The sequence below is a fragment of the Pollicipes pollicipes genome, unplaced genomic scaffold, assembly GCF_011947565.3.
Source record: "Pollicipes pollicipes isolate AB1234 unplaced genomic scaffold, Ppol_2.1 Scaffold_7241;HRSCAF=8664_pilon_pilon_pilon, whole genome shotgun sequence".
In the NCBI taxonomy this organism is placed as follows: Eukaryota; Metazoa; Arthropoda; class Thecostraca; order Pollicipedomorpha; family Pollicipedidae; genus Pollicipes; species Pollicipes pollicipes.
Genome location: NW_023597040.1, coordinates 14 through 69815, shown reverse-complemented (window position 1 = coordinate 69815; position 69802 = coordinate 14). Strand labels below are relative to the sequence as shown.

The 69802-nt window shown below is 59.9% G+C and overlaps 1 protein-coding gene and 3 long non-coding RNA genes across 4 annotated transcripts; all 4 read left to right on the top strand.

Moving 5' to 3' along the window:
• Positions 1 to 34317: 34317 nt before the first annotated feature.
• LOC119110852 (uncharacterized) lies at positions 34318 to 42040 on the top strand. Its single transcript, XR_005095566.1, has 3 exons — positions 34318 to 34357; positions 36903 to 36974; positions 41972 to 42040. It is a non-coding gene; the product is annotated as an uncharacterized LOC119110852 (long non-coding RNA).
• A 4519-nt stretch (positions 42041 to 46559) lies between these two features.
• Positions 46560 to 47370, top strand: LOC119110851 (uncharacterized). Its single transcript, XR_005095565.1, has 3 exons — positions 46560 to 46579; positions 46949 to 47082; positions 47243 to 47370. It is a non-coding gene; the product is annotated as an uncharacterized LOC119110851 (long non-coding RNA).
• A 7213-nt stretch (positions 47371 to 54583) lies between these two features.
• Positions 54584 to 59830, top strand: LOC119110850 (CLIP-associating protein 1). Its single transcript, XM_037234728.1, has 6 exons — positions 54584 to 54759; positions 55397 to 55528; positions 55779 to 55963; positions 56566 to 56889; positions 57927 to 58314; positions 58613 to 59830. Exons 1-6 carry the CDS (start codon positions 54706 to 54708, stop codon positions 58811 to 58813), a joined length of 1284 nt encoding a protein of 427 aa, XP_037090623.1. The 5' UTR covers positions 54584 to 54705; the 3' UTR covers positions 58814 to 59830.
• Positions 59831 to 64554: 4724 nt separating this feature from the next.
• Positions 64555 to 69128, top strand: LOC119110842 (uncharacterized). Its single transcript, XR_005095563.1, has 3 exons — positions 64555 to 64602; positions 68346 to 68434; positions 69030 to 69128. It is a non-coding gene; the product is annotated as an uncharacterized LOC119110842 (long non-coding RNA).
• The last annotated feature ends 674 nt before the right edge of the window (positions 69129 to 69802 follow it).

Genomic DNA, 69802 nt, shown 5'->3' with positions numbered 1-69802 from the left:
GGTCACGTGCTGAGAGGAGGCGGGCTGTGTGATCTCGTCACGTGCTGAGAGGGGGTGGCGGCCCAATCTCTCGTCACGTGCTGAGAGAAGACGGCGGCCTGATCTCTGGTCACGCGCTGGGAAAAGACGAGAGGAGACGGGCTGCCTGATCCTGGTCACGTGCTGAGAGGAGACGGTGGCGTAATCTCTCGTCACGTGCTGAGAGGAGACGGCGGCGTAATCTCTCGTCACGTGCTGAGAGGAGACTGGGTGCCTGGTCTCTGGTCACGTACTGAGAGGAGGCAGCGGCCTGATCTCTGGTCACGTGCTGAGAAGAGACGGGCTGTCTGATCTCTGTCCACGTGCTGAGAGGAGGCGGGGTGCCTGATCTCTGGTCACGTGTTGAGAGGAGACGGCGGCGTAATCTCTCGTCACGTGCTGAGAAGAGACGGGCTGTCTGATCTCTGGTCACGTGCTCAGAGGAGACGGCGGCGTAATCTTTCGTCACGTGCTGAGAGGAGACGGGCTGCGTAATCTCTGGTCACGTGCTGAGAGGAGACGGGCTGCCTGATCTCTGGTCACGTGCTGCCATTCGCGTCGTGTCGTGCCGGAGCGTGCTGAGTCTTATATGATCGACAACCGCGGTGTCTGTTCTGCTCACATGTCATCGATCACTCTGTCGTTATGTTATCTCCTCGCAACGTCGTGTTTGGAATGTCAGCCGTTTCCCTCCATCTGTGGCACATGTACCGTCACGTTGACCACGTGATGCTGCGACCATGTAACTGCCCCCCGTCTGCCGTAGTGTTTATCGTCTGTTGGTGTCTGACCGTTTGTCACCCGTGAACGTCTGGCCGGAGACATGTGTGGGATGCCATGCTCATCACCCCCTCAGTCGATCTCAGCCGGTCCGATCCCCGCCCGCAGGCGACGCCCGGGAGTCGGTCCGCGAGAAGGCGCACATCCTGCTGATCAAGCTGATGCTGGCCACCGTCAGCCCGCAGCAGCTGTTCGACAAGCTGTCGCCGGCGCTGGCGCACAAGAGCGCCAAGGTGCGCGAGGAGGTGATGGTGCTGCTGCAGAACGCCCTCGCCGAGTGAGTCAGACTTCACGCTGCGGCCGGGGTGGTGGGGATGGCGGCGGGGGACTGTTGTTTGTCAAGCGCTGGGAGTGGCCAGAGGACGTGCTGGCGACCGGCGCACGCCTCTTGTTACGGCCGCGGGCGGCCTGAAGAAGAATATCTCGAACATGCTCCGACGCCTTCAAGCGCTGAGCGGCGCTTGCTGCAAATCCGGGGGCCCATGCTCGAACCTTGTGGATAGCGTTTAGCCCCGGCAGGCATGACATCAGAACGATGGTTTCCCCATACGCTGAATTGTTCGCTACCAGAACCTGTACCGGCCTTGACCGGCGCCAGAGCCTCTGGCGTCGGGCGGCCCGTGAGGCCACGACCCGAGCGGCGCGGCCGTTACGAGCCTCGTGGCGATCCCGGGTCGGCGCTGGGACGGCGGGTCACCCCGCAGCAGCACCCCCGCCGCGGAGGCGTTGACCCGGCGCGCATTACGCTTCTACGTCAGACGCGTTGCACATGACTTGGGCCGGGCGCGTGGGAGTGAGCCGCGCTGTCGGCCTCGGCCGCGCCGATCCCGGCCCACCCGCGCGGTCGCGCGACACGGGCTGTCTGGCGTGGTGATGCGGCCCGGCGCGTCACGTGGCTCCGCTGCAGTGACAAGCGGTCAGGCCCCAACCAGCCGTGTAACCGCAGATGTCACTGTCGATATCAGGCGATGCAGTTCATGCAGTTCTGGCTGGTGGTGTTCAGTGGGCGGCGGACTTTCTTAGGAGCGGCTCGCTCCCGCAAGCTCGTTCTTCGTGGAAGTGTTCGAGAATCACGCGACAGCGCTCCGCATGGCACGCGCTCTCCACCGCCTGACACATGGCGACCCGAGCGACCTTAGCGACGCCTGAGCGGACACGGCCGGGCTCGCTGGGCTCGCTGCTCGCAGGGCTCGCTGCTCGCCTCCGCCCGAGCGGCCGTCTGAAGCCAGCCGTGTGCGGTGTGGGAACAGCGGGCCGCCGCTGCGCTCCCGTGCTGCGGTCACCCCATTTGCATGCCGTGACCTCCGGGTCCGAGGGGCGGGGCGGGGCGCGCTCGCGCCAAACTCGGACGTCGGCCGGGGCGGGCGGCCGCGCGGCTCGACGCTGTCGCGTGTTCTGCAGCGTTCGAATCGGCACGGCCCAGCACAGGTGGTCGTTTTACCGTCGGACGCGGCTTATTATGACGGACGGAAGCACTTGGCTCACCTCACGTCGCTCCAGTGATGCGACGATGCCGATGTGTGGTAACGAGTAAGGATGCATCCGAGAGAGTTTAACGTGAACTACATTCATTTGTTCAGTTTCAGCCCGCCACCCGTCCCGACGTGGCCAACCACCGTTTAGATGGGCTGATATCTTTTGCTGTTTTGTAACCACCTAGATCTTACTGACAACAGAAAGTTCACAGCAACTAGTACTCCATGGCTTTTTCTGCAGCGTAGTAATATGACTACCATTCTGCCTTCCCATCCGATTAGCAAGTGAAGTGTAACAATTCCAATTTGCGGAACAGCGGAAGAAGGCAGTTCGGAGACGAGTTCAGATGACCGCGACCAGGCCTCGTAGCGACATGTGGCTGAGTAGTACTCAACGTCAAAGGGTCGGTCGTATTGTCACAAACGTGGAGCGATGCGTGTACACTATCACGCCCCATCGTATTAAAGCCATGGGTCCGCCTGTTTGGGGTGTTTTAATTTTTGTCATACCTTGGCAACCAGCATTGGCAGAGACGTGCAGCTGACAGCATGCTGGAGGCGAACGTACAGTGTGCACATTACCCTGCGACCTCAACGCTCTCCGGCCCACGGATACGCCAGCTATGAACCGGAAAGCTGTCATTGTCACGTTTCCTAAAACCGGCCCCAACTGCAACGGGCTGTGGCCCAAGCCGAAATGCAACGTGCCATGAAGGGTGCATAGGCGCATAGCTCAATGCATTGTAGAACGACATCTAGTCAGAATCTGCCTCACTCACTTAAGTTACCAGAACTTTGCAGGCCTATAGCGTGGCTATACTCCGGCAATGACTTTTGTAAGTTTGCGTTAAAGTTAAAGTTAAGTTTGCGTTAAGTTTGCATTAAGTTTGCCTTTGCGTCAAAGGTCAGCAAGCCTCCGACTACTAACGGGGAATATTATTACTTCTGAACTTAAGTAGTTGCTCGGCTTGTGAAGGACATTGAAGCGCCCTGATAGTGTTTTCCTTCGCAAACTGCTGTCTGATCCGGTATTCTCCTCATCACAGAATACCACACGAGTGCCGTGTTGTGAGCTGTGTACTGAGAATTCGCTTATGTAAGGGATTTCATTGAGTGCTATAGCAAGATCAGCGCTAGTTGCATGCGATTTGCTGCCAGGGAAACCGCTGGGCTTTGACCGACATCGCTCAGAAAGTACCAAACGAGAACATGGCGGCGGAAACAAGCACCCACACAGTGGTCAAATGAACTTCCCCTCCGCGGCGAGCAAAGCGTCAAGCGGACAGCCACACAGCCGGCGGGAGATGGGCGCTCGACCTGGGACGTCCTGAGCGGCGTTGCCCACCGGCTTGGTCACTGTGCACGCCGAGCGTGCGTCAGACACCCAGCCCACCCGGCGCCAGCCGGCTCGGGTTCCGGGCCACGCGCCCGGCAAGGCCCCGGCGAAGGGCGCCTCGTCAGGATCGATAGGACCGCCCACCGGCCGGGCGGACCCGCCCCCATTACGACAACAAAGACACGCGGCCGTCGACGGCTCCGGCGCGCCGCAGTTTGGGACGTTTCGGGGAGGAGGCGGAAGCTGCTGCGGCCGCGTGGCGGTGGCGATAACCATACGGTAACCTTTGGAGGTGCTGTGATTGGCTGCGACAAGGTGGGGCACATGGGTTGAGCTTTGTGGTTCTTCAGAGCGCCTTGGCTGCCCAGTATCTTGTCCCGGTCCCAAAACGTTTGCCAAAAATACTGCAACCAGGAAACAATTGTGTTTTTTGGAAACATGTCCTTCCTTGCAGTGCTTTATGTCAGGCTCCACACATGTTGGGCTGCGCATACCCAATTGACATGCTTGTTTTGTCTATTTATAACAAGTTATAATGTAGATCCACTCGTCGGTTTGGATCATTTGCTGTGATGATTCCGGAGTGGGGGTCCTGACCAAAGCTGCCCTGTCGGGTGGGCGCCTCCCCTTCAGCACAACTTGTCCCGGCTATGGGTTTAGTTCGCCCCAGGCAAGCTCGGCGCTCCACGCCCTGGTTAGGAGCGACGGCTCGGTCGGGGATCGGACCCGCGTGATGTACATGGTGCATCGATCCCCTGTCGTGGCCGCCGGCTCTCGGACCGGTGCGGCTTGCTGGCAGCTGCGCCGCTGCAGCTTCGGTGGCAGGCTCGCTGACTGGTGACGGCCAGTTCGAGCCAGAGGGCTGCGGCGAGGCTTCGGTCCATCGTACCCAATTGGGGGCGGAAACTGACGGTTTGTTTAATGCTGTCCGCATGTTTCCGCTCGACGGACTCGCACGTCCGACCTGTATTGGTAGGGTCAGGGACGGAGCCCGAATGTAGAGCTCTGAATATGCCGGGGCTCTTCATGGGAGCTTGCTTGTCAGCAGACTGATTTGACAATGCCCATGTTCGTATGAATGTCACGCCTCAACACGCGCTCGGGTAGGGGGGTCAAATTGACCCCACCGAAGGTTTTTCCAAAATGGTTTTCGAACGGCGCGGCGTAGCCACGTAAAATTTTGCATAGCTATAGACGATTGAATAGCGGATCGTCTTACATAAAGTTTTTAGATGTCCTTGTAAGGTCACTTACCTATGACAGGTCAAAGCCGGGCCATGGTTTCAGCGGAGGCAGTTTCTAGGGAATCGTCCAATCTGATACAATGACGGAGTGTTTGACGTAGCCATACATCTCTGAGATGCTTTCTTGGGCACAACAATCATTGAATGAGCAAATTACGTTGACCTAAGGTTAGGTATGAAGTTCAGACCAAGGTCACAACCAGCTGATTTATTACTGTAGGGATTGCTGTATGGGGCAGTTTGTGGTACTCATTTCGAATGTATTGACAGCGGGAACCGCATTATAATCGTCCATTGACTTCTTATTGGTCAGAAAAGGTCATTGACCTAAGACGACCCGGGTCGACATTTTGGTTTATGAACATACTGCCTAGCGTAATCTTTGTCGCTTATTCTAAGTTATTTTGCTTAGAAACAGTTTTCAAGGTTTTGGGGGCACTTTGGTGACCAGCCTAGAAATTGACCTTATTTGACCTGAAGATCATGACCTAAGAAGCTTAAACTTTGACCTAGGTGAGTTCATGTACAGGTCAAGACACCCTGCAAATTTGGTGTCTCTAGTTCTCTGAGTTCCCGAGATCTCGGGGTCAAATTGACCCCCCACCCGAGCGAAGGGTATCTAGCCGGCCACCCGAGCGCGTGTTAATGTGATTATCTGTTGCGGCTCTGTACCCTCCCTCCCCCTGCATGGTTTAAGCGCAATCCTGCTGGCTTCGCTGGTAGCCCACGTGATGACGCTCCGTGACCCTCTGACCCCTTTACCGACAGTCACGGCGCGGGCGCGATCCTGCTGGCGCCGTCGGTAGCCCACGTGATGACCCTCCGTGACCTTCTGACCCCTTTACCGACAGTCACGGCGCGGGCGCGATCCTGCTGGCGCCGTCGGTGGCCCACGCGATGACCCTCCGTGACCCTCTGACCCTTTGACCGACAGTCACGGCGCAGGCGCGATTTTGCTGGCGCCGCTGGTGGCCCCTGTGGTGCGACTCCTCAGCGACCCGGCCGCGCCCGTGCGCGACACCGCCTTCAACACGCTGGTGGAGCTGTACAAGCACGTGGGCGAGCGACTGAGGTTCGACCTGCAGCGCAAGCACAGCGTGCCGCCCGCCAGGTAGGAGGCGAGGCGGCGTCGCGGTCGGCCGGTCACGGTCGAGACACCGCGGTATTGGGCGACTGCGCGGCTTGGCGGTTGTGTTTTCGCTGGTATGGCCGTTGCCACTTGGCGCCTGATGCGATGGTTGGCTCGTTCGTTTTGGCGTTGTGTAGTGTGCGCCACGGATTGATGGGGCAATCGTTGTTTTGTATTTTGTGTGCAGTTGGTGCTTGTGTTTCATCACAGAGCTTAACATACCAGGGCTTCACACACTCCTCGCTGTTTTCGCGGTCGGGAGTGCGGTCGATCTTGGTAGCTGTGCTCAGCCCAAGCCAGCGTGGGATTTACGTCTCAGGCATGTACGTCGGGGCCCCAACCAAGCTGTGACGCGTACGGCTTTCTCAAGACTCGTTCCCGCTCACCGACTTCTGCTCTGCTTTTCCCTTCTTCCATGACGCATTGCATTGCCGACTCTCCGCCCTCGCCGGGGTGCGCCCGGGGACCGGAGACCGCGGACCGCCCTCGCCTGAGGACCGCGACGCGTCCGTGCCCGGGCCGGCCGGCGGGTCGCGTCGCGCCCTCTCGGGCCGGCCGGCAGGTTCCGCCTAGCTGGGCCGCCGTGATGGATCGGCCGCAGCTCGAGCCTTATTAGAGCAAGGCGCCCGCGTGAGACGCCTCATTAGCGCCGGCTGCCAGGGTGGTCCGGCGATGTAGCCGTCTGAGGCCGACGCCGGGAAGTGGCCGGCCGCGTGCAGTACTGGTCCGCTGCATTGTCGCAGTCCGCGGCTTGTACACGGCCCCTTGCTGAATCTTCGTCTTCGAACGGACCACGTCTGTTCTTTTTGTGTTAGCGCATCTCTTTCTGAGTTTTCTTGTCTTTCCAGTTCCTGTGTGCTCCCCCACCACGATGGTGGCACTCGGATTTGTAAAAAGCTGGGCTGTTTTCTCGTCCAACCACCAGCATGTCATTGTGGCCGCGATGTCTGGAACAGAGCTCCTTTTTGATGCGGCCACAGCAGTACGTCTGTGTACCACAGCGACCTCGCGACCTTGTTAACGACAAGTGGATGGTCAAGGACATCCTCCGTAGTCTGATAACCGTCTGTTAGTCGGATGGTTAAGTAAATGGTCGGCTGTGTTAAATTGGATGATAAAGGGATGTGGGAAAATGTGTATGGACTTCATTGTTTGCAAGATCATCCGAACACGATCGCAGCAACAAATTGAGGGGCTGATTCTCGACAACAGTGCTGGTGGTTGCGGTCCTCCAGGGTATCTTCAGTTCCAGCCACTGTTTTGTGGACATGAAGGAGTTTCGACTGGACGGCTGTGCTGCAGCCGGTCAGCGGAGCTCGCTGCAGCGAACGGACGACGCTCCTGCCATCTGTTACCAGTGTCTTGTACCAATAGGTCCACGTGCCATGCCGTGCTGTCTGTATCTGCCGTGTGGTGCCGTGATGTGCGGATAAAGTTGGGGAAGCCGTTCCTGTCTTCCGTGATCTGTGGAGCGTGTCAGGCTCCGTATTGGCCACTGTCGTGCACGTGCTGCACCGGTGGACAGTGCCTATGCTAGACTAAATTGCCTCTGCCGACCCTGCAGTCCGTGCGCTGCACCGGACTGACCTGACCCCTGCCGTCCCCGTGCTGCACCAGACTGACCTGACCCCTGCTGTCCGTACGCTGCACCGAACTGACCTGACCCCATGAAACCATGTGTCAATTCAGACTGACCTGACCCCTGATGTCCCTGTCCCGCACCAGACTGATCTGACCCCTACTGTCCATGTGCTGCACCAGACTTATCTGACCCCTGCTGTCCCTGTGCTGTATCATACTGACCTGACCCCTGCTGTCCTTGCGTTGCACCAGACTGACCTGACCCCTGCTGTCCCTGTGCTGCACCAGACTGACCTGACCCCTGCTGTCCCTGTGCTGCACCAGACTGACCTGACCCCTGCCGTCCCTGTGCTGCACGAGACTGACCTGACCCCTGCTGTCCCTGTGCTGCACCAGACTGACCTGACCCCTGCCGTCCCTGTGCTGCACCAGACTGACCTGACCCCTGCCGTCCCCGTGCTGCACCTGACTGACCTGACCCCTGCTGTCCCTGTGCTGCTGTCCCTGTGCTGCACCAGACTGACATGACCCCTGCTGTCCATCTGTTGCAGGCTGCCGCCGCTGATGGCCATGTTTGACCAGGTGCGCGACTCCGGCCTCATGAAGCCCACCGCCTCCGTGCTGCCGCCCGGCGCTGACGGTAGGTCCACGGCGGGGAGGTCCGCGCCTGCGCCCGGCCCCAACACAGCACCGGGCACACTGGAGCAACGGGCTGGCGGGCGGGGTGTGGGGGCGGTTGGAGGTGGTCGGTTAAGTTGGGGCGGGCGATGGGCGCAGAGGTTGTTCAACTTTGGGGTAGGTACACATTTGTTTTTGTGGGGAATAAGACATCCGAGGCCGACGATGGAGGGCCTGAAATGTAAATATATGGGAGTTAAAATGTGTTAGGAATGCGGCGAAGTCTCCGTGGACACTGTGGTGAGAAAACTGAAATGGTTTCCGTCGGCCAGGAATACGATTTCATAAACCCCACACTTAAACGTGTGGGACATATTGGGATGTGTCATCACAACACATGCTGGTGATGTTTTTGACAAAATTGAATACATTCGGGTGCTTTTGGGACTTTGATTTTTAAAATCTGAGAGTGGTGTAGCTTTCTTTTCTATTGGCCTCTGGTCTCATCGTACAGAGTTCTCCGTCGACCGAGATCTTGCGGCTGGAAGCTCTGTCCGATCGAAGTTGGATGCCGTAAGCTTTACCTTTCATAATCGCCGCCAGGTGTCAGGAGTGGGTGTCGATGGCCTGGCTTTCAATTTCGTTGTAATCGAACAAACCAAACCATTGGTCTTTTCAATCTTCAACCGTATCCTAAGGTTGCAAAGCTGGCTAGACAGATTTCGGTTGGCGTATTAAATATTCTTATGCTGCTGGTTCGGCTCAGCACGTCCTCGAGGTCGTTGTGAGCTGCCTCGGCCTCCGCTCACCGCCCGCCCGTCCACGTTGCGAGCCACTCTCGGGGCGTGCGGTGGCGCATGGTCTCGCGCCGCGTCCGCTCCCCACCGCGGAGGTAGGCGCTGTCACCCAGGCGCTGTTGCAATGACAGTGAATGCGTGGTGCCAGTGTGCCAGTCGGGCGCCGCGCACTGTGAGCGGCCTGCGTGTGGCGCTGCTACCGGCGTGCGCGTAATGGTGCTGGGGCAACAGATGATTGGTTTGCGCAATCGTCCCAAATGCCTTCAGACCCGCAGCCTTCAACCAGCTCCACTGGCGTAGTGAGGTTGGGGCGAGACTTCCCTACAACGTTGTGTCCGTCTCTTGGTTTGGCGGCTACTTAGTGGATGGGTAGTTGAGGGCTTTTCTGCAGTGCTGGACTGGCCGTATCGGCCATGCACCGAAGAGCTACATAAAAGACTTGCGTTTGACATTGCTGAACAGGGTATTTCACTGGCGGCTAGCTCCTCACATCTTTGCTTACTTCCCCAGGCGGCTTGCCTTGCGAGTGGTCTGGCCTGATGGTCATGTTTTATTGTATCGTCAGACCCTCTCGGTCGGCCAGTATGGCACGCGGGCTGCCACCCATGCTCTCACAGCCCTGGAGACAGACAGCCAGTTTCAGCGAACATTCCGCTTGCATCATTATATATATATATATATATATATATATATATATATATGTATATATATATATATATATATCTAATCTATATCTATATCTATATATATCTATATCTATATCTATATCTATCTATCTATCTATCTATCTATCTACATCATATACATACATCATATATATATATATATATATATATATATATATATATATATATATATATATTATCTCGCCGTTTGCTCATCATCTTCTGGAACTCGGGTGGGCACACCGATCGCTCAGCACCAGTCAATAGTCGGACACGGGCGGCGAGCCCCCACCTCATCCCGGGCTGTGCCAACGCCCCTGGCGCAGCGGCTCCTCCCTGCTGTGCTGCGCCGGAGGCAGTCTCCGGGGGCGGCGCCGGCGGCGGCTGACGACACCGTCACACCGCCACGCCCCCGTCACCGGCGCTCTGCCGTCCCCTGACCACAGGGATCTCGTGTGACGTCACCAGCCGGCCGCTGCGCCCGCTCACCACGGCGCGGTGTTCGGTGTGTGACGTCATCGGCCGGTGGCGCGGGGACGACTGGCGACTGGGACATCAGCTTCTGGTAGCCGGCCCGGTGCCTGTCGTGCTTACGGTTCAGAATCAGCTGTGGATTAGGCACCGTATTCGGCCACGAACTTCGCTACGTGTGTGCATCAATGCTCAAGCACAATGGAGCAATGACGACACAATCTTCGGCAAGTGTGCGTGAAAATGACAGTGGCGTAGGAATGGAGGGAGTGCGGAGAAAGTGGGCTCCGACCCTCAAATATCGGACGACTTTGACGTCAGCGAGGTGGTGTCGCGTGGTAAAACACTATCAAATGTCGATCCCCCAAACTTGTTGGCAAGTTCTGAAGCTTTTTATCCCTCAACAAATGCTGACAAGGCTGACTAGCATGAGATGGCAACAGCACAGACATTTGAGCTTTCTGAACATCGCTTATTTCTCCTCAATGTGTCTGATTTATGATCACAGACGTAGCTGGGAGGGCGGGGGGGGGGAGGGGGAGGCGAAAGAAGCGGCTTCGCCCCCCTCCCAAGGCGCCCGACGGATTAAAAAAAACAAAAACGTATGGATACTGTTCCTGGGATATTGAAATGCAACAATAATTTATGCAATATCGTGCGACCTCCTCAACTTACAGGGTTCCTCTGACGACTTCCCGTTCCTCTTCCCGCACACGCGCGTGACTCAACGCTGGCTACGTGCTCACTGATCAGCTCACTATTCAAGCACATTAGCTGCAAGGCGTGATCACAGTTTGCTTGCGAATTCCCGAAAAGCTCCCTGAACTGAAATGTGCGTTTCAGTTGTTCTAGGAGTCACGTTACATTCAGATACATGCGCAAAAGTTATTTCTGCAAGTTGGCGGAATTTACGACCTGTTGCCGGCAGCTTGAGCCGAAAGACATGCACGGTAAAGCCGCAGCGCGCCTTTTTATGATGGAGTTCGTGGGCGATCCATGTTTCTCCGCCGTTTTCCCGCCGTTCCCCGTGCTGAACCGGCGATAATGAAGTCAGTGCATTTCAGAGCGTGACTCTCGTCTGTTTATGCAAATTTATGACTCACTATCAGGTCGCTGTTATGTGCGATCACGCCCGTTTTGGTGCCTTTCACCCCACTGCGGTCAGCGCTGCAGGAATGGACATAGCAGCCTGTCGCAGGTATGCAGCTTGCGACATGTGACGTTCGTTGCTGTATATCTCCCACACGGGCAGCGTATACCTGTCTGCACCACCCCGGCCCGACCTCGACCCTCCACAGACGCGAGGTTTCCAGTGTTGCCGGCGGGAAATATCGTGACATCCCCGGCGCTCCCCAGACCCGTCTCGTAACATCCCCGGCGCTCCCCAGACCCGTCTCGTTCCGTCCCCGGCCCTCCCTGAGCCCGTTGCGACGCCCTTCGCCTCCCGAGCGCCCTCGCTGACGGTGAAAGCGGAGCGGCCAGAGCGTCCCGACTCGTGACGTGGCCGATCGCTGGTGATGTGCGGCCTGATGGCCCCGCTGTCGCCGACCCCGGCCCGAGCCGGACTGGTGCCGCACTCCGGCCCGTCAGGCCCGAGCCGGGCTGGTGCTGCACTCCGGCCCGTCAGGCCCAAGCCGGACTGGTGCCGCACTCCGGCCCGTCAGGCCCGAGCCGGCCTGGTGCTGCACTCTGGCCCGTCAGGGCCGAGCTGGGCTGGTGCCGCACTCCGGCCCGTCATGCCCGAGCCGGGCTGGTGCCGCACTCTGCTCCGCCCAAGCATGATTGATGCCGTACTCCGCTCCAGCGGAGCCGGGCTGGTCCCGTACTCCGCTACGGCCGAGCTGGGCTGTTGCAACACCCCGCTGCAGCGAAGCCGGGCTGGTGCCGTACTCCGCTACGGCCGAGCCGGGCTGGTGCCGTACTCTGCTACGGCGGAGCCGAGCTGGTGCAACACTCAGCTTCAGCCGAGTTGGGCTGGTGCTGTACTCCGCTACGGTCGAGCCGGGCTGGTGCAACACTTCGCTCCAGCCGAGCCGGGCTGGTGCCGCACTCAGTTACGACTGAGCATGGCTGATGCAGCATTCAGCTCCAGCCGAGTTGGGCTGGTGCCGTACTCCGCTACGGCCGAGCCGGGCTGGTGCGACACTTCGCTCCAGCCGAGCCGGGCTGGTGCCGCGCTCAGCTACGGCTGAGCATGGCTGGTGCAGCACTCAGCTCCAGCCGAGTTGGGCTGGTGCCGTACTCCGCTACGGCCGAGCCGGGCTGTTGCGACACTTCGCTCCAGCCGAGCCGGGATGGTGCCGCACTCAGCTACGGCTGAGCATGGCTGGTGTAGCACTCAACTCCAGCCGAGCCGGGCTGGTGCCGCACTCAGCTACGGCTGAGCATGGCTGGTGCGACACTTCGCTCCAGCCGAGCCGGGCTGGTGCCGCACTCCGCTCAGCTCGGGCCGGATTCGTGCCGCACTCCGCTCCAGCCGAGTCAGGTCATGTCCGGTCGCGGTCAGGCCGTCTCGGAGGACTCAGCCGCCTGGTCCGGGCACAGTCAGGCCGTGGGTGCAATCGCAGACGGCCGGCGAACCACAGACACACTCGGCTCGGGAGGTCGCGGTGGGCGTGGCCCTGGCGGCCGGCTGACCGGCGCGGCGGCCTCGCGCCGCCTGAGAAAGCCGGGGAGCGCCGGAATGTGCCCGGTGTTTCCGCATTGGGCACACGCTCTCCGAGACGGGATGCCGAATGTTTAGGGTCCTGCGGCACGTCCGACATGTCGTGGCTCGTCCGTTTGATGTGATTGCTCATGACGTTTTCACATGCTTGGGGTCCCGTGATAACACTAATGTCTCGCCAGCCATAGTGGAGTGGGCTCTGATGGTGTGCTGTTTCAAGGCAGCGAGCTGCTGGCACGTGATATTTACTGCCACCATTGCTTAGTTCCTGGCCGCGCCCAGCGGCCCATGCTATTGCAAAGTATCCATTGTGCAGGCGGGTGTCGTGACGTCCGCCTTGAGGCTGTGTATGTGGCCATCTCATTTGCCACCACGTTCCGTGGGTGGAGACGGGGGTGGGGGATGGGGAGCTTCAGCTTCGGGCGGGGTCTGCGTCACCGGGGTCTAGCGGCTCGTGTAGGGGCGCGGATCGGACGCGTGCCGCGACCTCCACGTTGAATGTAACTTGGCGGGTGACGTGTATCGTTTGCAGTAGTTCCTTACATTCCGGCCGGCGCCGCCTGCAGAGGGAGGTTGCGTGAGTGTAGGTCCGCTGCGAGCACCACCCGTCTGCGTGGCTCGAAGGCGGGCACTACTGTAATCTCCGCCTGCCGGCGGCTGCCCACGACCGGCTGAACAACACCGCGCAGGCCGCTGCTGCGAGCGGCCCGACTGGCTTTGGAAGGGCGGTGTGGCGGCACGGTCGGGCTTAGAACCACCCTTTGTTACGGAGCCCGTGCCGCAGCCTCTGGGTGGAGAGAGCTTGCCTTCCGTGATGATGCGCTCACAGCTTCTGAGCTCGGTGTCCCGAACTTCCTAAATAGTCGAGGCGATTTGCCTGGTTTTCCTCTATCTGTGTCTGAAGCGGCGAGCCGCTGAAAGGATGAATATCCGAACATCCATATCAATATGCCAATATGTTATATATATATATATATATATATATATATATATATATATATATATATATATACATATATATATATATATAAACGCGCGCACACACACACATATACATGTATATATACATATGTGCATATGTGTATATTCAATCATCCATGGCCCTGTTTTCACCGGGGCTAGGATGGGAAATCCCCATCCTCCCTTACTCCAACGAAGCTCCATGTCAGTAAGACAGTTCCCCTCGCAGCAGCGTTAGCTCGCCGCGGGCGGTCGTGCCGCCGCACGCCCCTGATCCGGTTGTACTATTGCACACGGGGCGTGGCGTGGCGGGAAAAGTGAATCGAGCGCCGCGCCACGCCAAACGGAACTGGGGCGGCCGCCGCCGGAACCATTAGGCACGCGTGCGCGTTACGCGACACTCTACTGCGGGAAGCGAAGGTCAGCAGGGCCATCGGTCGGGCCGAGCCTGCCATGTGGACTCACCGCCGTATCACTGCTGGCAACCGGTGGCACTCCAACGACCCTCGGCGCTCCGCCGCCGCCGCCGCCGCCGCCGCCGCCGCCGGCCGCCGTGTTTACACCACGTGACCGGCGACGGCGTCGGCGCGGCCGGCCGGCCGGCCGGCCGGCCTCCTGCTCGGGAGATCAGTCGGCGCTCGGCCGTCAGCAGTGGAGGGCGGCGGCGCGGCGGCGGTGGCGTGACACGATCGATACCCCGGCCCGGGCCTGGAGCCACACCGACGCCGCCGGACGCCGCTGCGGGGCCACTGTGCGTCGCCGGCCGCGCGCGCGCGGGTGCGGGGACTGTGCGCGCCGCACGCAAGGTCAGCCGGGGCACGGACGCCGTTTAGGGTGGCGTCGGCTGTCTTTCTGGCGGCGAGGTGAACGCCTCGCGACAGCTGCGCACGTCCGGCCGCGCCGCCGCCGCTCGCTGGCCCACTGCGACAGGGCGTGTGGTCGGTGTGGCACGACCCGGCTGCGGGAGCGGGAGTGTGACCCCGGCCCTGCACCGGGCACCGGCCGCCGCGGCGACACGGCCGATCGATCTCCGGGCCGGACGGCGAGGTGTGGTGGCCGCCGCCGGGGCCGGCCGCGATGCCGCGCGAGCCCGACTTCGACGCGTCGAACGGCGACGAGGGTGTCGTGATGGACGAGGCGCCCGAGCCGGAGTCCGGCTCCGAGTCGGAGTCGGCCGACGGGCGGCCGGGGAAGGCCGCCTCGGCCAGCCGCCGGCTGAGTCGAGAGGCGCGCGACCACCGCGGCCCGAGCATGCTCTGGGATGACGACCAGGAGTGGATCCTCATCTTCGACCGTCTGCTCAACACCCCTGGGAAGGGTGGGGGCGAGACAGCTGCGCCGCGCCACACCAGATGTGAGTGACCCGGTGTGACCTGATCCGGTGCCGTCCTGGCTGGGCTAGGCTGGTCTGTTCTGTTCTGTTCTGTTCTGTTCTGTTCTGTTCCGTTCTGTTCTCCTCTGATATGGTCTGATCTTGTCTGGTCTGATCCGGTCTGGTCTGGTCCGGCTGACAGGACAGACGGCCTGATCTGACGTCACTGAACATACTCGGATTGTTGCCATCCGCATCAGGCTTGGGCTTAACGGATGCGACTTGAACAGTGATGTCGATCTGACCTGCCCGTCACCCATCCCAACTTGATGCTTCGGCGTAATTTGGACGTCCTCAACTTGCCCCAGTGTGCAGACAGTCATCGACGTCGGTCGTTGAGATCACTTGTCGGAGCTAGCAATGGCAGTGGTGTTCCAGCAGCGTCTGACTTCGGTCGTCCTGTCATAATGACTATGGCGGGGTGGTGGGTCATGGCCGCTACGAAAGCCGTTTATTTTTCCAACACATCTTGCACCAGATGTCCGACAGTCCACAGCTATGCAGTGGTGTAGCGAACCTGCCGGCCGGCCGTTTGCTTGCTCTCTGCGTCTGCGCCTCTATGCCATGTATTCCCTGGGCCAGTTCTGGTGGTGACGGGCACCTGTCGCGCTGTGGCCGGAGGTGCCGCCGCCGTCCCGTCCCGTGTCGAGTCCAGTCCCGTCCCTCCCCGGCCGGCCGCTCCGCGCCGCGCTGTGGTCGGAGGTGCCACCGCTGTCCCGTTTCGTGTCGAGTCCAGTCCCGTCCCTCTCCGGCCGGCCGCTCCGCGCCGCGCTGTGACCGGAGGTGCCGCCGCCGTCCCGTCCCGTGTCGAGTCCAGTCCCGTCCCTCCCCGGCCGGCCGTTCGGCGGGGTCGCTCCGAGGACGACCAGGCGGGGCCGCCGCTGACGCATGACGATGGCGTCCGACGCTGTCTGGCGCTGTCTGGGGCTGTCTGGGACTGTTCGGGGCTGTCTGGGTGACTGTCTTGGGCTGTCTGGGGCTGTCGGGGGCTATATGAGACAGTCTGAGACCGTCCGGGGCTGTCTGGGGGTGTCTGGGACTATTTGGGACTGCCTGGGACTATCTGAGACGGTCTGAGACTGACCGGGACTGTCTTGGGCTGTTTGGGGCTGCCTGGGACTGTTGGGGACTGTCAGAAGTGAACTGTCGGGCAGCACGACCGTGATCAGCGCCGCGGCTCATGCAGGACCGCCATCACTCTAACTCTGAGTAGCGACGAACTGCACCGAACGCTACCGGCTGCCTGGTCGACCGGTGCTTTCGCTGGACTGGGTGACCTCTGGAGCCGCGCCCAGCCGCCGTAGTGAGGGGAGGGGACGGAGTCAGCCGATCTCCGGGGGCGTCGCTGTGCTGATCAGCGCCAGAGCTCGCCGACACAACTGACTCAGCGGCCAGAGGGCGTCTCCGGTGCCGGTGACGTCACGCGGAGAGGTCAGACGACGGGCGCGGACCAGCACCTGGCCGGTGGCGCGTCAGCACTGGGCAGGAGATTAGTGACCGGCGGCGTGAAAACAGTGAGCTCACGTCGTGGTGGTGACAGGCGCTTGTCGTCAGCTTTGAGGCTTGACACACCGCAGCCGGCTTGCTGACAGTAAGGCCGCTTGTGTACCAGTGACGTAATGCGGGCATTTGACGCGATTGCCTGCCCTGAGCTCTCCTGCTGCGTGGCCTAGCCCCGATTATGGCGAGGGCTGACGTTGGTTTGGAGCTGAAGGGTAAAGGGCAGCCGCTTGTTCAACGACAGCACGTGGGGACATTATCGAGGTCGTGCAGACGTGGGTGGGTGACATTGCGTGCGATGGTCCGCCACACTGCCTCCCGTGTGTCGTCGTCATCCCGTGACCGGAGAGAAAGCCATCGGCGGCCTGGATTTTGACGGGCCCCGTTTGTGACCTGCGTGCGGCACGGTCTGGGCATCGCTCGTCCCCAGTCAGACGCATGCGGTTTCTTCGGAGTGCTGCGTGACACCGTTCGCTGCGTGCCGAGCCCGCGCGGCGGGGTGGACCACGGCACGTGCAGACGGAGCGGAGCACGTCGCCGCTGACGTCTTCGGAGTCGGCGCCGGTGCCGTCCACGCCCGGCGCCGGCGGCGGGTCACGTCCGGTCGCCGGCCGGGCCTGACCAGAGCCGAGCCGTGACCGGCTGTCGGCCTCCCTGCCGCCGGCGCGGCACGCGCTGACGGGCGGCAGCCGGCCACTCCCATGGCCGTCACGTGTTGCGTCCTATCTACCCCGTCCTGGGCTCGTGACATGGTCAGCTCGTACCGCTGCTCCCCTGGTCGGGACGGTCGTGCCGAGAACTGTTTATGTCCGCGGGACACTGAGGCTCTGGCCCAGAGACTTTGGACCCGGCGGTCGGCGGCCGCACCGGTGCGGTGTCACCGGACGCCCGAGCGGGGCGACGGATGGACGACTACCGCCTTCGTCTGGCGCCCTCCGGCAGTGCTGAAGGTCACTCAAGCCTACGACCAGCGACGTGTGAGAAGAGAGGCGGGAAAACGGGGCGCGAAAATTGCTCTGAATTGAATTTTGGGAAAGGGATCGGTATAGAATAGTAGAGACGACGCATCTGAGAGAACACAATCGATAATGGCGTTCCGAGACAAATCAGTGGTTGCGTCATTTGGTCGGATGGCGGACGTCTCCTAACTGTATCTTGTACAAAGAAACGTTAGCCGGACGGGGCGGGCGGGGCGGCTGCCGGCGGGGCTTGCCGTGACGTCCTCCGCTGATCCGTGATGCCGTATCGAGCCGCAGTGGTCTGGGGCAGGTCAGGCCGTCGTCGCCGTCCGACGGGTGGTCGACACGCCACCTGGCGTGGCTGGTGATCTCCTCCGGTTCGTGTGTTCAAACCCCGCGGCGGGATGACGGGTGCTAGGTGAGGTTGGGCGAGGCGAGGTGAGGTGAGGTGAGGTGAGGTGAGGTGAGGTGAGGTGAGGTGAGGTGAGGTGAGGTGAGTTGAGGTGAGGTGAGGTGAGGTGGGTGGGTGGGGGGGGGGGGGGGCGACGTTAGGACCGCTTACAAATGGAGGGCGCGCTTTACCATGCTTTCTTTGGAAAGGTGGAGCTTTGCTATGCGCACAGGGTCTTTGTTTTGAGTCGCGGAGCCGTACTGTTCTGTTTTCGCTGTGTGTGTTTCATTAAACCAGTGTAAGTACTGGTGAATCAGCTTGCCCGACTGTACCTTGCCAGGCCGACCGTCGCGTGGCGTTTGTCGCACCAGCTCGGAACTCGATCAAATAGCCACCATATGGTGCTGTCTTCCGGCCCCGTCGTTCGTATCGGTGTCAGGCCTTGTTTGCCCGTCATTTGTGATTCTGCGCAGCTCTGTCATTAGCTAACTGTTTCAGATATATGTTACGAACATGAGAGCCTTTTCCGGGTTAAGTTTCCCCGGAAATGTCGCAGCATTGCTCTCTGATAATTTTAAGATATCGTGTCGTTACTTAACGAACCCGTGTGCACGGTTCCCATCTTTACGCATAGTACACCGAATTTGCAATCTATGTATGACAGCATTAGCCCTCTAGATCACTGAAATGGAGTAGAATGGACCTTTCGTGCCCAGCCTCTGATCCTCTCCTGTGCCGGCGGTCATTTCACAACGTGGCATCATTTTACTGGATGCCTCGTGAAGAGAAACTCCGGTGGCCAGCCCGTGCGTGTGCCACGCCGGCGCACACCGGCGTCATCGCCGGGTCGGACCATCGGCAATTCAGGCCGGTCCTGGTATCAGCACCGGCCCGACAGCCGGACCGATAATGTAGGTTAGTTAACGTCCAATACAATCAAATCCATCATCTTTTCTCCGACGGCGAGCGGCGGTTCGGAATCCGAGCTCGCCTCATCTCCATAGAACAATGTTTGTCCAATGTGCGGGGCGCCCGGCTCGGAGGCCGCGAGTCGGATGTCTTCTGTCAAATTTTGGCGGGATTTTAGCGTGCGGAAGGAGTGGTCTGCTGGATTGGAACACGGTAAGCGCCTCTGGAGGATTGTCCGACTAACGCTGATCGATGGACGCGTGATGATCCGAAGTGGGAATCGGCAATCCATCATCAGCACGACGGAGCCCGTCGGGAGTTTCGGAAGAGAGCGCCATGCCAGTCGAGGTGGAGAGGCGGGCTTGCACCGATGAGCTAACTTGAAGAACATGTGCAGGTGAAGCCTGATGGGCCCCTTGGCCCGTTGCGTCTGTAGCCTGCAAGCGCTTCATGAGTGGAGACGTTTCGGATAGCTGCACGTGCTGCTCCGGCTTATCTCGGCAAATAGTTCGCTCGGAGGTCTCATGATACCGGCCATCTGTGTACTGTCCCATGATAGCGTCGGCTGGCGCAGTTTCGCCCGGCTCTCGGGCGCGGCTGGGCGAATTTCGCCACGGTGCTGCACATAAGGGGACCGGCCGCCGTCGTCTCGCGCCGTGCCGCGTTTATTGGCTGTGAATTAGAGATGGTATCGACGTGGCCCACATTCTTAACGCGTGCATCTGGACACGATGAACCTGGGGGGTTTATGGCGCGTGCGCTCGTAAACGGGGGAACGGCTGGAGATCTGACGTGCCGCCAGGGACGGCGTCGAGATCGGCGAAGGCATGTCTGGCGTCGGCTGGGAAATAGGGTGGAAGTGCAGCGCGTTAGCTCAACGAAAAGAGTAAAAAAGACAAAGGGTGTATTCGCAACGCACCAAGGATGTGGTATGCTTGGTGACGTCACCTATACTTTTCGCCAGACGTGTACGGAGCGCGACTCGTTTCTTTTTACATCTTCGTAGCTTTCGCGACAATAACTGCGCATGCGAGGCATGAGTATTTACATTCGTACGTACTTCGCTTACTACTAACACCGGAAGCCGCAAATTGTCCTGTTTGTACGCCTAACACACCTTTTCTTCACCCGTCGGTCCTGGGCGCGCATATTGTCTTGTTTTTATATGAACCAGCCGCGCCATGTCTGTCTACCTATGTTCAGGTATCCTTAAAAATATTCTGCACAACGGGCAAATATTCCACGTGACGTCGCGTTGAGTCGTTGTCGTCCGGGTCTCTACGAACACCGAAAGGCGCAGAATTTATGGAGATATGACGCCATGAACGACGTCGACCGTAGAGAATCGGTCGTCCGAGTCACTGCGAGCACACTTAAAATCGGTTACCTGACAAGCCTTGCGGTATGTGATGTTCTTAACCTTTATATTGTTACTTCTTCGGCGTAAGTCAACGGAGAGGATGCAAATTGTTGGAATGTTCCTTAATTGAAGGAGCCCTTGACAATGCCCATCCATCAGTCCGCGTATCTTTTTCTTTACGCTGCGGTGACTCAGTTTCCTAATCCGCCATTGTCTAGCTCTCTCTCTCAGAGATTCATTACGATATATTTCGACCATCTCGGTCATGCTTTCTCACTGAGCTCGTCAAAAATAGGGCATATTTTATGGGCTGGGGATTCAGCCCCGGCATTGGCCCGCGCTGCATAGTAACCGTTTAGTATATATATATATATATATATATATATATATATATATATATATATATTACAGCTCCGCATATTTCATAAGCGGGGCTGCAAAATTCAGAGGGGCTCGAAGACCAGTGGAGATATTTGTGCAGTTTGAATTGTTTATGGTGATATGTTGATCACATGGGCCTGCATTGAAAGGGCAGAGACAAAAATGGGAAGGGGCAAGGATATCACGGATAGAGATTCGAAACTCCATGACTGTTTTTATCTAAACATGCGCAAAGCCGCTAACGTTAGTGCAGTTGCATCCTCCAGAATCGTTCATTACACGTCACGCCCCTCGCCAAATGTTTCGAAAGGATCGCAGGCACTCGCTGGTTATGGCCCGACAGTGGCAACCACCCAGAAGGGGTCGCTTCTACCGGGCCAGCTGTCCACCGCTCTGGCAAACGAGCCAGTCATTTGCCGGTCTGTTTCTGCCAGGGGTCGTCAAATGTCACGCCCCGCGTCGGTGGCAGCGTGCCGCGCGTCTCGCAAAGGTCGGCTCCGTCGCCCCCGTGCGGCGCGTGGACACGTCTGAGGCTCCCCGCCCCGCTGTCTCCGGACCAGAACAGCTGATCGACCGCCGCTGGAGCCGCCGGCGTCATCCCGGTCGCCGGCCGGCGCCAGGTGTTTTTTCTGGCCGTCTGCAAACCCGCGGCGTCGAAATCGATGCCTTGTTTGTCGGCGACGTTTTCAGCGCGCGCGCTCCGCCGCTGCCGAGCGCTCTCGTTGGCCGGGCCGCGTCCGAGCTGCGCTGCGTTCGCCGCGCTTGCCGCGTTGGAGCGCGGCGGCCGCGGATCGGCTGCGCGGTGCGACGCGCATCCGCGCGCAGTTGTCGACGACCAATCGCCCTGTCAGAGCCATCGGTCTATCTCCGTGGCGGTACTACTGCGGGCCGACCGGCTCCGGCTCCGCGGGGACGCAGTGGCCCATCTCCGTGGCGGTGCTGCGGACCGACCGGCTCCGGCTCGCGGGGACGCCGTGGCCCATCTCCGTGGCGGGTACTACGGACCGACCGGCTCCGGCTCCGCGGGGACGCAGTGGCCCATCTCGTTAGCGCCGCCGGAGCCCGCCGCCCACTGGTGCGTCCGAGCCCCGCCCACCGGCCCCCGCCGCGGGCCCGGCGGGGCGCGCTGTCTGCCCGCTCCAGCCCTCCTCCCTCGCCGCGTCACCGCCCGCCGCGGCGGCGGACGGAGACGCGGCCGGGAGGGGCGGCGGCGACGTGGGTGGACGCCCGTTACGTGGCGCCGGCGGCGGACGGCGAGCCTCTGCGAGCGAGGCCGGCTGGCGCTGCCGTGACAGGTCACATCAGCGCTGTGTGTCACATGAAGCCCGACGGACCGACGGGTTGTCGCTGGCAAAATAGCAGCGGGTTATGCGTGGCCGCAGTGCGTGGGCAGTGGCAGGGGCGCCAGTGGCCCACGGATGGTGCCAATCGACGATCCACTTCCGGTGTGGGATTGGAGAATGATCGCCAGGGCTGTAATTTCCTATTAAGCAGGGTGGGCTCCACCCCCCCCCCCCCCCCCCCCCCCCTCCCAATGCAGAATTCAGCCACCCTCCCCCCACATCTTCGAGGAGGGAAGGGAACCAACTTCGGAGAAAACACCGTCCGTTGGCGTGTTTTGGGACAGATTGCGTCATTTTTCACTGCTCAGCCCCCACTCCCATCTCATTCAGCTAATCTAGGCCCCTGCTGGGCGCCCAGCGTTGGTCCCGTCGGATCCGGGATGTTCCGGACGCGGTGACAGGTGACTGACAAGCATATTTGGTCAGCGCTCGAGGGCCACCGCCTCCGGAACAGCACACAGTGGGATTGGACCCATAGAGGTGGGTCAAGACCCATTCCTCTCCGGGGTGCGCTGTTCATTCGCGTTGGATATTCACAAATATTTGTGAATGTGGGTTGTTGTGTCAGGCAGCGCGTCTGTTGGGGCAAGTCCATCGATTGTGTTGGTTTTGATTTATATCAGCATTCGCTGGATTTCGGCAGATGGTTAACTGCGTTTCGGCAGCTTTGGAGACCGCGCTGTCGTGCCCGTCCGAATATTTAATGCAAAGCCGACATTTTGTTCTCGAGTTCCCAGTGTGACGCGAGTGAACATCGGACGACCATATGAACGGCTCGCTGAGGCGACGGTATCTCTGCCACACTCTGTCGCGTACGCGCGTTTGTCATGTGTGGGCACGTACCGTCCAGCCCATCCGAACGCTGTCAGCCGCCTGTGCTGGCCTCATGCGTGTTGGGCACGTAATTTCACAACACAATGCCACTCTCTCAAGTGGCAAGTTTGAATGCATCGAAGTTGCTCTTAGTAGATTATTTCGCAACGTTAGGTTTGTCGACGTGTTTCCACCCTCAGTCTTCCTACATGTACAAGCGCTTTACCTTTATCATGGTTCGACTCTGCAGCCCTCTAGCCTCCCCTCCCCCGACGGCTTCACAACGGAACAGCGCAATCTGGCACCGTCGTACGCACGTGGCGCCCCACTCTCCCGGGTGTGAAGAGCAACGGTGCCCCGGCCCGGCCCGGTGGGCTGTGATGTAGAGCGCTGGGTGGAGTGCGGCGGTGCCCCGGCCCGGCCCGCTCGGTTGTGATGCAGAGCTGTGTGTGGAGTGCGGCGGCGCCCCGGCCTGACCCGCCCCGGCCCGGTCGGTTGTGATGTAGAGCTCTGTGTGGAGTGCGGCGGCGCCCCGGTCCGGCCCGCCCGGTTGTGATGCAGAGCGCGGCAGGAACACGTCGCGCTCGATCGGCTCCGCCCGGCCGCGGTGAGGCCCGCTAGCCCTGTCCCCGCGACGGCGGCTCTTTGTCCGCCGGTGCCGCTCTGTGTTTAGCGCGTGCCGCCGACGGCAGGCGGGGCTGGGCGGGGCGGCGCCCGTGACCTGGCCCGGGAAGCCGGCAGGGTGTGGTCAGGCCGGCCTAGCGGCGGCACTGCAAGAGGGAGTGGTGACCGGAAGCGGGCAGAGCGTGTTGGACGCATCGGCCGAAGGTGTTGGTTCCTCGAGGCTACGTTTGCTTTCATATCTGCATCCCCTGTGATCTAGGAGGCGGCGGGTGCAGACCTAACGCACGATTTGAGGGTATCGGGAGCAGAGGGTGTGCTGTGGTAGAGTTCGGAGTAAACAGCACGATCCGGCTTTAATTCTGACGAGATGCGTCCGCCTAAACTCCACTAAACTCCTTGGTGTGCACGGAACACTACCGCAGGCGTGCGTATCCCAGCCGACGTCTCTCTGTGGGTTCCGCTTCTCTTGACGCTGCCGACTTCCCTCTGTGGGTCCCGCTCCTAGTGATGCTGCCGATGTCTGTGGCCCCCGCTCCTGCTGACGCTGCCAACGTCTCTGCGGCCCCGCTCCTGCTGACGCTGCCAACGTCTCTGTGGCTCCCGCTCCTGCTGATGCTGCCGACGTCCCTCTATGGCCGCCACTTCTACTGACGCTGCAGACGTCGCGCTGTGGGTTCCGCTCCTTCTGACGCTGCCGACGTCGCTCAGTGGGCAGCCAACCTAGGCGCCCGCTCCCCCACCGTGTTGCCACACTTGACGGACTGGGAAATTCCACGGCATTACCTGTGGTCGTGCCGTGCGACTGTGACGGCTGACGCTCGGCAGCGCGCCTGACTCGGTGACGGGCCGCGGTCGACGGCACCGCCTCCATTTCGTCACGTGAGCGTGTGAGCGATGTCGGCCTGATCACAGCTGGCATCGAGCCGTTGGTGTAGGCGTTGATTGGCCACTCGCGGGATCGTGACGGAGATTTGCTGCTGAGAGTTTCCGCAAAAGGATGATGAGCCGTGGCCAGGTCGCGGAGCGAGCAGGAGCGTCTTCAGAGGGGACAAATCGAGCGCATGCGTTACTGCTGATGTCGGGTGGTGAGCACGAGAAAGCCATTAGACTCGGCATGTCTCTTCTGTCTGTCTCGAAAGGTCAGCGCCGTATCGGGCGTTGTCACGTGTCGAGTTCCTCGTTACCGTCCGTGGCCAGAACCATCCCAGCTCCAGTCGTCACTGTGCTCCCGAACTGAGGCGGAGATGCGGCGGTCGGCAAGCCGTAAATTCGCCGCAGTGGGTGTCAGCGAGTCGCCGCAGTGGGTGTCAGCCATCCATGGCTCGGAGTGGTTTGGTCCGTTGGACCGCGTCGACACGAGCGCTGGACGGTGATATCTGCCGGTGCTTGGGCGCTGCACCGCCGGTGCTCGGGCAGCGCCGTAGGGCTGGGTGTACGCACGTTTGAGGGGAGCGCCACAGGCCTCCTCGGGGTAAGGGCGATTGCTGGCTAGGTGGGTGTTTCAGAGACGCGGTGGCTTTGACTGCTGCTATGCTACCATGCCGGCGGTTTTGACCGTGTTGCCGAGGCACCGGGATGCATAACCGTCATCGTGGGCAAGCGTGATGCGTTTTCTGCACTCGCGTCCAACTGCGCATGCGCACGGGGTGGCACACGTGGTGATGGCTGTTGATCCGAGATACTGACAGCGATCCCCGAACCGAGGGCGTCCGTCTGCCGCCGCTGGCGATGCGGCACCGTGACGGGCATCCGCCCACCAGACGCTGGGCTGGCTCGGAGGAGCGGGCTTCGGCCTTCGGCAGCGCGGTCCGGCCGCGCTTGACGGGTGGCAGCCGGCGGGCGGCACCTCCGGCTCCCAGGAGGCGCCGCCTGGCCCGCCCGCGCCGCCTGGCCCGCCCGCGCCGCCTCCACCCGTGTCCAGTCGGCGCGCTCAGCACCGCTTCTCTACCCCGCATCCAGCCGGCGCGCCCAGCACCGCCTCTCCACCCCGTGCCCAGTCGGCGCGCTCAGCACCGCTTCTCCACCCCGCATCCAGCTGGCGCGCCCAGCACCGCCTCTCCACCCCGTGCCCAGTCGGCGCGCCCTGCAGCACATGTTCGACCAACATGTTAACGCTTTCAGGGAAATCAAGCCCCAACTGGGTGATTGGGAATCCTCCCATCGCCTAAGCCGCTTCCAGGAAGTTGCCCTTTGTAGGCTTCGGTTGGGTCATACATATGCAACACACTCGTTTTACTTGACGCGTAGGGATGTGCCACGGTGTGATAGATGCGGGGACCGGTTGTCTGTTGAACATGTGCTCGTCTCATGCCGGCGCCTTGAGACGGAGAGGCGACGATTTTTTCCTCCAGCGCCCCTTCATCGGTTACTCGGTCGAGACCCATGTGGTGATCTCGGAGATATACTCGCATTTTTAGCACACATTGACTTTGACGTTTTTTTCACTCACCCCTCAGTGTAAGTGCGCCAGTAATACTACCTGTTATTAGTTGACAACATACTTATCGCGTCGTCGCAGAGGTAGATAACCGTCATCGAGTGGGCGCAAAATGGCCCTGATGCCGACGCGCCCTTAAAAACCAAATCACCACCACCACCATCGGCGCGCCCAGCACCGCCTCTCCACCCCGTGTCCAGTCGGCGCGCCCAGCACCGCCTCTCCACCCCGCATCCAGCTGGCACGCCCAGCACCGCCTCTCCACCCCGCACCCAGTCGGCGCGCCCAGCGCCGCTCATCCGTCTGTGGGGCCCAGCGCGGTGGGACGGGACGCGCGGTGACGCTCATGCCGTCCCGCTGATGATTGCGGCCCGGTGGTTTGCGGAGCCGGCCGGCCCGGTCAGGCCAGGTCGTGTCTCGACCGCCGCCGCCGGACGTCGGCTATGCAGACTAGGGATTGTCCGAGGCGTTACTTTCGGCGAACTCTGGCGCGCCAGCCTTCCGTGTCGGGTCAGACGGCGAGGCCGTGGTGGCGTGATCTCGGAATCGGAGACAGTCATAGTCTTGGAAGCCCGGTCATTGTGCTGTCACGTTAGACGCAGCCGGTGGTTGCATGGCTCCTCCTGTGCTGGGTACCTTTGAAGGTCATTGTGCCAGCTTTGCTACCGTCTACTGCAATATTCCTGGCGGACAGTACACTAGCCTGTGTATCAGTTCGTTTCCCTGGTTATGTTGGTGGTAAATGTTGGAGCATCTCGATTTTAGTCCATAGGATGCCTTGTGTGATGTTTTGAAGGCATGTAAGGTGGTGCGACATATCTAATTTATCAACTGCCGTCTTCAAACCAATTTTTAAAACGGGTTAACCAGCAAGCTGAGTGACCGCCATTGGGAGCGTCACACGTGCGCTGTTAGTATGACGTCATATGACACGCATCCTCCGTGTCCGCAGGTGCTCGGAGAGACGCCAACGATGAAGTGGACGAGGCTGTGGTAAGTTGCTGTCGAGAACATTCAGACTTCCAGCCAAACGGGTCTTCCCTTTTTCGGAAGTGTTGTCTTCGTTGTGAAGGCACGGAACGTTTTTCATCCTGCCACCAGTGTGCATGCGTTTTACCACGATGTGATGAGTGTGTCAGGACTGCAAGGTTCGATACATGAAATGGTTACGAACAGCTTTTCGATTGTAAGTGATCTGAATGGCGCATTTTAGTTGCACAGCAGCTGAGCCGCGCTGCATGCGCGAGTAAAGAATGTCACATACAAGTCTTTCCAAAGACATTTCTTGCACGCGCGACCAACAGTACACGGCGGTTCTGAGCACGGTGTGGAATAATAAGCGGCCTGTGTACATTCACCAAAGAATGGGGCGACCGCCTGACCTTGACAGTCTTGTGTACACTCCGTGTGCCGGTTTGCCGACTGGTGCGGCGGCGTTCTGCCCCGACGGTGACCCTGCGTGACGTCCGCGCCGATGTGATCTCAGCTCGTGACCGGCGCCGGCCGGGCCCGATTGTCGGCGCTGAGGGCCGCGCGGTCCGTGCCGCCCGGCCGGCAGCGCAGGCGCCGGCCGGCCTGGGACGGCCGGTGCCGGCTGTGGGTGTCGTCGTGACCGGTAGGCGTCTCCCGTGATGTTGGACTGCGGGTGGCGATCTGACTTTGCGTGTGGCTACCCGGCAGCGAGGCAACTGACTTGATCTCTGTTAGTCGCTGTGCAAGGACTTCACATTCCACCGCCTCGTGATACTGTGGGCAGCGTTCGTGTTGTGATGCGGGAGCCAGGGAACACTTTTGCTGTTGGATTGCCACCCGGACACCGCTCCACCTGATCGGAAGCTCTTCACGCACCAGGCTTTAATGGCACAACACTTCATGTGAATTCGGAGTAAATGGCTCGCGTGCGAACGTGATGGAACGCCTGCATCGATTTCAAACATATGGTGCTGATGCTGTGATTTCGTACTTGACCTGTCGGCGCGGGCACCCGAAACGATATCTCCATTCAGCCGGTCGGACCGATCCGCTGGCCGTATCTGACCCGACTGACCCCTGGACGGGAATGACGGCCGCTCGCTGCCCGGCCCTGGGCCCGCGGCTGTTGAGAAAGGCGAAGATTAATCGGCTCGGGGCCCGAGAGCGCCGCATTCAGCCGGGTTTTCGATCGGAGACAGGCCGAATGGAGCCATTTAGATAATGGACTGCGTTCGCTGCCGGATCCGACATGGCCTTTTCCGTGTTGGGCAATGCTGGATGCATAACCGTAAATTTATTGACGCCTGTCGGAAGGGAAAGTGCTCGGCCCGACCACAAAAGCGCTACGTAGCGTTCGTGAGAATTGTCAACAGTGTGTGATACCGCGCATTTCTAACGTTGAAACCGCATTCCCAACCAAACCAGACCACAGCCAGTGCTCACGACCCTGCCGCTTGCCACGGACGGCCATCAGGTGTGATTGCATCGCGATTGCGGTTCGTGACGGCTGTCCGTGCACGAACATGTACCCCAGGCGCCTCTTCACGCAGCAATCATCCCAAATAGGCGACACAGCAGACCCGGCCAGCACGTCACGCCTTTACCCTTTTCACCAAGCGAAGCATGGGCGCTGATGCCGACCGTGGCGTCTCCGTGGAGACAGCAGACGAACGGCGGCTGGTGGCGCTCGGAACGCCGGGTGGCCGCCCGCGCGCCCGACATGGCTGGGTATGCTGCGCAATATGTGGGCCGCGTTCTGCTTTGTTTCCCCCACTAATGATCGACAGGTACGCTGTTACAGTAAACGGCCGAGCGTGGATGGCTCGCCGCGTTGCGGCCGACCGGCCCGGCTCGCGGGCGTTTGCGCCGTCCTTGCGGGCCGATTTGGCGGTGGCGGCGGCGGCGCTGGTGTCGATTGCCTGATGGCACGCCGTGTGTTGGCGCAGCGAACGCGGCACCGCCCGCGCCATGTGAACTCGCGGCAGGCGACGCCTCGCCGCCTCGGGGGACGGCGGCGAGCTGGCCCCGGCCGGCCGGCGCGAGCTGCCAGCGGCGGCGGCTTCCGGCGGCGGCGGCAGCTCGCCGCACAGGCTAATGGCGCGGCCCGGAAGCGGGCCGATCGGACCGCTTGAAGCGGCGCTCGGCGCGGCTTTGTGCCGTATCGATTCGTCAGGTCCGGGGCGGCCGCGCCGGGCCGGCCCGAGCGGGCTCCCGGCAAGGTCGAGGACGACTCCGGCGGCGCGGCGTTCTGCCTCCAGTTGCCGGCCTCCGGGCTGACTCCAGATGGCCTGCGGGTGGACTGATCTGACTGATTAACCCCCCAGTGTTACTCGGGTGACTCGGACTGAACATGGAATCACGGGACTGACATGACTGACAGCCGTCTTGGTTGACTCCGGATTTACTCCCGCCGTGCTCCGCGCCGGTCCGCTGTCGGCGGCTGGCTGGAGCCGTTGTCCAACTCGACCGGCTCCGTCGCCGCATCAGCGGGACGGTGGGCACGGCGTCACACCGCGTTCCGCCAGCGGCGCGCGCGTGGCCTGACGGTACCGCGGCTGCCAGCCTCCTCCGCTGGCTGACTGGCTGGGCGGCGGCACCTCGGCAGGGCGCGCCCGTCAGCCGGCGGCGGTGGACTGACCCCCGCCTGTCAGGTGGCGGGCGATGACACGCCCCGGCGCCGGCGGCTGTCGGCGCCGGTGGCGCGGCCGGGCCGCGGCGCCGCCGGACGCGCACGCCCCGGCCATCCGTCACACTTTGTCCGTCAGGTGTGTGACGGCCGGGCGTGGCGGCCGACTGCGGCTGGAGGGGCGCTGTGGGCAGCGCGAGAGCCGCCGGGCCAGGGCGGAGATCAGCCGTACTCGGGAGCACGTTTGTTGGCGAAATTCGAGGCGAGCTCCGTGAGAGTGTGGCGCTGTTCGTGTCACGTCCAAGATGTCCTTCAGACCGTCGTGCGCTCATCATGGGCGCGGCTCAGGCCGGCGCACCGGCTCCGCGCACGTTTTCCGATGGGACCGAGGACGCTCTGAAAAGCGGCCGTCTTGTCGCCGCGCAACCGTTTCCCAGGGCCTTGCACAACCCAGCAGCGGACCGCCGTGCGCTCGGCTTCCGTCGCCGGCGTCATTGCCCACAGCTAGTGACATGGGCCGCACAAAATCCGGAGCAGTCGGCGCGGCCGCCGGGTTCGGCCGGCTCGCTGCAGTAGTGTTTTCCCGGAACGTCGCGACGAGCCGTCCGTTTTTTCCCGTAGGACGGTCCGGACGGTCCGGACGGCGCCGTAGGACGGTCCGGCTGCGAGCCATCCCGCGCGCTCGCCGGCGTTTGTAACGGGGCGGCGGCGGCTGGAGCGGCCTAGTCGGCCGGAGCCGGCCTCGCCGGGGGCGGCCGGCTCCAGGTGTGGCACCCGAGGAGCTCGCGCCGACGACCGCGGCGTAGGACCAGGGCAGTGGGGATGGACGACAAAAACAGGCAATTCAGTTTGTTCTGCAGTCTCGTAAATGCAGGACGACTGATGTTTGAAGTAAACTTGTTCTCGTATGTGACGTGACAAGGAGGGAATACGAAAGCAGTTTTTTCGTGCCCATGTAATGTGAAAAAGACCGCTGGAAAAAGTGAGGAGAGCAAGTCTAATGATGAACTGTCGTTTTGTGCCCCTCGAATTCTTATTTTTCGGCGTCCAGTCACGGTTCGCCCGGGGGGGGGGGGGGGGGGGGGGTAGTCACAGTAGACTACTGGCACGTCAAGTTCGTACAGATAAACTAGCGGTAAACCAGAGTGAAAGTGATAATGAGTAGTCGATGAGAGAACATCATCTGTCTAATAAATTTCGTGTGCCAGGAGTTGGATTAACGTGAGCGTGGTGTAGCCCTAAATAAATTGGGAAAATACAATTATATTTCTCAGATAAATAATTTGTGAAAACATCAGACGCTAAATTGATACAGCACGCCACAAAAATCCGCACCTCGTGTTACGGCTGTAGTGTAGTGTGTACCGGTCAGCGGTTACTTTAGGTATTTGTGGCGCGAATAAAACAGGCATATAGCCGACAGATGTGCATATTTGAAAACCAGGGGCGCTTTGTAGAGATCGAGCATCATCCACACACACACACACACACGCACACACACACACGCACGCACGCACGCACGCGCGAATGTTCCGTGTTCCGGCGCTTGATTTATTGGGCACCTGGTCTCTTCGCTATCCCGCTTATTTCAGGTCCACACAAGCCGTCCATTTTCTCTCGATGCTTCATCAGTTTCTCTTCAGCATCCCTCTCGTTCCTTTTCCCTTTCATCTTCCTCGCCAGTCTCCCGTCATCTTTTCAACTCATATCAATCGATCTTTTCGACCGCCAGAAGCCTGGACCATGTCATTTGATGTGGCACCTGTCATTTGTTACCTTGTCAAGGCCGCTTCATTTGTTATTTCACCCAAAACCTTTCTTTTTCCTTCGGCGCCTGGTCGTGTCATGGAGCCACCATTTGACAGGATTTCATGCGTAGCCGCCAGTGAGGAGAAACCACCGCTCATGCTCACCAATCTGTCCCAAGGTGCGGGAAACGCCTCCAGTCACCGGTGGTGTACTGTCGGCCCAAGCCCGTTGTTTTGAGGTGGGCCAGTGTCCGCCCAGCGTGGCTGCCGCCGACTGCGTCGACCTGACCCAGTCTGCTGGGCGACGGCGCCGGCGAGCCGCTGGTCCTCTGGCCCGTCTGGTCCGGTCCTCCGGAGACGGTGGCAGACGTCGCGACCAAACCCGGTTTTCAACTCTATTCCTGTCATGCGTCACGAGAGGTGTGATTGTCACGCAGACGTGGAGGGTCAGTGCCCCTGACTCCCATCATTCCCTTGTCTGTCGCTGGAGAGACGGTGGGAGAACTCCGCCACCTCTTCGATTGAAGCCGACGGGAGCCGCTCGATGCTCCGATTGGAGATGGGCTTTCTGCGCCGCAGCACGCTCTGTCAAGCAGACCGGAAAAGACGGTTGAGATGCTCATTTTTGGAGCAATATGCCCTTTTGGATTGGTGCGATCCCCGGGGGCCGACAGCTGCGCCAGCCGCCCCAAGCTGACGGTCTCGTTCAGACAGCGGGCTCCATATCATTGGAGGGATGCCCTGAGTACGTTTGTTCGTGGCATGGGTCCACGCCGTTGTAAGCCACGTGACTTCCATGGCGATGCGCGTAGACTGGAGCGAGTTACGAAAGCGCGTGCTCCGCGTCCGCACGGCTGACGTTCGGAGTGTGTAGTGTGATAAGGCACGGTACGCGCTCCTGCATTCTAGCCACGTGCGCGTCACTGTCTACTTCATCTCTCATGCGCCGGAATCCCCTTGTGCGTGTAGGTGGTGGTGGTGTTGGTGGGGGGGGGGGGGGGGAGGGGGGCATGGCTGTCGCTCTGGGCACACCCATGTGGCCGAGGTCATCCCCCCCCGCCCCCACTCCCTCTACGCTTTCGTCTCTGCAAACAGTGGGTGTGCTATCGCATCGACGTGTCGCGCCGTCGTCGCCCGGCTGTTGACTTTTTACGCCCACCTCGCCTGTGGCCTATCTACTCATAGGACGGACCCGCGTCACGCCGCGCACGTGCCTTGTCGGCGGCGAGCTCTGCGCTGCGTGGTGTCGGTGGCTGCGGCGCTATGAGCGACACCATGTAGCCGCCATGGGGCGTCATATGTGATGCCACACTAGAAGCACAAGACACAGCACCATACAGCTCAAACATAGAAACAGGCGGTATCGCCTCGCGTGCAGAACATAGTCGCCTGCTAGCGCTTTGACCAGGTCCATGGGTTTGGCGTGTGGGGTAAACCATTTGAAGGATTATATCAAGTTCAAGTGGAAGTGAAGCGTATGCAGGCTGGATAACTTACGACCATAGGCCATAGCACTGGGTGTTTGCGTGCAGGTCAGGCTTGTGTACATTCAAATATAGTAGTGCATGTCACTTGAAGAGATTTGCGCTGCCGATGACGTTTCTAGCGGCATTTTTTCGCGAAAGAGTTTTCAGATTTCGTAGAAGTTACGTGGGTGAAGACGGCGAGTAGAGGCGCCATAAAACTGTCGGTCCATTTTTCTCTCCTCATTTTCCATTTGCGCACCGTTCATTTCGTGGAGACCATACGGAGACACCGATCGCGGTCGTTATCGTACCACCTGGTTGAAATCCGAGTAAAGTATAGTCTCTGTTCGCCCGTAGTTGGAAACCAAGACGCTGGGTTTCTGAAAATCACGTTCGCTTGCTTGCCCATGAAAGTTATTATTGTCGGCACCATTTCCGTGTTTGCTGCCTTGTCTGCGTTGCTGCCGCCCCGTACCTCCAGGAAGAGACATGCACAGCGTGGCGTGTTTCGGTCGTGTTCCATTCGCGGCGTGACCTCGTGACATGGAAACTGCGGTTGTGACTCCCCCGCGACGATCTGTCATCATCGGGCTCCACGCAGCTCCTGCCCGGTCCGCCAGCGCGGGATACGCCCGCCTCCATGCCACCGTTCCGCTGGCCGCCGGGGGCTACACAGCGGCCGCGCGCGCCCGCCCGGCCTCGGCCGCCCCACCGCACGAGTGGGTCGGCGATTGTGCGCCGACAAAGGCAGCCGCGTGCCGCGTGCCACGCCGGCCACGCGGCCCGCTCACTCAGAGACGGCGCCCGGCCTTTTTCACCGCGTGGCCGCCCGACCCGCCGCGAGTGTGAACGCTCGAGTGGCCGAACTCGGCGGCGCGCGAGGGACGCTTTTGAAGGCGTTCATAGTGCGCCACGACCTAGGCCTTTGTGTCGTTCGCGCACTTGGCTATGCATAGGTGACGTTCAATCGGACTGTGTTGTTGTCCAGTTTTTGGGCCGAGGCCGGCTGCTCGGCGCGGGGCACCAGCAGGCGGATGCGGGCTATTAGCGCGGCGCCGTCGCTGACGCGTGAGGTGCCGGGCGAAAGCGGAATGCCACGGCGTTTCGCCGCCTGGATCTGCATCTCTCCCCGAGTGGCGAGTCGCGGTCGGGAGCCATGCTGTGGCCGGGTGACAATAGTGTTTACAGGAAGCGGCAGCGGTTAAATTCCTCAGGTGCGTGATGTGCGCTGCTCGTGTGGTCAGACTGCAGGGCGCCGGCGGCGGCCGTCCGAACTGGAGGCAAACTGGCGTGTTCGTCAGATCTCGTCAATCCCAGTAGAGACCTCTTGAGCCCGATTTCCTCGCTCAATGCGCGTTTCAATAGACAACAAACTCGACAGCCACGCAGCAGCCACTGTCGGAAGCCGGCGCGCTGCCGTTTCAATAGACAACAATCTCGTCAGCCACGCAGCAGCCACTGTCGGAAGCCGGCGCGCTGCCGTTTCAATAGACAACAAACTCGTCAGCCACGCAGCAGCCACTGTCGGAAGCCAGCGCGCTGCCGTCGTGCGCGCTCACACGCCTCGACAAACGACCGGCCGGCGCCAGCCTGACTCCGCCGCTCCGTTCCAGGCGAAGACGTCCGTTGTCGCGGTCGACGAGCGCGCCGCCAGCGCGGCGAGCAGTGCCGCAGAAGGCGGCGGTTGGCGCGGCCAACGGCGCCGCCCCGACCACCAGTGAGTGCACCTGTCCGCTAATGAGGCGCCGTCACCCGGCGCGCGGCGCTAGACTGACGCCGGCTGGCGGCTGGCTATTAATTTGACGGTGGTCTGCGCGAGGGGCATGACCGCGAGGTGTCGCCCGCCCGGCTGGGCGGGGCCTCGGTCGCGTGAGCGGCGCTGGCCCACTGGCCGGGAGGGGCCGTGGAGAGATGACGCACCGCCGTCGACAGGCGCTGGACTCGACCTACGGTGGCTGGAACGAAAGCTGGCATGGGGTGGGTGCTTGTTCGGTGCTAACGGGACACACATTTACTGGGGGACGGTGCAACGCTGTGGGACGGCGCTGGACTGGCAGAGCTGGCTGCGATTGTCGTCGAACGAGGTGCTGGTGCTGCGGGTGGTGCTGTGCCGGTAGCTCGACTGGTTAACTGTGAGCTGAATAGTGCGCATGTGGGACGGACTGTGCGCAGAGCCGCCCATCCGCCCCGTCCTCCTCCGTCTCCTCCGGATGCTAACCGGAGGCGCCCGGGCCGAATATTAACCTGGATGAACGTGCCGTAGTCGTGGCATGCTGGTCGCCTGCCTGTGAATGGTCGCCGTCACCCGGCTGTGCCTGCTGAGCCCGGGTGGCGGCGGGCGGCTAGCGCGGCCTGCGGTGACGCTCCGCGCCCTGTGTCGCCCTCAGCGTCCCGTCGTCAGGTCAGGTACGCCCCAGGTCGCCCAAGCGCCGGCCCGCAGGCCATCGGGTAAACTAACGCTGCATACCGCCTCCGCCCGTCCTCAGCGCTTGCTTGCGATCTCATGCGCTTGCCGCGCTGTATTTGTGTGTGTGTTACGCCTGAGCTGCCCGCGTGTTTGCTGGCGCTGGCCAGGAGCGTCTCCGTTCGGTGTCATGTCGCTGTCGTCTCGTGCCAACAGTGGGGGCTCGTGCCGATGTCCGACGCTTGTGCACCGATTCATGTATTTATTCATGTAGTGCCTCTTGCCGCTTGAGTCTTTTACGCAATTTTTATCTATTACACCAGCAGGGACTCAGCTTTGCATGCGCAGTGAATCAGTGCCAAACTGTAGAGCTCGCTGGAGACCCCACCCCAGCCCCTACTCCCACGCAACAAGCGGGTGGCGCGCTCAGCGCCGCCGCGGCGCCTCGGCCGGCCGCAGGAGCGTCGGCGCCGGTCAGTGGAGCAGACGGCCATTTGTCATGCTCGTCAGCCGCCGGCCGCGTGCGCTCGCGCCGCCCGGCCGGCCGGCGCGCCGCCGTTACTCACCTGCGCCACTAATGGCGCGCTGCGCCGTGGCCGCCGCGGAGCCGCGGAGCGCGGGACTAGCTCGGGCGGCGGGGGCGGTGGGGCCTGGACCGGGCGCACTCATCGGAGGGAGGGGGTCCGAGTCCGCCGCACCCCGCGGGCCCGGACTGGCGAGCGCGGTGAGGGGATCAGCCCCGGCCTCGGCAATGGCAGAGCAGAGCGGAGGCGCGACCTGGCGTCAGCGCTGAAGGGGCGGGCCTGTGGGTGACGCATGGAATGGGGCGCATCAGCGAAGATTCATCGCGCTTTACCGGTTTCCGGGGAAGAACTCTTCCAGCTAGCGGGCTGGCGAGCGTGGCCGGCCGGAGAGTCCCCACCGTGCGCTGGCGAGCGGCTGGGGTGTGCTGCTGAGTCAGATGCCCATGGACCGAGTCAGGGCACCCGCTGGGTGGGGTCGACAGACGGCGCCGGTCCCGGTCGATGTCGATCGATTGCGCTCCCTCCACTCCATGAGGAGTCATTAACACTAGTTATGCGAGGGACTCGCGACGGCCGCCGACTTCAACCGCAGCATGATTCTGCTGGCGGGTTTCTGCGCCGGACCAGGTCCGTCGCCGTGAGCGTGTCGCAGCTGGCGATCCCCTCGCCAGTCCTGGCGTCTGTCTGCCTGCCCGCTCCCGCGTGATCCTGTGCTGCTCGATGCCGCCTGCGGAGTTGCCTCCCGTGTGTCGCCGCCCTCCCGCATGCCGCTTGTGCTATGAGGTCAGCTGACGGACTCCGGGTGTGCTGGCGACATGGCCGGCCCGCTGAGCGATGCCGTCGCGTCCTGCTTCCCACTGTCTCGACGGGCCGGTTCGGCGCTGGGCTAGTTTTTACAAGCTGACTGACGGTAGTTCGAGCTCGACGCGTCGCAGGTGTGATGGATCATGAGCACGGTGTTCAGCGCCGCTAATGGGGGTCATTAATTCGGTTTTCGTTTTTGCAATCGTTCGTCGTACAGTTCTTGCGAGTAACTCGCATGATCATGCTAATCTTCGGTCAGCGAATGCGTGTTTTGAAAACAAAGTGGCCGTTTTTGCGCAACGTCCTAAACAGCGGCATGATGGTACGGGAAAATGCACGACATTCTCTAACCAGACATCCTCCATGATATGCTTGTATTACGGTTTGTCAGCTCGCAGCGCTTCTGATCCGCCCGCTCATGTGAACAGCGCGCCTAACGCTTGTGCCACGCACTTGTGTCTGCCGGTGTCGCCGCTGGGCGGCGCCAGCATCTGTGTGCCCAACTAACTGCCTGTGCCCGCCACATACAGATGTCCGTGTGCGCCGTACGCCGTCGCTCGTCTCACGTCAGTCGTCTGCCACGTCATCAGTCTCAGGCACAGGTGAGCAGAGGGGGGGGGGGGGACTGGGGCTGGCCAAGCAGTCTTGGTCATGGGGGGCAATTTGAGCTCGGCGGCAGACTCGGGCATTCAGCTTGCCGGGCAGACTTCGGGATCGCGGATCTGCCCCGGTCATGCCGCATACCTCAGCTATGACCGCCGCCAGGGAAGGTGAAGCTTGCTTCGGCCAAGCCTACTGGTCATGAATACCAGCTTAGAAGTTGCACGATTCTCTTGCAACTGTGCTGCACTATCTTATGCGCTGTATAAGAAGATCTCTCAGCGTGCTTGAATGTTGGGGAACTCAAATCGTCCTGAAAGAGAAGCCAAAAAGCACTTGATGAAATCGTAAAGCGGCAATTTTACACATCACACCTACATTTCAATGCACCTGTTTTCCGCCCATCCTGTCGGGGAGCTGGTGGCGGCGGCTTCAGCAAAGGCCGAGTGCCGCGCCTCGGAGGCGCCGTTCCACGACTAATGGCCGCCCAGTTCCGGCCCGTCAGCCGCCGAGGCGGTGGGTGGGAGTCGGCGTGCCTTGCGTCGGACGGCGCCGTCGCGGGGCGTCGGCCGTCGTCGTCTGGGCGGCGGCTCACGGCGCCGGCCTCAATTGACGCCGTTCCAGAGGCCCGAGGCCCGTGACCGCCGCGCCGGCCGGAGCGGTGCGGCACAGGCAGCGGCGCCCGCCTGCTGCTCCCCCTGTTATGTAACGGCGTGTTCAGCTTATTTGATTCTGTCGGTCATCTCCACACTTTATTTTGTCCTAGACGCCTCCTTCGAGACCCCAGACGAGGGTTGTACAGGAGTCTGCGGGGCCACTGGCGGGTGCCCAGGCTCGGATGTGAGGTTGTGTTTGCGGTTTTAGCCGCATTTTTGTGCCCTTTTCGTAAACCATGGAAACCAGGGGCGGCTGCGCTTTGATGTAACCCTGGGGTAAATTTTGTGAGTGTTGCTTCACAGCGTGGCTTAGATTGTAGATTACCCCTGTATTTAACTGCGCCATGTTATTTTAACTGGCAAACAGATGACCGGGCTTGGTCATCATCCGCGAGTATCGCGCATGATGACCTTTTACTTTAAATGAACTCCCCGTTTTATTCAGTATAAAAGAACAAGAATTTAAAGATGACAGTTCGTGTGCACATGACATGACTTATGTGCTGTAGCAACATGGTAGGCCCACTGCATTAGTGCAGATGGTCAATTCTGTCTCTGCCCTTCCTCGTAAATGTGACGATTACGTATTCATCTGTCATGGCGGTTAGGGCGCTTCGGGAGTTTTAGTAGACATTGATGTGGTGACTTGGTACATTTTGACTTATCTGTTTCTAATTTGATTAAAACATTGTGTAACTCGGTGATATTTCTTTCGTAATCGCTATTATTTTTACATCTTCTTTCCAGCAGTGAGGCCACGGCCACGCCCGATTAAGCGTTTCCGTGGTTTGAAAGGCGGGGGTGGGGGGGGGGGGGGGGGGGGGTCCCGGCGGGCTCCCGAGTGACTGGAGAAGACCAGGGCCTCTGACGCCGTGATTTGACAGCGGGCCGCTGTGCGCCGCCACGCACGAGATGGTGCCGGCCGTGCTGGCGCAAGGTTGCAGCGGTACCGCCGCCATAAATCACCGAGACGCGGCCGCGGTGTCGGTGGTGACGGGGCCGGGGGAGCGCCCCGCGCCCATCCCGTCCAGGATGGGGCGCGCCTCGCAGATGACGTCATGGGTCAGGCGGCTGGTGAGAGGAGACCGGAAATGTCTGCGACTGCTCTGGCTGGCTGGACGCTAGAGGCGGGGAGGGGCTATACATATTGCATAGGCTTAAGGTATTCAACTGGTGACATGAATGCAGGTGCGGGCAACAAAGGACATACCATGATCGGTATCGCGTAGTGCCGCGTAGATCATCCATGGCTTTCATATGCGATCTGCGACTCGGGGATGATGAAATCGGGACCCCGGCCGTTGTTAAACCGGGGAGTGGTTCCCCGCTGGAGGTTATTTACCAGCGCCATCGGGCTGCCGGCGCGTCGCGTGCGACGCCATATTGGTGGAACATGGCCATGAAGTCCTAGCCGTCATTTCTCCCTCGGCATAGTTTTATTGATACCTCGTAATGCATTGTGACAAGAAACTTTTACGATGACAACGTCGCCTTGACTCAGTGGTTTTGATTGCGCATTACCGAACTTCTTCTGCCCAGGGGTCGTCGAGCTGCTATACTGACATCCGGGTAAATGCGATATATTCCCGTCAGTTGTCACATTTGTAATGAACTTGACATGACCAAGCATTAGTTTAAAATAAGTCGGGTATAGTGCTGCAGGTGCGCGTGACGTTTGTGGTCGTACCCGGTAGGGCTTCCTGCAGTGTCTGGCGGAACGGGACGGCCAGGAGCCCCCCCCCCCCTCCCCCTCTGCAGAGGCTCTAATGAATCGCCGGAGTCCTTGAGATGCTATCGCTCGTCTGACCTTGGCGGCGGGGTCGCCTATGGTCTGGTCGCCCGGCCCGTCCGCAGGTGCGACGCTCCTAGTCGCCCCCTCCCGCTTCCCGCCGACCTCTGTCCGGCAGGGCGCCTCGAAAAGAGGTCATCGTTTTATACCAACATCCCGCAGCATGGATGACGCTAACGTATTTGTGTTTCGTTGGCAAAGAAACCTGCAAATCGTACATCCAGTGAGAATGTTTCGGACTTGCGCACCGGGGACACAGGGGGATAGATTGCTGACGAAAGAATCTTCGCTGACTTCACTTGGATATTAGTACCGCCATATCTGGCGACCCTGCTCCCGGTGCTCAGCTATCCAGGCTGTATGCCCGTGCCCTGAACACCTTTGCCTCAGCCATGCTTGTTTCGGCGCAATATCGTCTGATGACCACAACGGTGGCCGGCCTTGTTCTTATAAGATGCGGGATTACTTAAATAGCCTGCGTGCGACATGTATCAGGTTTCCACCGGAAGTTTAACATCGAGGGGTTTTCGTGCTTCCTCGAGCCTGCTGAATCCCCTGACACACGAGTATCGCCACCGGGATAGGGGCCGGTCAGTGCGGGCGGAACACCAGCGCCGCCGGCACGTGCCGGGAGCGAATGCCCTCGATGTGTGAGCCAGCGCAGAGGCGAGCTGGTGCAGGAGGGCGACTGTGGCGACGTCGATCAGCGTATCAAACACCACAAACATCAACAGTCACGCAGTAGCGAGCTTCTGTTGTGGCAGCCGACAAACTGGATGAAAGACCGCCGGACTCAACGTCGATCTAGTCGATGGGGACATGTGATTGGCCTATTCGGCCGGTGATTTCGCCTGATGTTGTTGACATGACCTGTGGCGCACAGTTTCCCTAACAGTATCATGGGTGGTAGCCGGCCAATCTGACGATAGTTGATCTACTTCGTAAACACCCTGCGAAGTTTTGATAAAGCACTTAAGCAGTTAAGCTCTGGATGTATTCTCTCTGTCCACCCACATTAATGAACACTTGTTGCAGTGAATGCTCATTGCGTTGCATACCCATAATGCGGGCTAAATTGGCTTCAGCTAATACGTCTCATATTATCATATTGTATCATCGGTGGTCTCATAATGCAGCTAAATGGTGTCAGCTCAGAGTCCCAGTTAAATTAGTTATGTGATCAGTGTTGGGCGTAGTGACGCTACAACACTGCTAAGAGATGCTCATGATAGCATTGAGTGCCTGGTTAAACCGGAATAGTTAACCCGTATCGAACAGCAGGTTAAGCTAAGGTAAACTGCAACGTTGAACAGCAGTGGGGCGTGAACGGGCATCGGATGCACATTGTCAAAACGGCAACCCAATCCAGCTTTGCATGAATTTCCGTTGCATGCAACTAAGATAATCAGTATTCTGTGTACTAAAACCTGTTTTGGAATCATCCTAGATCATCGTAGGCCCAATAGTTTGTTTTCCTTTCATCTTATTCTTCTTACCACAAAGTACGTAAGCGGGTAAAAGAGATGCAAAACAGCCGGTAGAGGTTCAGACAGACACCAGTTATATACCTACGGTTCTACTCCCGTTCCGAACTCATCCTTCTGGGCTAATTATTCAGTGCGTGGAGCACTGGGTGCACACGTTTGACCTCCTGACGCCAGCGGTGGCAGCGCTGCCGCCCCCCCGCTCCCCGCCTCGTCCGTGGCGAGCCGTCAGCAGCGCGCGGCGCGGCGCGGCGCGGGCACCTCCGCCTCCTCCTCCCGTCCGTGGCGAGCGGTCAGCGGCGCGGGCACCTCCGCCTCCTCCTCCCCGCCCGCGTGCGGACGTCAGCGGGCGCAGGCACCTCCGCCGCCTCCTCCCGCCCGCGTGCGGATGTCAGCGGCGCGGGCACCTCCGCCTCCGCCTCCTCCCTCCCCGCGTGCGGAGTCAGCGGGCGCTGGGGTCCAGGGACTCGCCGCTGGGGGAGCGGTCGGCGGTGCTGTACGTGTCGGGGCCGGCTCGTTTGTTCGCACCGCGCGGCCGCGTGGGCGGCGGCGAGTATGGTGCCCGCCCGCCGCCTCCCACGCGCCGCCTGTTGTGCATGCATTTCCGGTTTGCTGACGGCAGCCCAGCGCTGCGCGGTTGGAGATGCGGAGGAGGAAGTGGCCACGTCATCGAGCCGCGCTCGGACAGATTTGTTGGCAGATGCGCAGGCCGTCTGTCGTGTTCTCATCTCTTGCATGCAATTGTCTCGATTTTTCTTGTCGCTTCCTTTGCTCGGTTAAATGCCTCGTTATCTGGTGCTCTCTGGCAAACAAAGGCCTTCTCCAGTCCTAAATTAGTTGCACGTAATCCCCTCCCCGCACTTAGTGTGTCAAACGGTACATTATGCCTTTCCCCGTGTCTCATGTCACGTGAGACATCGGGGAGACCCCGTTCCTCCTGTCCCCGGCTGATTGCAGTGCGACATCCTTAGCGGATAGGACCCGTTCTGCAGCCTATCAACAGCCCGCCCCTGCCTGACCCGTGCCGCGCTGCCACCGTCGCTGACCGCCCCGCTCCCTCCACCCCTTAGCGGCTGGCGCCATCGACGAGGCCACGTTCATCGCGTCGTTCGAGCAGGTGCCCAAGGTGCAGCTGTTCTCCGCCGCGCGACCTCGAGGACATCATGGTGAAGCTCCGCGAGACAATCAGCCAGCAGGGCAACGCCTGGGACGTGCGGACGGAGGCGGTGAGTGCCTGGGGGCGGCGGCGGTGGCACCGGCTGCTGCCGATGGAGCGAGCTGCTGATGAGGCAGCGAACCGGAAGGTGGCTGGGGCAGCGGCTGGTGAGGGTGGCCGGGGCAACGGCTGTGTGAGGGAGGCCAGGGCAGCGCTGGTGAGGGTGGCCGGGGCAGCGGCTGGTGAGGGTGGCCGGGGCAGCGGCTGGTGAGGGTGGCCGGGGTAGCGGCTGGTGAGGGTGGCCGGGGTAGCGGCTGGTGAGGGAGGCCGGGGCAGCGGCTGGTGAGGGAGGCCTGGGCAGCGGCTGGTGAGGGTGGCCGTGGCAGCGGCTGGTGAGTGGAGGCCGGGGCAGCGGCTGGTGAGGGAGGCCGGGGCAGCGGCTGGTGATGGTGGCCGGGGTAGCGGCTGGTGAGGGAGGCCGGGGCAGCGGCTGGTGATGGTGGCCGGGGACAGCGGCTGGTGAGGGAGGCCGGGGCAGCGGCTGGTGAGGGAGGCCGGGCAGCGGCTGGTGAGGGAGGCCGGGGCAGCGGCTGGTGATGGTGGCCGGGACAGTGGCTGGCGACATGCCGCGGGGCAGTGTCTTGCGGCGACCGCGGCCGGTGTGCCGCGCGCCCAGACCGCGTACCGGCTTACAGCAAGATCATTTCTGGTGACGGACTTTGGTGCTGGCGAGAAGTAGTCTAGAAGGTGGGCAGGGCTGGAGGGTTTGGACGACTGGAGAAGCTCGTCCCCCCGGTCGTGAGCTGGTCTTCTATCTGGGTCAGCTGGTCACGCGGTGCCGTGTGGCGCGGCGCGTCTGAGGCTGTGCTTGACTCCGTTCGCAGCTGAAGAAGGTCCGGGGCGTACTGATCGCCGGAGGCAGCCAACTTCGACGAGCTGTACCAGCACCTGCGGCTGATGGAGCCCGCCCTCCAGCTGACCCTGCGCGACCTCAGGTGAGCGCCTGGCGCATCGGGTCATAGTCCGAACTCCATACGAGAGGTCGGGGTGGGAATGTGCGTGAGGCCGGGTTACCTGGTGAGTGAGATCGGAATGGGGAGCCAGGTTATCAGGTGAGCGAGGTTGGGATGGGATGTATGTGGGGCCAGGCTGTCAGGTGAGCGCTCAGACCACCAGCTTTGGGCGGGTCTCGGGTGAGGGCGCAGGGCATCAACAGAGTGTCAGTAGAGATGCAGGGGTCATGTGAGTTGTCGAGAGAGGATCAGGCAGGGGGGGTGTGTTCGAATGCGGGGTGCATGGAATCACGTTTGCCTTAGTTATCGGGTGAGAGCACAGGGTCAGGTCAGGGTCGGGTGAGATGAGGATCTCACATAGCTCACCATGCCAAGTGTCGTGTGGTGGCTCATTGTTTATGGCAAATACGGGGTTGAAGCTGACGTTGCTGACAGAACCTCGCGTAACAGCCGCCTCAGCGTTTCGTGAAACTCTGGGTAGGGCCATGGTCCATAGAAACGGCGGGCGGTGCCCAGACGCATAAGTCCGTGTCAATGCTGAGAATACTGACACTGCTATATGACTGGGATGACGGTGGGTGTGAAGGCGGGGTCATTTGGTGACCGCTGGGTTTCTCGGCGGATTTGGGACAGTCGGTTGGGCCATACGTGGCTTTTCGCTGACGAAGAGCCAGAGTCAGCCAGCGAAGAACCATTGGTCCCATTCCACGCAGAAATCGGGTAGGGTGACGATGAATCGTATCAATGACCGGACGGCAAGGTAGAAAAGATACAGTATGATATATACTTTTGGTTTAAACTACTGTTTTAAGATCTTGTAAAAAGCTACTACTGCTCTAAGTTTGTCTTAGAATATGCACAGATCGATTTCTAGTGAAACCTCGGACATCTTGGGTCAGTCAAAGGCGGGCTCAGAATGGCGATCTCGACCGTCAGTAGCAATTGTTAGTAGCGCAACCTTCATGGAGACTTTACCGCCGATCCAGCACCCGGGGCCGTCTGGCTCAGCCCCGTTGTAGAAGGCGCCCCTTATTTGGCGCCGTGTTCGCATTGAGCTGGTGGTCCGGTCAGCAGCCTTTGTCGGCTTGAACTGCATTTATAATGGTATTCAAAGCAGGTAATCGAGCATGCAGCGCTGGGCCGACCGTACGAAGTCACCGGACGCGCCAGACGAGGGTCCCGTCTGGAAAGAGGAGCTGCTGTTTGTTTTGAGCATGCACGGCTTGGGTGAACGCCTTTCTGGTGGGCCATTCGTGCATCGGAGGAAGGCGCATCACTACAAGTCCATGGTTGGCTCCGCAAAGGGCAACTTGAACGCATAATGCAATCTGGGATCGTTGACGGACAGATGTGTGACGCAAGTTCAGCCCTCGCCCCAGAAGTCAGCTGGTCACTGATAGTCGCAGTCATGAGAAGAGGGCAATAAAGCACTTGAGAGCCTATCTGTGGATCACAAAGCACCTTGAAGCGCGTGGCTCGACTTCAAGGAAATCGCTTTGGCGCCCCATAAATTAAGCCCGTATTACCGAACAATCAAATGATGTCATCTGATCGGGACGGGCAGTCTCTTTAGTGCTTTCACCAGACGTGTTCCATTCGCGCCGATACGTGACGCCTGGTATCAGTATGACCTGACAGTTAAGTCGAAGGCTGTATGCACGGTCCGTACAGCGTAAGGCGGGATGTTGCCAGCCTTCCATGCCGCCGCGCCGTGGCTGATCCTGCCGTCGGAACGGGCTGCGTCAGGGGACGCTGTCTGATATGTCCGACTGCTGGATCAATAACTAATCTAGCCTGGAGTGCCACTCCATTAAGTGCAGAAATGACGCTGAAATGCCGTTTTATTAGTACTAACCCCAGTGTAGAACCCTCAGTAGGGATTATCTCTCAAATTAGACGTGTATACGTGATGTATGCATGACGATTTGTGCAGGACACATGCATTGACAGTAAGTCTATGAAAGAACTGTACCCACAGTAAAGACCCGTGCAATATGCCTCAACTCACGTCCATTTTGGGAGCCACATCAGGCCAATTTTGGAGGGCTGGCCGGCTGGACAAAATGCATCGTCGATTTGAGCATGGGAAACTTTCGTTGCAGAGCTCGACCCAGCCTTGGTTGGCGTTGACGGGCTGTGGTCCGTACCCTCAGGTCGCAGGCAGACCTGGTTGGCGTTGACGGGCTGTGGTCCGTACCTCAGGTCGCAGGCAGACCTGGGTTGACGTTGACGAGGTCTGTGTTCCGTGCCGCAGGTCACAGGCAGACCTGGGTGACGCTGACGGGGCTGTGTTCCGTGCCGCAGGTCACAGGTGGTGCGGGAGGGGTGCATCACAGTGGCGTACCTCTCGCAGCAGCTGGGCCACCGTGTGGACCACGTCCTGCCACTCGCTGCTACCCTACCTCATCGAGCTGATCCCCAACAGCGCCAAGGTTCGTCACGACCGCCCCGACCGTGCCGGCCATGGGGCCGTAAGCGATAGAACTGGAGACAAACGCGTGCCATGTTTGTGCTGAATGTTTCAAATCCAGATATAAGGACACAAGGCAGAATCGAGGGGCGGTCTCGCTGGGCCTATATCAACAACTCGGCATCGTGGGCACTTCTTGTTTAGGTTGCCGGCGCGCTGTGTCATCAAGTGCTGGCCCCACATATCCCGTCAAACGCCAGCGCCGCCCTCAAACCTGCCCATCGCGCCGAGGTGTCGCCTCCCCCGCCCGGCAAGGTGACGCCCACTACCCTCTCAACAACTCAACAAATCCCCCCCCCCCCCCCCGAACCCCATACTATCTCAAATCAGCCGAAGGCTCGTGGATCTGCCCTTCACTCCACCCCCCCTCATCTCGGTGACGCCTACACTCGCACGCCGAGTGTCATGGATCTACCTCCTCCCCCCAACTCTCTCAAGGTGACGCTCCAATCACACGCCGAGTGTCGTGATCTACCCTTCACTCCCCCCCCCTCTCTCCAGGTGACCGCCTCCACCCCCACGCCGAGGTCGTAGATCTACCTTCACTCCCCCCCCCTCTCCAGGTGACGCCTCCACTCACCACGCGAGTGTCGTAGATCTACCCTTCACTCCCCCCCCCTCTCCAGCTGATGCCTCTACACGCAAGCCAAGTGTTGCCCCCCCCCCCCCCCTCCCGCAGGTGTTGCCTTCCACTCGCAGGCTGAGTGTTGCAGACCCACCCTCTCACCTCATCCCACCTCACCTCACCTTGTCGCCTCACCCCCATCCTCCTCTTCCTGCAGGTGATGTCGACCTCGGGCGTGGTGGCGATCCGCTTCATCATCCCAGAACACGCACTACGCCAAGCTGGTGCCGGTCGTGACCGACCAGATGACGAGCAAGGCGCGCGAGATCCGGCGCGCCTGCCAGCGAGTTCCTCGAGCAGATGATCACCAGCTGGCCCACCCAGGTGCTGGAGAAGCACGTGGCCGCCGTGCAGGAGGCGATACGGCGCGGCGTCGGCGACGCGGACAACGAATGTGCGCGCCATCAGCCGCAGGTGGGAGCGCGGGGCCGGGGAGGGACGGGCGTTCCACGTGCTGCTGACGCCCACGGCGGCGTGCTTTGAGGCGCTGGAAATGTTGTTTGCACTGACGTCGCCTGTTGCCAATTTTCCGCCTGAATTGTGTCGTTTCGCGTGGAGTGAGCCTTCTGGTGCGGGCTGGTGGTCTTGATGTATTGGCTTCATCTTAAATATCTTTTTTTTTAAACCGGAGCGGGTCTGGTTTGGGTCAGACGCCTGCGTCATGCGGCCACCGCTTCGGGCGCTGGTCATGCGGGGGCCGCAACCGCCTCTGCCTCAGCCCGTCTGGACGCGGGCACACCCGCTGCCTGTGTGCCTGTGCTGACCAGTCGGGGCTGTGGCCAGGGCGTACTGGGGATTCGCCGACCACTTCAAGGAGCAGGCGGACTCGCTGCTCAACTCGCTGGACGCGCAGCACAAGAAGACGCTAGCCGGCGAGATGAGCAAGTCTGGCAGCAACAACTCGCTCACTGCGCCGGGTGAGTGAACGCCGGAATAGAGCTGAAGCCACGTCGCGCGATGGGGAAGTGGTGTAACGTAGGGAGATGGTGCTGCCACGCCAGCGGCGTAACGTCACACTCTCGGACAAAACTGTAGTGTGATGGCCTGTGCTGACCAGAGCCGCTCTGTCCTCGGCAGTGTCAGGTCGCAGCGCGCTGGGCTCGCGCTCGCGCACCTCGTCCCGCTCCGGCAGCCAGGAGAACCTCAGCCGGACGGGCTCGATCTCGCGCCGCTCGGCCATCCCGCTGGCCAGCCCGGCCGGCCGACACGAGCGGCGTTACGGTGCACGGCGCGGCCGGCGGCGCGCTGCCATGTGCGTCACGGTCCCCAGCGGCCGCCGGCGGTCGGGACAGCTCCCGGTTTCTGTCTGGCTGCTGATCGGGCTGATCGATTGCTGGTGCGCAGGGCTCGCCGGCCATTGCGGTCGTTGTGGTCCGCTGCCTGCTCGCCGCTGCTTCTAGCGAGCCGCGCGAGGCTCCTTGTTCACGCAGCCCCTATGGTGAGCAGCCTCCGCCTGTCTGTCCCGTCTGCCGCGTCCCACACACCACCGGCTCAGTCGCCACTCCCCGTTCGAGGGACAGACAGAGTTAGAGAGGGAGAGAGAAAGAGAGCGCGCGTGTCAGCGGTGTCCGCGGCCCGCAGGCGAGTCGGCCGTCGCAGTCGTCGCTCCGCTTCCACGTCGGCCATCGACCTGCAGGCGGCGCAGCGGGCCCGCGCGCGCGCCCAGTACCGCCGCCGCACAGCGCATGCGCGTCGGCTCCGGCGTCAGTCTGCGTGAGTACCGCCTGGGGCCCGGCCGCCGCCGGCGGACGCGGGGCCGACAGACTCTGGAGTGTTGACCTCGAGGGTGGAGGCCCAGAGGGGGTCGGGAGGAGGGGCCGAGCTCAGAGGCGGTCGCGAGGTGATCCCGGGCTCAGAGGGGTCGCGAAGAGAGCTCGGCTCTGAGTGGTCGGGAGGAATGCTCGGGCTTAGATAAGTCTGGAGAAGAGCCCGAGATCAGAGGGGGGTGGGGAGGAAAGCCCCGACTCAGAGTGGTCGGGAGGAGAGCCCGGGCTCAGAGGGGGTCGGGAGGAGAGTCCGGGCTCAGATAGAGTCAGGAGCGAGAGCCCGAGGTCAGAGTGGTCGGGAGGAGAGGCCCGGGCTCAGATGGGATCGGGAGGAGAACCCTGGCTCCGGCCCGTTGGGTGGGAGATGTGGCCGGAGTCCGGCCTCCCGCTGGCTGCAGAGGGCGGCGTCATATTGTGCAGCCCGACCAAAGCAATCTCGCGAAATTTCTGAGCGACAGCCAGCAGGGAGGCCACCCTGTGCTGGCGCCTGTGCGAATCTTATCTGCTGATTCTATCCACCTCAATCGAGATGCTGCCGTCCTTGCCCCAATTCGATAAAGCGGCGGCCTTGTGTCGCCTGAGCACATGAGTTTCGTAACAATGTTGTGATGCGCACTTGCTTTAGACCGGAATTGGCCGTTTGCTCTCGTTTAACCCCGTGTACTTCTTTTGTGAAGATCGAGGGTCCACGTGAGCCGTACCGATCTTTTAATAAAGATGTTGAGTGTCGCTGGCACGTCTGGGTGCCGTGACAATCCATGCATCGTTTCTCGCTGCCGGGATTGTTAGGCGACAGCGGCAGCAAGGACGGTGGGTGCGCGAAACGTGTATGCATGGTGTATCGAATGTTCATGTGAGCTGGTGCTCGCGTACGGCTTGCACGCAACGTTACAAGAGCGCTCATGTTTGTGTCTGCCCGGCGTATGAGGATGATGCGGGCCTTGGGATGTTGCGACTATCCGCCCAATTAGTACCCATCCGGCATTGCAAGTACGCGCTCTGCATGAGCTACCAGTGCTTGGCACCTCCAGCCGTTTTCGGCTGGCTCCTTGCACTCGCAGAACACAGGTTGTCGTAGCTATGCTGTAGCTGTAGTGCGATGTGGCGAACGCTTCTGGAGGAATTCCCTCGGCACGACGCCTGGCCTGAACGTCCGAGCCACTCGTTGTCAGCTGGTACTGCTGGCTTGACGGCTGGATCGGTCGCCTCCTGCCTGTTCAGTGTCGTGTCGTCTCGCTTGCGTCCGCCGGGGCGAGCCGGCGGCGACGTCAACGCGCGCGCCTGACCGCGACGCGGCGCGTTCTGTCCACCAGCTCGGCCGCGTAGGCTGTCGTGCCGCCACGCCGCCGCCGCGCGGTCCGCCTCCTGTCGGCGCCTCGCCGGACGCCGCCCGCACCGCCCCGCACCCGCTCGCGGCTCCGGCGTGACGCAGGAGTCAGCGTGAGTACCGGGCCGCGCTGATCGGCGGCACCCGCGGTCTGATATCACGCAGAGAGCTCGCGTCCCGGCGTGACGCAGTCAGCGTGAGTACCGGGCCGCGCTGATCGGCCGCACCCCGCGCGCTGATGTCGCACCAACAAACAGCTCCAGGCCAGGCCCCGCCTGTCCTGAGGCTCAAGAGTCCCAGTCCGCACGTAGGGTTCATCATCGATGCACAGGTACCGTTATGGCCACATAGGTCGTTTCAGCACGATTCGTGTACCTCTGTGAGTGCTCCTCGCGCGTTGGCAGCATGCCAGGCTGGCTGTGCTCAGTCGGGACTCTCGGTGTGAGCCAGAGCCGCGTGTTGGAGCATGCCGTGTCGGGTACGTTTTACCTGTCAGTGCATTTGTCGGTTGGCGCCTTGCGCCACCCGAAAGGCCTCGTTTTCCCCCTTTACTTTAGTCGGGCATGGAAAGTAAGTTTCCGGAATAGTACAGCAGACGACTCCGTATTTGTGGCTCCATGCCGCAAGCATGTTGCCAAGTGGGAAGAACGCGCCGATGTATCCAGACGGCGGACGCTGTGTGTGCCGCATCTCACCTTTGGTGCGTCTCCGTACCCCCTGGTCTGACCTGACCTGACCTCGGCAGCGGGCAGCCGGAGCGGCTCGCCATCCTCCCCGGCTCAGCTACGCCACCTACACGACGGCGGCGGGCGTCCCCCGGTCGACTCGCAGACGCTGGGCCGGCGGCGGCGGCGGCTCCGGCATACCACGCTCGACGGGCACCCTCGCGCGAGCCGTCGCACGCACCGGGCGGGCCGCCACCGGGCCCGGCGCCGCCGCACTGCGCGCCAGGTGAGCGGTCGAGACTGGAAGCTAGAGAGACTGGAGGCAGGGCGCCAGCGGGCGGGCGGGCGGAGGGGAGGCTGGGTGTCCAGCAGCGGACGGCGGAGGGGAGGCTGGGTGGCAGCGCCGGGCGGGCGGAGGGGAGCCAGGGGTGACAGCGGCGGAGAGGTGGCTGGGTGTCAGCAGCGGGCGGCGGAGGGGAGGCTGGGTGTCAGCAACGGACGGGCGGAAGGGAGGCTGGTGTTAGCAGCGGGCGGCGGAGGGAGGCTGGGTGTCAGCAAGCGGACGGCGGAGGGAAGGCTGGGGTGACAGCGCCGGGCGGCGGAGGGGAGCCAGGATGACAGCGCCTGGCGGCGGAGAGGAGGTTGGGTGTCAGCAGCGGGCGGCGGAGGGAGGCTGGGTTCAGCATCGGGCGGCGGAGAGGAGGCTGGGATGTCACCAACGGGCGGCGGAGAGGAGCCAGGGTGACAGCGCCGGGCGGCGGAGGGGAGGTCGGGTTGTCAGCAGCGGGCGGCGGAGGGGAGGCTGGGTGTCAGCAGCGGGCGGCGGAGGGAGGCTGGGTGTCTCCAACGGGCGGCGGGCGGCGGAGGGGAGGCGAGCTGTCAGCGGCCAGGCGGTGGGCGGCAGGGTGGGGGGGGGGGGGGGGGCAGGATGTCAGTGGCGGACGGCGGAGGGGAGACGGGACGTTAGCTGGCGGTGGCCGCTGCCCAGGTGCGGGCGCCCGTGCAGTCGCGGGACTGGGCTGCCGCCAAGCGGACTGGGGAGCGTGCTGTGTCCGCGGCACAGCGATGGCCGTCAGGCATGACGCCGATTACAGCACTCGACGGTCAGCTTACGGCTGTGGGCTGATTGTTCAGACAGCCTGTTGCTCACAGGATGCCCCAATTGGCTCAATTTGTATGCTGCAGTCACGTGTGCATGGGGTCTGCGACCCTCAGTGGCCGTGCGAAGGCCGGTTTTTCCATCAGCGGCCTCGGGCGGATGGGATGAGGCACGTCTGATGACTCTGTTTATGTATTGGTGTCTGCACGGCGTGGCTGCTAGGCTTTTTGATATTCCGACGCGACTTCACGCTTCGAAAGACGTAGGTAGTTCTAAATGCCATTCACCCCGCCTGGTAAATACCGTTAGCCGGCGTCCGCTGTAGTCGGCCTGGGTGGCGCCGTGATGACACGACCTGCCGCCCCCCGGCTGGAGGTGGTGACCCGTCCCTCTGTCGGCAGGCCGTCGACAGGCGGCTGGGCCGGCCTGGGTGGCACCGGTCGGCCCGGCATGAGTCACAAGATCCTGCAGCAGAGCCGCGACGCCGAGTCTGCGCTGGCCGACGCGCTGGTGAGGCTCGCCCGCTGCCTCCGCGCCGGCCCGGCCGGGGTCCCGGCTGACCCGCACACCGGCCGAGGACGGACTCTGGGCCCTGCGGCGTCTGTTTGACAAACTGTTACGGAGGTTGCGCCTCGCGAGCTGGCCGGCAGAGGCGTCTTTGGGGAACGCTCTGTACCTGCGTCTCGGTCAGGGGCGCACCATGTACGTCTGTCCACAGCGGTGCTGTGGCTATGTTCTGTCACATCCGTCAAAAGCCCAAGCACTCAGCTGCAGAGCATTTCTCTCGTCGCACTGTTGGGGCATCACGGTTCCTGTCCTTGGTTGTGATGAAACGGTCCGCTTGTCAGTCTCTTGGCCCTGGCCCCTGTCCCTGTCCCTGTCCCTGTCTGTCTGTCGCTTTCCCTGTCCCTGTCCGTGTCCGTGTCCGTTTCCGTGTCCGTGTCCGTGTCCGTGTCCCAGTCCATTTTCCCTCCCCCGTTCCCCGCTGACTGACGGGCGGCCATGTGTCCGCAGGCGACGACGCGCTCCCGGCCGGCCCGCCCCTGTGACGACCGTTCGGACGAGAGCGAGACGAGCAGCGTCTGCTCGGAGCGCTCTTACGACTCGGCACACCGACGCGATGTGAGTAGCGCGTACTCCCCTCGCTCTCTCCGCCCGCTGGCGCTACCCTCACCCGGGCCCCATCTCTGCATGTTCTCTCCGCCCCAACTCGCTCCCATTGCTTCCGTTTCTCTCGTCCGGGCTCGCCATGCTCTCACTCTCACCTCTCTCGCTCTCGCCGTCCCCCACGCGCTCTCCCTCGTCTCGCTGTCCGTGTCGTTTGTGCGCGCTCCGAGCTCTCCCCCGTGCTGGCGGCGGGGCGTCTCGCGCAGAGTCGGACCGGCCGCGGCCGATCGATCACTGGACCTCTGAGAGGCAGCTGGGCGGTGCTGACCTCCCTCTGTCCTTCCGTCCAGCTCTGCCTCGTGCTGACCTTATTAAGGGACGGGAGGGGAGGGGCGATCGACCAGGCCGTGCTGGGCTTCCCGGGCTCGGCTTGCTCCGCACCGAATGTCTGTCTGGGACTGGGGCTTCCAGAGCCGGCGGACGGTTGGTTGTTGTTATGGAGGCGAGTTGCTAGTCTTAACGCGATGGTTTTTTGTTTTTGTCGTCGGGTTGTGCCGTTTGCTGAGCCTGACTCCGTCGGGCATTAGCGCCTGCTGATTGAGCATCTTACATCGTGCAATGTTTTGCGTCTGAATGTGTCGCCACCCATCCGCGTGCTCTTACCGGCTCACCCACCGTTTGTAGAGGAAGTCCCTCGCCCGCTGTATTGCGTGCCTCTGGCCGATCTCGGCCGGACCGAAACGCTGCGTCTCTCGTATGACGCGGTGTGTCCGTTGTCGGTGTGTCGTGTGTCGGAGGTCCGCTGTCCGGAGTCTGTGTGCCGACGCCTGACCGTGTCTCGTCTGCCTCCCGGCGCGGCGGTCGGCAGTACGCCGGCGGCTGGTCCGGGGTGCCTTACGGCCAGCAGTCCAACCGACTGCGCAGCGTTGCGCGAGCCCAGCGGGACGGGTACGTAACCCCTGCCTCGGACCCCCGGCCCCCAGTCCGCCGACCCCCGCCTCTTTCAGCGTGGCGGGACCCCAGCCTGCGTTGGACAGGTCACAGAACGTCACACCGTGAGACAACTCGCCAGGCTCATCGCGTTGGTCAGTGGCTGCTGCGTAACGGCGTGTCATGTGCCGACAGCACCATCTCACGGATCGTGAAGTCTGCCGTCGCGCTCGCATGTTGACCCGCGCCGCGATGCCCCGTGCTCCCCATGACCAGAGCGCCGGCCCTCCGCGGACCCGGCGAGCGGTACGAGACGCGCGCGCACGGGCGGCGAGCCGGCCAGCTCGGCTCATCCCCGGCCGTCTCCGCCCCGCAGGACGTCAGTGAAGTGATCAACCTGATCGCGTCGACCGAGTGGTCGGACCGCAAGGAGGGCCTGCTTTCGTTCCGCACCGTGCTGCGGTCTAACCGCATGCTGACCGCCTCCGAGCTGCATCGCGTCACCGAGCTCTTCACCAAGATGTTCATGGACACGCACACCAAGGTGGGCTCCCAGCGGCCGGCCGCGCGTCTGGGGCGCACGCGCTGACGGGTCGAGCTGGCGCAGTTGGTGGTTCAGGGAAGTGGAAGCGACGAGCGTGCCTTTGTGAACAGCATGCTCCCCTGTACTGAGACGCACAAAGTGGAGTTTTTTCGTTCATTTTGCCGTTTCTCCCGTCTTAAGTTATTTGTGGCCACGTCGGTGTTTGCCCATACTTCATTCCCGTTCCGTTACCATGCTGCTGTTAATGTCAGCATCTTGTCTTCCTTGTCCATGCCTTCCTCCCCGTGCCGCGTGGGCCCTGCGCATCATCATGCGGTCTGTGTGCCGTCGCAGGTGTTCAGCATCTTCCTGGAGGCGGTGCAGGAGCTGGTGGTGCAGCACCACGACGACCTGGCCGATTGGCTGTACATCCTGATCACGCGGCTGCTGAACAAGCTGGGCGCCGACCTGCTCGGCTCGGTGGTGCAGAAGCTGGAGCGCACGCTCGACAACAGTCAGGTGGGCGGCGCTCTGTGTGGTCGCACGGCCCGGCGCGGCCCGGCACGGCCCTGTGCGGCCCGGTGCGGCCCTGTGCGGCCCGGCGCGGCCCGGTGCGGCCCGACGCGGCCCGGCACGGCCCTGTGCGGCCGGCGGCGGCGTGCTGCGGCTGCTTGGTGGTTTGGCCGCCGCCAGGGGTGGTGGAAACGGCAGGGATGTGGTGTGATGCGCGGCAGAGCGTCTGCGTCGTCGGTGGATCGTTATGCTGCTCAGTGGCATTCAGCTTCAACCCGCCACCATTGTGATAAATTGGGCGTCGTACTGATTTGGGGACGGACAATCTTCTTCTGCCAAAAGCATGCTTGCACAACTCACCGATGACACTCAGTGTGCTTCGCCGATGCTGCTGCATGACAACTGCCACGCCCGGAGACTGGAGACAGCCAGACAACAGACATATACAGTGACAGCTCGGGTCTGACGTGGACCGGCGGTCGCAGGGTGTCATTTCCGGCCGGCATGCAGCTGCGCTGCCTGTGCCGCTTCCTGCTGGACCAGACGCAGACGCCCAACACGAAAGTGAAGGCGGCCACGCTGCGGTACCTGCGCGGCCCTGCTCGAGAGCATGGACCCGGCGGAGTTCGCTGTCGACGCTGACCTGCCGCTGGCCGTCACCAAGGTACGGGCTGGTCGCGAGGCGCGGACACTGCTGCTGGCCGTCGCCGAGGCACGGGCTGGTCGCTGGGTGTCGCTGAGGCGCGGAAAACTGCTGCTGACTGCCGATAGGGTACGGAGCGTGGCAGGGACTGTCGCTAAACGTACGGGATGTGACAGGGGCTGTCGGTAGGGTACGGAATATGACAGGGACTGTCGCTAGGATACGGAATATGACCGGGATTGTCGCTATGGTACGGGACTTCACAGAGACTGTCGTTAGGGTATGGGACATGACAGGAACTTTCGCTAGGGTACGGGGCATGACGGGCTATCGCTAGGGTACGGGATGGGACAGCGGCTGTCGCTAGGGTACGGGGCATGACAGGGGCTATCGCTGGGGTACGGGATGTGACAGGGGCTGTCGCTAGGGTACGGGGCTTGACAGGGGCTATCGCTAGGGTACGAGATGTGACAGGGGCTGCCGCTAGGGTACGGGAAAGTGACACCGGCATTTCGGCAGTTCCACCTTGCGGAGCATTTCAGCATTTCGGTAGCTCCACATTTAACCACCAGGAGCACTGGCGGCTCCTCGTGGTTAAATGTGTCACTGGGACTGGGTGGTGTACAGCGCCCTGACCGGAGTGGCTTACTGTCGGCAGATCATCGGCTGGACGAGCGACCAGAAGTCGGTGGAGACACGCAACGGTGCCAAAGCAGTGATCGTAGCCATGTTCGACCTGAACACAGCCGAGTTCACTATGCTTCTGTCGCAGCTATCCAAGATGTACCAGGTGAGGTGGAACGGCTGGGGCTACGGGCCAGTAGTATTCTCCCCTCCAAGTAACAGAGGGTGGTCGGCATGTCCACTGATGGCAGCGTTTGACTCACCACGGCTGGCTGCTGTCAAGCCTCAGGCTCTACGTCGTCGCGCACCCCGTACCTGCGAACGTCCACGGCTTGCCAAGCCTCAGATTCTGTCCGCGTAATCCTCGCTTGCGAACGTTTGCGCCGCCCCACCTCTGACGCGGCTGCCTCGGCCAGGACACGGCGTCCGACATCATGCAGCAGCACATGCGGCGGCGGGCCAGCGTGGACCAATCGGCGGCGCTGATGCGCGCCCGCTCGCCCTGCTCGTCCAATGGTGGCTCGCCGGGCCCGCGCGGTCCCGCGCGGCCGCGCCTGGCGCCCAGCGACGCGGAGAACCTCCATCCGGAGGAGATTAGCAGGTGGGCGGCTGGAGCGGAGGGCGCCGGCCTGGGCGCGTTTCGAGGGCGTGCTTATGTCATCGCCCATCCTGCTCAGCTTGGGGTATGTAAATATTTGATGCACCCTGAAGCAGTAATACACAAACAATGGTTAGCGGGAAAGCTGATATCAGCCAGTTGGGTTGGGCTGGTTGGGTTAGCGGTCCTCTCGGTTAGCCTCGCCCACCTATTGTTCGCGTGGACCACCTGTAGCCACCAGCAGAGGCAGGGAGCAGCAGGTGCTGTCCCCGCCGAATTGGCCACTTCCACGCCTCTCATTGGTATTGAGCGTTTGCCCGCAGGTATGCGGCCCCAGCCCCATCCAGGCTATGGAGGCCCGCCGACTCGCCGGTCTCGTACCGCCTCCTCTCGCCCTCGTCACCCCTGGCCCTTTGTATTGCTGACCCGGGGTCTTGCACCGCCTCCTCTCACCCTTCGCCACCCTGGCTCTCCGTATCGCTGACCCGAAGTCTTGTACTGCCCCCTCTCACGACCCGCCACCCCTGACCCTCCGTACCGCTAACCCGGGGTCATGTACCGCCTCCCCCCACCTTTCGCCACCCTCAACTCTCTGTACTGCCCAGGTCGCTGCGCCGCGGTCCGGCCGAGATACCGGGCGGCGGCCTGGACGGCCCGGACGGTACGAAGCGAGAGCGCGACTCGACGTCGCAGGACTCGGGTATCAGCCAGATGTCGCTGCCGCTGGAGCGACGCGGCTCGCCGGCCGGCCGGCCGCCCGCCGCCGGCGAGCCGCCGGCCGACGAGCAGGCGCTCGTGGCGTCGGTGCGCGCCGAGCTGAACGTGGAGCGGCCGCCGGAGCCGGCGGCGCCCGAGCGGCGCGCCGCCCTCATCACCGTCTGCCGGCTGGCGAAGCTGGGCTCCGAGCGGCTCTGGAGCGAGCACTTCAGGTGAGAAGGCGGCACCCGCACCCGCCGGCATCCGGACCGAGGCGGTCCACAGCTGGCTGGGGAACTGAAAACGGACCGAGGCGGTCCACAGCTGGCTGGGAAGCTGAGGACGGACTTAGGCCGTCCACGGCTGGCTGGGGAGCCGGGGACGGACCGAGGCGGTCCACAGCTGGCCGGGGAGCCGGGGACGGACCGAGGCGGTCCACAGCTGGCCGGGGAGCCGGGGACGGACCGAGGCGGTCCACAGCTGGCCGGAGAGCTGGGGACGGACCGAGGCGGTCCACAGCTGGCCGGAGAGCCGGGGACGGACCGAGGCGGTCCACAGCTGGCCGGGGAGCCGGGGACGGACCGAGGCGGTCCACAGGGCGGGAGCTGGGGACGGACCGAGGCGGTCCACAGCTGGCGGGACGGGACGGACGAGGCGGTCCACAGGCTGGCCGGGGAGCTGGGGACGGACCGAGGCGGTCCACAGCTGGCCGGGGAGCTGGGGACGGACCGAGGCGGTCCACAGCTGGCCGGGGGAGCCCGGGGACGGACCGAGGCGGTCCACAGCTGGCTGAAAGCCGGGACAGACCGAGGCCGTCAGTAGCTGGCTGGGGGAGCCGGGCAGGTTGCGGCTGATGGAGGGACGGCCGTACAGTTTTCATGCGTCGTTTGGTGCCTTTAACGCAGTATTTGTTGCAAGTCATTTCTTGAGCGCCGCGTGGCCCGCATTAGGTGTAAGCAGCCATCACGAGTTGCAATCTTTGGAAGCCGGTTGTGATAAATGTGTTGCTTTTTGAGCTACGTGGCGTGGTTCGGTCCTTTCTCCATGCGAGGTCCTGGCTGTTCGCTGTCTTTTTCCCACCACTGCTCGTCCTTTACATCCCGTTCTGTTCTCCCTAATATTCACCTTGGTTGCGTCTAGCTATAGTGCGTTGTGCTGTCTACTGTGTTCAGAATGCCCGCAATGTGTCCCTTCGTCGTACTGTCCTGTCTCATCCGGTCTTTGGCTCCGACCGCCCCCGGCCACGTCCCTGACCGCCGTATGACGACAGGTATCTGCTGCGGCCGCTGCTGGACACGCTGCGCGACGGCGCCGGGCCGGCGCGCGAGCTCGTGCTCTCGGCCTTCACCGAGATGCTGCGTCGCGACTGCGTGGCGCCGCTCTTCCACCCGTACATCGAGCTGGTGTTCGTGCGCGTGCTGGACGCGCACTGTGAGCCGAGCGAGCGGGACGTGGTGCGCGCTGCCGAGCAGTGCGCCGCCGCCATGGCCGGGCGCCTGCCGCCCGACAGCGTGGTGCGCGTGCTGAACGGCCTGGTGCAGACGGGCCGCTACCCGGTCAACCAGGCGGCCATCAAGACTCTGACGCGTCTGGTGGAGCAGCACAACCGCGAGCTAGTGCTCGGCTTCCTGCCCGAGATCATGCCCAGCCTGCTGAAGGTGACGCGGGTGGGGGTGGGCGCTGGAAGGGGACGGAAGGACGAGGGGCTGATGGGCCGGGTGTGCTGGGGTGGGTGTGGCGTTACCTATGGCGTGGTCTTGTTTTCATTTGCCCGGTGCCTGGTCGAGTTTATGCGCGCAGTGTGGGCTTGGGCTTGTACCGTTCGCTCCAGTTGCTGTTGTCTGGCCTCACGCTGACCTTCAGCAGCGGGCTGTCATTGGGCGGATGGTCTGCACTCTTCTGTCAGACACCGAGTCTATATTCCCCGCTGGCCACTGACGGTGCCTCCCGTCGCAGGCGTACGACAACAGCGAGTCGTCGGTGCGCAAGGCGGCCGTGTTCTGCATGGTCACCATCCACACGCTGTGCGGCGAGGAGGCCATGCAGCCCCACCTCGCCTCCCTCAACGCCACCAAGATGAAGCTGCTCAGCCTGTACATCAAGCGGTCTCAGGGCTCGCTCGAGTCGCCCACCGGCCAGCCCGGCTCGCCCAAGTAGCGGCTGGCCGCCGCGCCGGGGCGCGCATGGCACGGGTCAGCGCGCGGCGAGCGCACGTCTGCCATAGCGGGTATGAGCGGAGGTACGGCACCGGTGTGCGCTGGAGCGCCGGGCGGCCGCTGGTCGCCGCAGCAGCGTCGGCGAGGCGCCGGCGTGGTGTTGTCATTCCGAAGGCGCTTCGTGCGCGTGAACTGACGTACATTCCTGGGAGGACATTCCCGGCGGAGATTTGTTACACGGCTGTGTGTTCTAACTCACACATGACACCGTGGGCCCACTCGACTGTGTGTTCTAACCCACACATGACACATGGGGGCCCTTCGAGAGCCACACGGCGTGTCGGTGTGTGGCGGGAGCGTTCCATTCCACGCATGATAGCTTGGCACCGCGTCGCCGTCCGCTCCAGCGATGACTGACGAGACATGTGCGTGTGCTGGGGCAGGCGCTGACCCGTTGTTCGTAGTAGGCGGGTGTCTGCGTGCGAGGCAGCTTCCTGTGCAGCTGGGAACTGCTGGCTTACTCGTTAACGTTGCTGTGCGACTTTGCCACGGCCTGACACGCTTTCGATGATCCCGTAATGCTGGACAGGTGGAAGTTATGCGAATGGAAGAAGGAAGTGTGGATAGCGAACACGAACGTGTGAGCGCGCCATTGTGAGTATGCAATCCGACGGTGGTGTTTCGGACAGTGTTTGAGAGAGGCGCAGGATGGGGCGGGAGTTATGACGGTGGCGCGCCCTCAACTGACTGTGATGGCACCCGTCCAGGCGCGCGGCGCGGTCGTGCTGGCCGAGGGCGCCGACGCACAGGGTGGCCTTGACATATCAGCTGACAGGGTCAGTTGATGCGCCGGCTCGGTGTGAGGGGTCGTGCCCGACCCCGACAGGCAGCATTGTCGCAGACGTGGAGCGCTACATCTGCTGATCGAAGCACTCGATCGTTATGACTACCCCTTTTCAATGAGCTAAGCTATGTAGCGGACCCGAATGGACTAATAATAAACACCGAATGCCCACTCGCCGGTTTCTCCCATGAGTGGGAAGCAGTCGACAGTTTTGGCTGTGCAGCGCTTTGGACCGTTGACGAACGCTCCGGACGTACATCGCCCCTCGCCCGCCGAGAGCAAACACACGGATACGCCCAGCTAAGCCGGTGAGAGGCGCGATGGAAATGCAAGTTTGGAGTATTATGAAAAGAGATCAGTATAACAAACTGTCGGCGGGCCTCAGCCGTGCTCCGCGCAGGTTAGCCGGCCACGAATCGCAGAGAAAGAGGGAGATACGCGGCGGATCGGGCAGATAAGTGGTGCACATTTGCAAAGCAGCTCGAGTTATTTGCTAACCGAGAGCATTTCATAAGAGATCGTCACCTATAATTATTTGGCCCGCCGGTTTACACGGTCCTCACTGTCTAAAGAGCGAGACCCGCATCGATAATAGAACTAGTAAAGTTGTAATGCTACATTTGCTTAAAAGCTTGCCATACTTCCGTGATTATATGCAAACGATGACGACGCATGAGAACCTCCCCCACACAAGCGCGCGCGCACGTACGCACGCACGCGCACACCATAATCAAACGATGTTGAGATTAGAGGACGCTTTAACAGACACCCTCATGCCCTCTGAGCTTTCCCGCGATATCGATAGGGACGGATTTCCAGGTGACGGCCGCAACGCAGGCAGCTTGCGCCTCGCCATCCCGGTTCGGATTCTGTGAGATCCCGTTTGTGGTGCTGCCTAGTGCTTCTTCGTCGAGTGAGCTGCCGCTAACTGAAGTACTGTCATTACCCAGTTGTGGTGTCAACCAGGACGATCCAGCATTGGCCTTGTGCTCAGAACTAGGCTGGTACGGGTATGACGAACTGAAATTAACAATATATGTTAAACTGAGACGTCGCCTGAGGTGCTGCAGCGCTAAGTTGTTCCGTTGCCCAGGAGAAATTGCAGAATCCATGCTGCGTCTTAGAGTCCATTCTTCGTGAATTTTGCCAACATGCTAAGGACCTATTCCGGGGACGCCACAGCATGAAGTGACTCGAAATCTGTGCTCCGGATTTCACATGCCCCGCGGTTAAGAGGTCACATGCCTCAACGGCGGTCATTCCCGCGAACAGGAGAGATCGGAGGGGGCGCCCGCCGTCGCCTACGGGCTAGAACATCGCTCGACAGACGGTGCCGGCGAGGGGCGCGGCGCCTCCATACAGCGATGCCCTGAACCCCAGCAATGCCTGTGCGGTAACGCAGGCAGCGGGGGGGGGGGGGGGGGCACAGGAGGCACGTGCTCCCGCTATGGGTTCCGCGGGGCCCTTCGGCGCCCTCGGAACCTACGATTAAGGGCCCGGAAGACCGGCCGGAGGTCGCATCTAGAGACCTCGGTCCGTAGGGCCGGGCACTCCAATGCCAGTCAGAAGGCCCTGCGCACTGGTCAAGGTCCCACTGAGTCGACACGAGCCTATATTTCGTCGGGGCCCTACAGAGCCCTTACAGGGGCCCTGTGTTGGCAAGGGCCCCGAGTCGGCCACAGGCAGTGACTGAGGAGGGCCGAAGAGGGTCCGATGATCAAGGGCCCGATTGCAGGGTCTAAGGGCACAAACGGCTAGTCGGAGTCTGATTCGGAGGCCCCAGCCTATGAAGGCGGACTCTCAAATAACGGCCAGGGACCCTGTGCACCGATCGGGGACCCCTTAAATCGATATGGGCCCATGTCTCGGTCAGGTACCACCAGTACCGCATAGTTGGCTCCGTGTCGGTATGGTCCTGAGGACCCACCTCCCAATCAAATAATCCCGCAGGCAGTGATCCCGGGACACATAATGCCCAATCCTGGGGCGGTGGTCCCGGGGCAAATAATGCCCGATCCTGGGGCAGTGATCTCAGATGTTAGTAACAGATGGCTGACACCCATAGGGACCCCTGAGATAGAGCGCTCCTTTACTTCGGCCAGAAGTCACGAACAGCGAACAGTGGGCCTCCCAATTGATTTGAGTCCTGGGGGCCCATTTCCCAAGAAGGGGACAATGCCGGGCGGGCGATTTACATCAGTCGGGACTTCTATATCGCTCAGGGGCCCACAGTGCCCAACAGGGTATCTGTATCAACAAAGGGCCTCGAATCGGCCAGGGGAAGATTTGCGAGCAGGGACGGGGACGGGAGCCCGAATGACTAAGGGCCTCCCGCGTTGGTTGGGGCCTCCTGACGATTTAATGAAACATTTGATGAGTGGTCATGCTGAGGCAATGAAGGGTGCTGTGCCAGTCAGGGCCCCCGTACCAAACGTTGGTCCCTCCGACCCAACTGCAGAATGGGCCCGTTAAGCCGAACGCGGATCTATGTGCCAATTATTTGACCACCTGCGGCTGTCAGGGATGTTGTTGCGTCAATGATAGTTCATACGTCGGTCCGGGGTCAAGCTGCGCGGGTCAGAAGGCCCCCGCGTCAGGGAGTGGACCAATGCGATATGATGCATCCCTCTACGGGGTTCCGGATCGGCCAGAGGATCGCGCAACAACGACCATCGCAAAATGATGTCTCTAAATTCCTTTCAAAATCAAGCCGTGCGGTTCAAAGATTACACTGAGCAAATCATTTTTTTACAATTGTGTGGTTGTCCTGCGGACAGCTTAACATCTACAGTAGCAAGACAAAAAGAAATTTTAGCTTACTCTTCCAATTTCACCACCAGATTCCAGGACCATTTCGCGGTGTTGTACAAGCCAACCTCTTATTATCATCAAATCTAAAAATGACATAGGTGAAATGTGCACCCGGAATATCTCTATATGTGCTATTTTGTGTCCTAAAGCGCTCAAAGGTACTTCTTTCAAATGCATCATCTTTTTCGTCCACCTGTAGGCTACAGCCTAGTGTTGGTCGCGGGGCCGATGCTGCGCGGCCTGAGGAGGCTGCAACGCCTGGCGTCGAGGTTTTTGTAAGATTGCGAGCGGGCACGTTCAAGCCTGCGTACAAATTTGTACCACCCAATCGATTCTGCCTGAATGCTGAACATTTGCAGGACAAGCATGGCTTAATCAAGGCAATAAAAGATGTTGACCAATTTTAGCTATGATCTATATTCACATGGTCCCTAGTAACTCTGTAAAATCCAGAAAAAAACTCTGGCAAAGTTTCTTCGTCCTATATCGGTTTAAAACAGTCCACCAGACTATCGTAAGACGAAAAGCACCATCGATTTATGTCATGCAGTCATTTAATGCATGACTTCTTCGGTTCGTTGAATTTAAAAACGTCAGGCAGAATTGATTCTTGCGGTTTTTTTTACCTCCACTTCAGTTATAAAGGGTAACAATAGGTATATATGCTATATGTTATAACGTATAGCAATATATATATATATATATATATATATATCTATATATAATGTGTGTGTGTGTGTGTGTGTTTTTTTACTAACAGCGGGCCCTTTGTCAACCCTGTGCCCCCCCTTGCCAACTCTCTGGTTGCGCTCCTGGACCCGTGCCACCCAAGGTGCTACTGGTCGTTGTCCGGCCGAACGCCCACGCCGTGCCGAAACCCACAGCGCTTCATGCCGAAACGCGCAGCGTACCGCACCATGGTGGATGAAATGTTTTGCGTAACTAAATTTTTAAGAAGTCTTTTTACGAGCGCCGCACCACCGTTTTGCACCGTCATTGCAGCATCTCGGCTTAATATCATTCCGGCAACCTTTTCATCCGCTTTACAAGTATCATTCACCAATTATTGTCAGTTCGGTATCAAGCCGAACTGTCATTTGGACACCAAACTGAACAGTCATTGGTGTTCCGTACAAATCTGCCTTTACACGGTTTCCTTTTTTGTGAAATGTCGGCTTTGCTGTCCTGTCTCTGAGCTTCTGTTTTTTCTCCATTTCTCGGTCCCCTGTCGAGTTTCCCTTAGATTTGTTTTGTTTAGTTACCGGCCCTGCGGCCCCGGCCCTACGGCCAGCCCGGAAACTGCGCCACATGTGTCGTGTCCTGTGCGGGGCCGCGCCGCCCGGTAACCGGGGCAGTTGTCCTCGCGAGCGACGCCAAGGAGAGGACGCGTATGTCCTCTTCCTGGCCCGATATTCAAACCTCAAAATATAGCAGCAGCCGACGGATGCGTGTTGAACGAATCGAACGATACCGAACAATTGGTGTTCAAGTCACGTCCGCATAAGCCGGAGGGGGGGGGGGGGGCGTGCTCTTGCATCCCATAGCCCAGTTCCGTACAATTCTGTACTTATGGCTATAGGATTTCGCAAATTGTCGGATGAAACCCTTTCTTGCGCTTAACCCAACAGCAAATTATCAAAGACAGGGTCTTCTCGTGGGTTGGTGCAGCCAGGCGAAGGCTCGTATCACACTAAGCATTCATATTTTTTAGAACCGTTTTCTCCACCCGCCAGCCCAGAAACGCCGTCTTGGAACGCCACTACATACCAGGGCGGAAGCGGTAGCGCTGAGCCCGTGCTCATAAAGAAACCGCCGCAAGGAAGAATGAGCCAGTTTGGGCAGGGGAATAGGGCACTAGCTTCTCAAAAGTGTGTGCCTAGTACGGTATCGAAGCATACTATAAGTATACCAGAATTGGAATCAAATCTAGATTTGGAATGTTGTACCCAAAAGTTGGCAGTTACTGAGCTGGCGGCATCTTTGGCGTAGTTGTTGCGATTCCATGAAATTGCGTTCATCAGTCGTAAAACGCTCAATGTTTGGCGAAGTACGGTGAAGTACGACCTTGGGTGCGGTGGTGGAGACCTAAAAGCTGCGGGGTCGGGTCGTTTTGAAGCAGTTTCACAGGCATCTAGGTAAGACTGATATATGTTGTTCTGTGCCCACTCTATTACGGCTTATTTTACACATTATGACTCGCTTGTATCATTCTGCATCATTGATCGGTGACCCAGTTAATTGCAGTGAGTCAGTTATAACTGTGTGACATGCATATATAGGCATACATATATGGTATAATATATAGGTATGCATATATAGGCTACTGGCTGTTGAGCGCTGCATGATGAGCAGTTGTTCAGGGTGTTCTAAGTTATATGAATGTAGCAGCTGAAAATTGTATTGTTCAGCTGAAATAGGAATATATCAGCCATTTTTATCTTATTAATGATTGGTCTTTCAGTATCTAACACATGCAAACATAGCAATACACTGTTATCTTTACAAATGTTATCACTTGCAAGATAGGCCAAGTACCATTATACTGATTCCTTACTTTTGCAAGATAATGTTTGAATCTGTCATTGGGAAATAAATGGCAATGGAAGATAATTGAGACAATTTCTTATGATGTTTCTATGCATGTGTATGTTATGATACTTCTCTGAGGGAATTTATCAGCCTGCTTAGGGTAGGTCATTTGATGTAAAAATGGTTGAATTTTGTAGATGATTCAGCTTCGCTTGGAGTTGCAAGGTTCTGAGCTTTCCAGATCAGGAGTACAAGCATATGGTCAATAATTAGTGGGCTGTGGTGAGGGCTTGTCCTATCTCATGCCTTACCCCTAAGCAGTCTAGTTTCGCATTGACATTGGAACGCTTCATTTTGACCAAGTGGTATTTTCATTTTGTAGTTTTGTTTCATTTATCCAATAGTCCAGCTACTGCCATCAATGATGCCCTGAGTAGGTGGCCATTGTGCAATGTTTAAATTTTGCTTTAGCTTTTGTACCATTCAAGCAACAATATGAGAAGGGCAAACCAATATTTATTGGTACATGTCAACATTGTGTGGGGGAGGGGGGGGGATGACTTCATCACAAAATGCAATTGCCAGATGCACTTGTCTGCAACCCAAGGTCTTTTATTACATGACCTGTTTCTTGACAAATGCACCCAGTGTAACCAGCAAATATTGTAGTTGGCAGGTGCAATGGTTTAAATTGTTCCTGGAATTTGCGGTGGATGGTAGGATAAAATACCTTTGTGAGTTATGCCAAATCTTATGCAATTAGACCATACAGGATACAGGACTTGCATCTGAGTTTATTTTGCAGAATTATGCCCCTATTCCCAAGACTTGAGAAACATGCATCCCACTTATGGCAGACCTATCCACAGGGTCCAGTGGGTGGGAAGGAGAGATTCTGCAGAGTTCAAGATCATCAGTTGTAGTTGTGACACACAATTTGCCCATGAGCCATTAACAGATAGCTAGCACATTTTGCTGTTCAAAGACCATGGCAGACACAGTGCCTTGCATTCAGTATGGCAGTAACAGCTTTCTGCGGACGTGTGCGACGCACGAGTCGAGTCGATCGATACATGATTACAGTTCGGCATAACATGACGGGCCAACACATACACTACCCCAGCCTCCGACCGGCACATCGGTTGATGACCAGGACCTCAGCATTGGAAAGGCGACGGCACCGGCGACACGGTGGCAGTCCGTTTATGCTGGTTCTACTTCAGTGACTCGTGCAGGCGCCTCTTTTGAAGAAACCGTCGGTTCCTTACTGCGCACTATCCCGTGGCGTCTGAGACGGCGCCGTCGGCGGGACAGCCGGAGCGTCGATGGACGGCAGGCAGCAGCAATGTCGCCGTGTCATCGCTGCTGTGCTGGCCGTGAGGCGGCACTGTCAGCCCTGCGCAGCAGTGGTTGCCAGCACCACAACTTAAACCCCTAGCGCAGTGCCTGGTCCTAATTCCGGCTGCGCTGGGTATGGCCGGCTTTGGGCGGCTACTGTCGCGATGGTTTCATACGTCGGAAGCAATAAAGCTATGCGCCTTCTGCTACAGGTTGTTGCCTGTAGCCCGGTAGCTGCATTACACCTATCAAGCATACTTTATAGATATTAAAACGCATCGGGTATATTTCTTGTGCTAACTCTCAAACATATTCCACAGCACAGTGGCAACATGTGTAGGATATATATATATATATATATATATATATATATATATATATATATATATATATTCAGAAGCTCGCTCATGGTCAATAGTGTAATTGGCAATCAGTGGCCGTATTCACTCTGTTTCTGTCTCAACTTTGCTGAAAAGAGTTGGCGGAGACAAGATTCGGTCCCACGCCTAGCCATCGCATCGTGGGTATGAGTCTACGCTTTACCCAATAGCTCGAAAAGGAGCGCCATGGCGCACTTACTGACCTCGAAATTGAAAGAAAATTGTTCAAGCTTCATTTAAATGTACTTTGTATGCATATGTATGTTCAAAATTAAGAAAATCAGTGACCTGCAAAGTTGCATTTTAACACGCGATCGAGTGGGGGACCCCCCGAAAGTTTTTCCGGAAGGTTTCCAAACAGCGCAGCGTAGCCGTTTTGCATAGCCGTGGACAGTTGAATAGCGGATCGTCTGACATGAACAATTTAGATGTACCTTGTACGGTCAATGACCCATGGTAGGTCGAAGTCAGGCCATGCTTTCAGCGAAGGCAGTTTCGAGGGAATCGCTCAATCTTATCTAATTACGGAGTGTTGGACTAAGCCATACATCTCTGAGATACTTTTTACGTAACACAACAATTGAATAAAAAAATTACATTGGCCTATGGTCAGGTATGAAGGTCACGCCAATGTTAAAACCAGCCTGCTTTATTTCTCTAGGGCTTGCTGTATGGGGCATTCCTGATGCTTATTTCATAGTTATTGATAACAGGAACGGCATTATACACCTTACATGAACTTCTTAAAGGTTGGAATAGGTCACTGACATAGAACGACCAAGGTCAACATTTTGTTTTTGGGAACCTACTGCCTAGCGTAATCTTCGTCGCTTATTCAATTGCAAAACCCAATTAATTCTTGTATGATTTTGTTCATGAATTTCAGAAGGTCAAACAAGGTCACCGACCTTATATGAACATGTGAACTTTTGCTTAGAACAGTTATCCAGGTTCTGAAGCCCTTTGGAAACCAACCTGTAATTTTACCTTGTTTGACCTTGTTTCACCCCAAGGTCATGACCTAGAAGCCTCGAACTGTGGTCTAGGTGAGTTCACGTACAGGTCAACACATCCCGTAAATTTAGTGTCTCTAGCTCTCTTAGTTCCTGATATTTCAGGGGGGGGGGGGCATATTGATTCACCCCCCCGAGCGAAGGGTATCCAAGCGGCTACTCGGGCTCGTGTTGACATGGGACTATATCGGGTGATCATGAAATGTGCGCCGTTGCTGCCACATCTTATACTAGATTTGGACCCTGGCTAGTACCGTATTCAGAGCTGGGGGTTGTTGGGAGTGACAAGTGGGGTGTTGGTTTGTGATGTCCAATGTTGTCGGGGATTGAAGAGTGCGTCTGGGGGATAGGGGGAAGTGTGTGTGTGTGTGTGTGTGCGTGTGCATGTGCGTGTGCGTGTGCGTGTGCGTGTGCGTGTGCGTGTGCATGCGCGTGTGCGTGTGCGTGTGCGTGTGCGTGTGTTTCGCAGGTCGTATAAATGAGGGTTCAGCTGTTGTTAGTATAAAAGGGCAAGTAGCCGTTACCCGTCTAGACTAGGCCCGAGCATCCCGGGGTCAAGTGGGTTGTCTGCTACAAGCAGTTGTTTCGCGATCTGTCATTAACACGGTGCCTATCCAGGCGTCCGCTGAACTTCGGACCGGCTGTGAAAATGGACAAGAGCAAATTTCTTGCACTCGCCCGGAAATTCAATTGTGTTTTATTTGAAGGTAAGTTCTTGTGTTGGGTTCCTCAATTCACTGAAAGGTGCAGATTCGGCTTGGCGGTGAATTTTTCACAATGCCTGTATGTCTGTCTGTCACAGTACCTATATGTGGACATTCGTGTGCATTAGGTGCCTCATGGTCGGTTCACAGCTCATTACGTTGTTTTATTGTGCCTAGTTCAGCCATTTTATATTGATCTTGCTTTCAGTGAAGATGAAGAATGAATACATGGCTGAAATATTTATATTATGAGGTATTGGCTGATAACAGTTGTAACAAATTTGTTTCAAAAACATGAAGGCACTCATGCAGTATGGTCCAGGAGAGATAAATCATGTTTGTATAATCTGTGGGTTTTAGGGCATATATGCCCCACCGCATGAGGTGTTGCACCCCCACCACCCAAGCAGATACCAAGGATAAAGTAGATGAAATCCAGAAAGAACACTATTTTCCAAAATTTTGTAAAGAGGTAAGGCCAATTTTCTCTGCTCAGCCCCATTTACTTACCCTGCAGAACTTCCCTGCTAGATTGTCTATCCATCAGCCAGCAGCCCTCCTCCGGGCGGCATAACTCAGTTGTCCCATTGTCCACTAGATAATGGGCTGCGCTCCGGCACGCTGCCGCTGGTGGTGGCTGGCCACACAGTGGGCCTGGTGCGTGCCGAGCTGCTGCCGCTGGTCGGCGCTGCATCCATCTTCCGCGTGTCCGAGAGCGCCGTCACGCTGGACCCCCGTGCTGGACACGCCCGCCGCCCGCTCAGAGGCCATGGCCCAGCTGCTGGAGCGGTGGCGCGACCAGGAGGACCTGGTGGCTCAGAGGCTGGCGTAATGAGGTGGGTGGCGCGACCAGGAGGGCCTGGTGGCGCTCAGAGGTGGCGTAATGAGGTGGGTGGCGCGACCAGGAGGGCCTGGTGGCGCTCAGAGAGTGGCGTAATGGGTGGGTGGCCGACCAGGAGGACCTGGTGGCGCTCAGAGAGTGGCGTAATGAGGTGGGTGGCGGCCAGGAGGGCCTGTGACGCTCAGAGGCTGGCGTAATGAGTGGGTGGTGCTCATTACTTGGTGCTGGGGAGTGGGTGGGCACGGAGAGCGGGTGAGACGGGCCCGCTGGTATGTTGGGCAGCGCTACGGCAGCCCGATGCGGCGGACGTCAGCGTCAAGCCCGTCGATTGCGCGGGCAAATGCGAGCCCACAAACACTTATGCAAGCTCCAGCGTCGAAGCGTTAGCAAAGAGACCCATGTTTTGATGAGCCCGGGCGTCGGGTGAAGGGCTGCGAGTGCGCGACCTGCTTGCTCTGTGCTTTGTCTGCCCGGGTCGACTTCTACGGTGTTCTTTCCATTTCAGTGCTACGACGTGCGGGTCTCCTTTT

What these genes read in the sequence shown, in the direction of transcription:
- LOC119110850 (XM_037234728.1), top strand. Translation starts at nt 54,706, where the DNA reads ATGGACCCGGCGGAGTTCGCTGTCGACGCTGACCTGCCGCTGGCCGTC. An exon ending in TGCCGCTGGCCGTCACCAAG is followed by an intron (nt 54,760 to 55,396) that starts GTACGGGCTGGT and finishes TACTGTCGGCAG; the next exon opens with ATCATCGGCTGGACGAGCGA. An exon ending in CTCTGGAGCGAGCACTTCAG is followed by an intron (nt 56,890 to 57,926) that starts GTGAGAAGGCGG and finishes GTATGACGACAG; the next exon opens with GTATCTGCTGCGGCCGCTGC.